Source organism: Mytilus californianus, unplaced genomic scaffold, assembly GCF_021869535.1.
Source record: "Mytilus californianus isolate M0D057914Y unplaced genomic scaffold, xbMytCali1.0.p SCAF_7, whole genome shotgun sequence".
Classification (NCBI taxonomy): domain Eukaryota; kingdom Metazoa; phylum Mollusca; class Bivalvia; order Mytilida; family Mytilidae; genus Mytilus; species Mytilus californianus.
Window position 1 is genome coordinate 17,217,895 of NW_026262723.1, and position 72,089 is coordinate 17,289,983.

The following is a 72,089-nucleotide window of genomic DNA, read 5'->3' on the forward strand; positions in this document are numbered from 1 at the left end:
ATTCGGCGTTATTATTGAATTTTCAACGGCGAAGAACTAAGCATTTGATGATTAAAAAAAACAATCAACAGGTCGGAAAAGTTGAAACCGATAACAAGAGACCTTACAAGTAACAACAGTGTATTAACCTTGAAGCTACAAGTTCAATATTTATTAATATATACTAGGAAATTTAACAAATTTTATATAACATGTTTTTGGTTTAGAAAATTTCCTTAAACTTTTGTCTAAAAATAGCATAAATCGGTATCAGACGAAACTTTTCAGAAAACGAATAAGTTCATAGATGTCGTCCATATTTGTTTTCGTTTGTCCATTTAAGCATAAATCAGTCCGTTGTTTATCTTTTGATTTCTATCACAATTTGTTTATGCCGGGGCCATTTATAGCTTACTATAATATGGTTTGGCATTGTTCATGGTTGAAGACTGTACGGTGAACTATAAGTGTTTTCATGTATATATTGGAAAGTCATATAACACCTCATTATACCATTATTTTAAAAAAATTAAATGAATTATGAGGAAAGAGCGTATGGCGAATGTTGTCGTTTAATTAATAGTGGGCTCTCCAGTATAAAATACCATATTCCCTATAATATTCCTAGAATGTTTATCCCATTGACCCCGCTTTCAAATATATTGTCACATGATTAAATGTTCAATCCTCACAAGGCTGCTGCTAAACATCCTTCATCTGTCAAGAATATTAGAAAGTTGAAGTCATGTACGAATCCTGTGATAAGTGGCATTCAGTGTTGTAACAATCGAGGAAAAGCGATTAAGGGTACGACAAGTGGAGCATACCCTTGACCATCTGTGATACAGATATTCCATAACGGTCAACCAAAATCATGTTTAAATATCTTCCTTGTAGGCTATAACACTTTTTCAGTGAAATCAGATATACTGACTGACTTTAAAAACGCAACACTCATTTTGTTGATTTTTTTAACCAACTCATGGTTGATCCTCATACAACTACTATTCATACTTACCATACTTCTTCCTCTTAAGAAAAAAACAACATCTGACTTTCCTGTGGTTATTGAACATACCGGATTATTGAAGTCGCACGAATTTCTTAATGCGAAATTTGGAACCCATAAAAGATTTTTTCAGTTTTTTCTTCTTCGTGAAACAGTTCTTTCAATCCATGGCCACCCTTAAGGTGGTACCCAACACCTTAACTAATATTAATTTGGCTCGTTTAATTTTCCTAAAATTTTGACAAAATGTTTACTTTGACCCTTTGACAAAAATATAAAAAATTCAAAAATTTTGAACCAACCACTTTATCAGAAAAATTTCATTGGTTATATAGCAGTTTGACAAACACTAATTTTGATCATTGAGAAGCTTAATATTTCCTTAACAATACAACGTGATTAAAACGTTTAGCTGATTTTTACAGAGTTATTTCCCTGTAGTGTTAGGTACCACCTTAAATCAGTTAAAACATGTCGCCTCTCCATATTGCTAAGACTGAGGAATGAAAAACTGAATCAGCCCATAAGAATATTGCAAACAGGAAAACGTGAACGTGCTGCTACCAGACAATTTGACGTCAGAAACTCGTCTTACTGTCCTTCCGACAACGATACAGGCAGACGGGATTTGTTGATGATCATCAAATAGAGATAGTTAAATTAAATTATTTTATTTAATATTTTAATTATATTAATTTTAAAGTTTTAGAGTGTTGTTAAAAAAAAGATTTTCTTTTAACTAAAAACCACACCTTTACTGAGGGTAATAAAACCTTATTAAGGTGCTTCTTGTTTGGCATGTGTTTTTTTTTTTTTTTTAAACTTAATTTTCCTAAATTCCTAAAGAAAAACTACATAGGTTTCATGGTTACATACAATAGTTATATAATTATCTTTTTAATGAAGTAACAACAGCCAAAAAATCACTGAAATTGTTTAACCTTATATTAGAAATATATCTGTTCTTATTATAATTTGGGATATATTATATATAATATATATCAAAAAAGGATAAAAAAAATTTAAGAAATAGATAAAATTTTTCTTCTGATTAGTGGTAAAGTATAAAGTAATACCTCCTGCTTGGGGCAAACTCATTAAAAAGATCACACCTGGCCAGAGATTATTAATTTCTAATTAGCATTCATTAAAAATTGCAACATCCTGTAAAACTTAAATCGCAAGGCCTTTTGAATTCACTAGATAAGTAATACACGAGTTTAAGAAAAAAAGGGCTTTCTTTTTACCTGTAAAACACACATGTACTGAGGTAATTAAACCTTATTAAAGTGCTTCTTGTATGCCATGTCTTTAATTTTGACAAAAGGCATTTAAATTTAATTGAAATAAAGTTTTTCTGCAACTTTGGAACACATTTCCTTTTTTAAATGGTTATCAAGGATTGCTATGGAAGTTCTATCATGATTATATTAAATTCTTGGTTTTACAAAACAAAGGTGTGATTTTTAAAATTTATTAAGTTGCTTTATATACTATTTTAAATATATTTTAATAAAAAAGATGTTCACTGCATTATTAACTAAACTCAACTGACACCATAAATCTATACAAGGCTTAAGTAAATGGTGAAAATTGTCCAGTTACCATAAAATATATCTGAAACATTCAAAAAAATTTGAATAACATTGAAAATATTAGCCACAATTCAGTTTTGAGATTATTTGATCAGCTTGTTTTATTTTTATTTTAAAGGTGATATATATGTGTAAGTGTTGATAAATATGGTGTTGAATTTATATTATGTTTATTGTGAAATTTTGGTTTCAATGCCATATTGAATACATTTTAAATTTCAAATTGTTGTTCAAATTTCTAGCCAGGGGAAATAGCTGTTAAAAACAGTTCCTAAATTGATGAAATACAATAGATAGATACAAAAATTAGGTCTAGGTTGGTTAAGACTTAGTCGAGTATGGTTCAGACTAGGTCGAGTATGGTTCAGACTAGGTCGAGTATGGTTCAGACTAGGTCGAGTATGGTTCAGACTAGGTCGAGCATGGTTCAGACTAGGTCGAGCATGGTTCAGACGAAAATAAAAGGGTTAAGTACTGGTCGAGTACAAGTTCAGACTGTTAAGTATGGTTCAGACTACAGTCGAGTATTATCAAGTAAATTTCAGACCAATTCAGACTGGTCGAATAAAAATCAGTACAGTCGAGTACAAATATAGGCCATTTCAGACTTTTACTGGTTTGTAGTGAATGCAACGTCAATAGAATTTGATTACGCAACGTCATTTGCGAGACATGTTTACGGCCGCAACGTCAACTGCTAATCCAATTGCCGAATGCCATTGCACGCAGATTCATGCCATAAATGTTTACCATAAACTGAAATGCCAAAGAATCGACTGCAGAAAAACATTCAAAGCCCTAAAGTTTCACCAGCATAATTGCTAAAACACACTGTAATGAGTGGAACGAAGGCAAAATCAGAAGGTGCAAAACAAAACCCAAAACACGCCGAACAGAATTGGTTGACCTTTCTGACAATCATTTTGGCGTTGGTTACAGACAGTCATTGCTTTCGTCGATAACACATCCATTGGTAAGGGGAAAACCAGGGTTTCAGTGTATACCACATGATTTAAACACTAAAAATGACGTTATCAATTCATCTTTCGAACTGCAAATTTTTTTAAACAATGAAGAAATGAATGAAATTTCCGTTCATAAGTTTGTTCAACAAAAATTGTATAAAAAATTATTTGAAAATGGGAATTAAAAAGAATAATCTAGTGTTGCGTTTCTAAAGTCGGTCAGTATATAAGTTAAGATATGAGACAAACTTACCTGTATCTGTGGTATCCTTTTGTTATGTTTAACGGGATAGATGCCTGTCATAATTACCAAATTTTGAATTATTCAGTGAGAGAATATTATCTTCATAGCGGATCGTGAAGTTACAGGATAATGATATATTCTTATCTTTTTTTACGAAGCTCCCGTATGAAGTGTGCCTCATACGAATAAAGGATTATGCCAACTAGATCACAGTTGGTTTCCATATGAATGCCACCTAACTGTTGAATGCACGACAAAAATATATAGTTACATATAGTACATGTATATAATATTTTTCCTGTTATTTGCGATTACAGAATATTATAATAATAAATATCAATAATGACATTTGATATTTTACGCTTTTCTCCCCTGGGTTCAATCAATGATTTAAAGAAATGAATGAATGCAGGTATTGTACAGTATAGCATTTCTTCTTCGGTCCCAATGTCATTATGTTTATGATAAATGAATATTACATTGTATACAATTTATCATGTTTGTGATAAATGAATATTACATTGTAGACAATTTATCACTTAAAAAGCAGGAAAGTGCACGCTGGACTTTTGTCAGGACTTTGTGATTATCTTCTAAATAATCTTGAATAAAATTAAGTTCACGTCATTTTGATTAAAGACGATGTAGCTTTCTTTTGGGTCGACTTACATGCAAGCGTGGGAAGCATATGCTTATTCTAAATAACTATTATTTTGGGGGAGTTTATGTTCTATTTTTAGCTGAATATTGGATATCCGAGTTCACCCTTCACTTTTGGTGTGGTCCATAATGTTCCATATCTACTTTCATTTGTTACAGAGTGTTTTGCATACTGTTGTTTGGCTTTTCATTTTTCATGGCATTACAATGTATAATGGGATACCATCTAAGAACCAACTTTCAAAAAATAAAAATCTCTTTGAGTAATATTGACCTTGACCTTTGGCATTAACATTTGACTCCGAAATCATTTGACTTCTTCCCTAGCTCTTTATCTTTCATGTGTAAATTTTGTTCTAATCAAGCAATAGAAACTTAAGTTACCACCCGGAAACTATGTTTCCATTTTTCTATATTTTTAATAGTGACATTGGAACACAAATCAATAGGCGTCTTCCTCTTCCCATTATATCTTTTATTTGTATGAGTTTCATTCTTATCAAGCAAAGTGAAACTCAAGTTACCCTCCAGTAACAGTGACCTTTACTTATAATCCCAAAATCAAGATTTTTCACCCTTTTATTTATCATTAATCTATAATTTTTATTTCAATCAAGCAATTGAAATTCAAGTTTCTATCCGGATACTTTTTGTATGGGACACACAGACGGAAAAAGGACGTACAGAAAAAGCGATTTCTAAATGCTCCTGCAATATTTTCGGGAAGCATATATGACATCTAATATTTTGGTGTAAATTAGATACAACCATTCGGACTAACGCCCTCGAGGTGTATCTAATACATATAATCGTCGTCTATTTTTGTTAAAAAAATAAGTGATCCTTGTACAGATATGTTACACAACTTTTATTTATTATATTTCTTTTTAAATAGGCTTTTGTACTGAACACACGAAGTTGATTGCATGAAATAAATCTGAAAAGTACTAGTCTAAGTCTTGTTTCATATCAAGGAAAATATTTGAAAAAGCTTAAAATTTCTAGAAGACTTAATTGTTTTTATAATATGACATTGAGATTATAAAAAAAGGATATAAAAAAATATTTTACATGTTCTTACATTTACTGTAAAATATCATTTGGTTAATCATAAAATATTACTTTAAACAAAGATTACTACAATTATAACCATAAATTACACGACGTGTAAATTTAAAAGAGTTATTACGTTATTGTTGGTCCATTGCGTCAAGTGATGTAACCCTGTGATAATGAGATTTTCGCACTTCCGTTTTCATTTATTTTATAAAGCGTCATTAATTAACATGTTACATTTGAAAAAGTAAGAAATATTTTATAAACCACTGTGGGTAGAAGAATGACATGGTGACATTTCCCGCCAGTTTAATTGATGATGACTAATATACATCGAAAGTTTTTGAGGTCCAGGTCTTAGTATAAACATTGATCTATGAACCGCGTCAAAAGTAAAATAACACAAATACCGAACTCCAAGAAAAATTCAAAACGGAAAGTCCCTTATCATATGGCAAAATCAAAAGCTCAAACACAAACACATCAAACGAATGGAAAACAACTGTAATATTCCTGACTTGATACAGGCATTTCCTTATGTAGAAAATGGTGGATTAAACCTGGTTTTATAGCTAGCTAAACATCTCACTTGCATGACAGTCATATAGCATTCCATTAAATTGACAACAATGTGTGAGCAAAACAAACAGACATAATAGGTAAAAATGTCAAAAATGTGTAATGTATAAATACCCAGCCACACCAAAATTATGTATACCAAAAAAGGACTAAACAGTAAATTTTCAAATATACAAAAACAAATAAAAAGAACCCTATAACGCGTGATTAAGATGATAAACAACGTCAGTACCTAGAACCTATACTGCAAGACCATCATGTATTATTCGTGAAGTTGATGCGGAATATTTATCAACAAAATAAACGACACATGGCCAGGGTCACGTTATTTGACCGGTAACAAGAAACTTCTCTTAAAGTCATTGTAAGTCATAGTTTATGAGCTTCAATTAGCTCCCTACGTTTTCTGAGTACTAATATACATCCTAAACTTTCAACTTTCGGCTTTGAGCGTTCTTGGTGAAGGTAAATCCAGAGAATCGTTTTAGACACGTGTTATTTTCATTTAAAGAATGTAACTAGAAATATTCTTACTTCTCTCATATCTTTTTCTTGGCACTGCTTAAGATTATCCTTCTTATTCTGATTACTAGTACTGTACTCTTACTTATTTCCGTCAACGTTTTCTTTCCATTATTTAGACAAGCCATGAATGATTAATCACAATCTCTCGTGCGTTATGAATGCTCTGCCAATGAGACAACTCTCCCCCAGAGACCAAATAAAATCGATGTTAAACACTATAGTTCAGCGTACGGCCTTCAAAAATTAACGAAACCCATACCGCATAGTCGGCTATAAAAGGCTCCGAAATGACAAATGTAAAACAACAAACTGTCTGATTAATGTGTTACGGGATTGCTTCCCTCGAGCACTCAACTAAAATGATTTTCGAAGATTTATAATTGTGAAAGCTATTTTCATGAAAACTAGATGAGAAACAGTTAGTACACATCAAACGGATTTAGTGTAAAGACGTCACTAACAGTATGGGAAATGCATTTTGACGTTGATAATCATACTTTATTCATTTTCATATGGTTAGCTTAATGTCTAGAGGCAAATATTTCATGTTTTTAAAACACAAGAACAAAACGTTTCAATATAATAATCTGCAAAGTTGGTCGACCGGGATGAAGACTTTTACACTGACACTGGGGAAAGGAAATTTAAGTGACAGACAGAAAGTTTGCAGTGCAATTGGTCACATTGAAGAGTTGTATTGATGCTTCTTTGACGTTCAGAGAATTTGGCACAATCCCTAGACGAGGCAACCTATTTAACATCCCCATTTCAACTAGACGTGGGTGCGTATCTATACATCCAGCACAACAAAAAACAACGCCCTATTTAAGCATGGGTTTTATTATCGGATGGAAGAACTCAATGACATCATATTTCATTTACCCAGTCCATCGTATTGCGATTTATAATTTGAAGATATTTAAGACCAGTCCATCATAATGCGTTTTATATTCTAAAGATATTTAAGACACAATTTTGTAACAAAAACATAAAAATGAATTGTAATTATTCATCACCAGAAAAAAAAGCATGACGTGATTTCCATCCGTTCACCGTAAATAACCTTCATACAATTATTAATATCATCAAAAATTATAGAGTTTTCATTTATAATATATTATACATGCAACATCGACATTGATATATCAAAAACTTAAATGTCTATTGAAAATAATGCACTATCATACCCCAATGGAGTTGATGGTACATGTATACATGAAAACAAAATAACACATTGCATAATGTATACATCACAAAAAAATTAAAAAGACATCAAATCTTATATGTTAACTTTTAATATTTAAAAAATATTTGAAATTTACCAATAATAAACGTGGGATTATCTCGTTGCCGTAAAAGTGAGAGGAAACTGTACATTTTTTACCGTTTTGGGGAAGACGCTAACAATCCGATCCACTCCATCATTATCAAGTTGATCTATGTACGTTTATATTACGTCAGATGGATGTCTGGAGTATAGTTGTCCCTACACGTATGTACATGTATGTAATGTATAATACTATATAAATAGCACATACATGTAGCTGAGAGGGTGATAGAGCAGATTGTTACCCCGAGAAAAAATTGTAACAATCTGCTCTATCACCCTCTCAGCTATGAGTTATTTAATTTATTATACTGAATGTTCTGTCATTTCTGTCAAAAAAAAAAATCAAATTAATACACTATGACGTCTTGTACATAACAACCATCCGTGTTTAATAAAGCGCACAATTAATCAAGCGTCTCCGTGAAGGGTATAGAGTATTTGCCATGGGATAGAGTTAATTATATCCTTCGTATTAACCAATCAAAATCTGGCATTTTGACATAAAGTATAATAATAACAAAAAAAATTACATCTTTGAGTTATATAGTGTATGAGAAGAGTGTCCTTCCTGTACACTAATATGATGCTTCTCGTGTTGTGATGAGTCGTCCCTCCCGAAATGAATGTTAATTTTTATCAGCTGAAGTTAGGGGACGGGATAAGGCCGATACACAAAAATTATGCTAGGAAGTGTTGCCGTAGAAATGAGAGGGAAAAGAAAAGGTTCTAGGTAGGGGAAGAAGTCAAGAATCGGATAAGTTGTGATTACAAAATGGGTTCCCCCACCCACCCAAATAAACCAACCCAAAAAATGATTCGGATAAAAAAATAAGGGGTGCACAATAGCATTTTATCGTTATAGATTGTGAGAAAGTTTCAATAAATTGTAATAATATTGTGTATTGTTGTGGATACAAAATGGGTACCCCAGAATGTGTACTATAGTGTGCAGACATGATTTAATAGTCTATTACAAAAAAAACGCAAAAAAGCATTCAGATGAAGAAATTAAATACCACATTTAAAAGTACATTATGTAATTAAGAATCTGTAAAACGTTTCACATTATTCTGCCAAGAAATAAATGGGCAGTTTCGGATACAAAAGAGGGACAAACGGACTTCCCCATCACTACATACCGCCGCTTTGAACACGTGGTTTTAAGAAGAAACAAAATGTGTTAATATGTTTTATTATCACCTTGGATATTCTTTCAGTGTTAACATTTCGAAATGAAGAAAGTAACTCTCTCAGTCTACATGAACTTAAATAACAAAAAAAAACAAGTTTTTATTATTATTATTACAATGTATAACTGTCAGAATCATATTGAATCGTTTATCAATGCAAAACTGTCAGACTCATTTCAAATCGTTTACCAATGCTAAACTGTCAAAGTCCTTGTACGATGATTACGCATGCTACACTGTTGTGAGGCTTCATAAACAAAACCATTTCATTTCATACAGATATCGATTTGTTGTTCATTAAAGGTCGATGATTCCTTTTAAATGACACATACTAAGGCGTTGATTCTTTTGAACTGACACACGCGTTCGAGACGAACAACTAATTACAATACAAGTACATGTATATATTAAATTTGACATTGGCTAGTGAACATAGCTTAAATATGAGTTCAAATATCTTCATTTTTTCATATTTTTTTAAATTTTGGTGCGGATTGAGGTAGCTGTATTACGGAAAGATGGTTTTAAAAAAAATGTCTTATTTTCTCCACATATTCTTTGCAAATTGATTCCTTTTTAATGTTTCTGCTTCAAAATACCTCATCAATTACAAAATACCTCATCAATTACAAAATACCTCATCAATTACAAAATAAACTTATTCGTACTGTTAGGAATGGAGCTGTTACAAGGGTTCTTTAAAGTACAGAGAGCGTGGAACTCGCCCTGTTAATTAAAGCAGTGTATTTCAATCATACATGGCTGCGTATCCATACATCCTGCGACGAAAAAGGATTACAATGCCATTTTGGGTTGTTCTGCGCCATTGAATTATGTTTTGCAGAACAACAATCACGTGACGGTATACACACAAAACACTCCACACATTACCAGCCGTCATTTTATGTTATTTAGTTGCTCTCTCATTTTCGAGTACGACATATCTTCTTTCGTACAGACACTTTTATATTAGGTAAATCTTGAGTTTTATTTGATAAATTGTCAATTAAAGAAAAAACTAAATATGCTAATATCAAAGAAAAATTGTGGCTAATATATATAAGATACAGATACTTTATTTGCTAATCACAGCTCCGAAGTCTTGTTAAAAACAAAAAAATACCTGAAAAAAAACGACAGCAAAAAACTTTGCAAGAGAGAGGTACAGCCTTAGTAATAGTGCAGACACATCAATACCCCGGTATACAATTGTATAGGTAAATAAGTATACATTGCATGAACTAGGTTTATGTGTTATTACGTCGTAGTTCTCTACTTAAACACAGCTCCTTTTACGAAACCAATATATTACCACGATCTCAGATTTTATTTCAAATTAATGCTTAAGGTTGAATTAATACTGCATGTTTAATACATGTTTAAATGTTTAACCGGTCGAAAAAGCATTAAATGGAAATAATCTGTGTGTTTCGCACTTTTATGCAAAGTAAGAACTCCAAGGTTTGACTGGAGTATAGAAAAAATAGTCACCCTTGGACTTTTCCTATCTGGTAGTAAAACACATGCCAAAGTAAAGTGGGTGTGTTCGTTTTACTTTACGTTAATCGTATGTATAAAAACAAAGTCACGTCTGGTGGGAAATAAATGACTACTAGCTGTTGGTAGTAACGAAATATCACAAAAGCTCTTAGGGCGGTCCTTAAGTGTCCTAGTGCAAGGGAAAATGTTATGCCTCTATCCAAACTACCCTCATCTTCCACAGGCAGTCGATATTTCCTCTTTTCATCTCGGAAGACCATTTTTTACAGAAACTTCCTTTTTGGATGTATTGTAAATTTGTTTTCGCAAGACAATGCATGAAATATTTGCCATTGTACATAGAGTAAATTACAATCCATCAATCAATGAAAATTATGCATGAATGATTTTTTACTGTATGTATACTAAGTTTATAGACGTTCTATCGATGGCTCCATTTTACTTAACCGATTACATGTCATTGCCACGCAAATATATTTTTTATGCCAGTTAACAAGAAGTAATTATAAAAATAAACGTTATAAATCTACTTTGGATTATCCTTTGAAAATGGAAGTGGTTTAATTGAAAAATGTGTATGAAATAAATTTCATCTCTGTGAATATTGAAGCTAAAGAATTTTATTCTTTATTGTCATGACATTTTGTTCATGGGAATAAACGACATTAATCTACTTAATTAACGACTTTAATCTGCTCCAATTGGGAGTCAAGGGCAAAATCATAACAATGTTGGGAGATTAGATGACAAAGGATTATACCTAGTTCAATCGGTCACCAGGAAAGGGGGGGGGGGGGGTTAAAACATAAAATTGCCTCCTACATTACAAAATTTACTTATATAATTGATTTACATAAGTGTTGCATCCTCTACATGTAATTTCATGTACATGGGTAATATAATATTAACAATACGCAAGTGTGAACATGTGATTTTTAAATGATCGGATGTCATATTATAGAGCATTTACGTCAAGGATTTATACTCATTCTTTTCGAAATGTATTCTCTGTGAAAAAAAAAGAATATATATTATTAATGTTTTATTTTTTTTTTTTTTTTTTTTTTTAACCGTTTCTATTTTGTCAATCGGAAAATATATCAATAGCGTAATGAATAACTACATAATTTGAAAAACATACAATTTCTACAAAGGAAATGGGTACATGTATAAGCCCTTGAATTCGAATATATCAAATATTTTCTTAAGAAGTAAGTCAGTCAGACATCAGGATTTATAATTTGGGATTTTTCTCTGACATATTTGCAAGAGGGCTTCAAACTTATTGAATACAGTGCAAATCTGCTAATATGATGAAAATAGCCTCATTTTGAGATCTTGACTTTCACGTAGAATTTGACAGTTAGTGTTGGTTGATAACATTACTTTAGGACAAATTTATCCCTTGTTGTGTTTCTATGTTATGTTTTGTGTACTATTGTCTTTTTCTGTTTTAGCCATGGCGTTGTCAGTTTATTTTCGACTTATGAGTTTGAATTTCTTTTTGGTATCATTTGCCTCTCTTTTGCCACTATAATTTGTGTTACCTAGAATCAAAGTTGTGTTGTAACTTGTGTCTGATCCTATTTGTTATATTCAATAGCAAATAAAATATGTTTCAATGAAAATGAGGAGCACATTTTTCATATTTGAATGCCGATGCATGTTGAAAAGGGAGGGTCTTGAAAAACACTTCTACCAAATGTAACAAATAAGTTGTCAATACAAAATCGAGCATATTGCTGCTGGATTGTTACTGCATAAAAATGGAACGTTCACAATGTGAGACTGGAAGCGATAGTGTTTTGATGTTTTGTTTATAAATGTTTATCAGAAGAGACTGGAAGCGATAGTGTTTTGATGTTTTGTTTATAAATGTTTATCAGAAGAGCTATTTGGGGTAACGTTTTACAATTTATAATGTTTTGTATTTTTAATTTTTTCCAATTGTTTTGAGGTTTGTTTTCTTTTTTCTTTTTTTTTTAATTTGATTGACGGTTTAATGTGTTTTATGAGATATACGTCATTGTTGACAATATTACTATTAATGTCGCTACAAAATTTACTTTGTGTTAAAGAGAGATACGACTTTAATAATCTTATAACCAAAAACAAACTATTATAAACATGTTTTTATTTATTAATAAAATGTCTAATCGATGAATATGTAATAATCATATAGATTCACATAAATTATTCAAGATTTTTAACGGAACTCAAACCGGAAATGGAAAGGATATGCACTCTAAAGAGATAAGAGCTCGATTATTAATGCAGACATTGACGGAAGAACAAGTGTACTTTTAGAAATAATAAACACTTTGTTTAAATTTTTCATTTTTTGTCGTAATGTTTTGGCAACTACTCAAACAAATGTACAAATTTCCAACTACTAGTAAGTCTATCTATGCATATGCCATACGTGTATTAAGTAATAAAGATTCTATGACAAATTCAAAGACACGAAAATATACAAAGAAAATCTTTTCGTTTTAACGAGGGTAAACTTAAAACAGCTAAGCAGTAAAAGTACATTACATTAATAAATAAGATATTGTAAACAATTCACTGCTTTCTTATATGAATAAAAGGACATGTTTTGTGAATGTTTAGGAGACATCAAACCAACGACACAAAAAGACATCTACACAGGACAATATATGGACATCTACAATAGGCAAAGGTCGTCTATACTGTTGATAAATATTCCGTATCAACTTCACAAATAATACATGATGGTCTTGAAGTATACATTCTAGGTATTGGCGTTGTTTATCATCTTAATTACGTGTGATAGTGTTCTTTTATTTGTCTTTGTAAATTATTAACCTTTCCTGTTTAGTCCATTTTCGGTAATATCCTTTTGGCGTGGCTCGGTACTTATACATCCCGCCATTGTTTTGTTGCGCTATGGACATTTTTTGTATTCTTGTCTTTCATGTTTGCTTATGTGCTTTGTCAATATGCCATTTTGTTTTTCTTGGATGACATATTTGTTTGTTTTTTAGTGATTAAGATTATAACACAATGTTGACTGCTGTACCCCTATTTTTGACATTTTTTCCTATTATGTCTGTTTGTCTTGTTCACAGATCGTTGTCAATAAAATGGAATTTTATACGACTGCCATACAAGTGAGAGGTTTAGCTAGCTATAAAACCAGGTTTAATCCACCATTTTTTACATAAAGAAATGCCTGTACCAAGTCAGGAATATGACAGTTGTTTTCTATTCTTTTTATGTGTTTTGAGCTATTGATTTTGCCATTTGATAAAGGACTTTCCGTTTTGAATTTTACTTGGAGTTCGGTATTTATGTTATTTGACTTTTTTCTATACAATATATCATACTCTCAATCGCACTAGAAAAGTGGAGAATAAATCAAACATAGATAATTGATATGCCACCAATACGAAATTCACCGTATTACAAAATAACATTAGGATATGACATTGGTCTACCACTGGCGAGGTTATGTGACTTGCAACCTCCACAAAAACTGGCAACATTATGAAATGACATTAGTTTGAACGAACTTATGACGTCGAAATGATTCCATTCCGATAGGTCAAATTTAGAATTAAACTTATCACTTATTATGGCACCCTCAACGGAGTTTGGGTGACGTATTGTTATTCTACGTTTCTTTTTTTTTCTTATTATTTTTCTTCCACACATTTTGTCCGCGCTAGTTCTCGGAATTGAATGCACCAATGATAATGGAATTTTATACTATAATGAGGACCCCCATGTGAAGTTGTGCACCTTGGTATGGAATGGTTAAAGATGGCCGCCGTTTCCATGGAAACAGCAAAAATGCGAATAAAAATAAAAGTGTTCCAAACTGAATGAAACTTTACAGAAATGGTAACTGGCATATGTAGAGTTGCAGTTTGACTTTGAAATTTTGAAAATGGCTGCCGTTACCTTGGCAATGGGGGGACGAGGGTGCCATCCGTTATTGTTCGCAATTACAAATCTAGTTTATAATTGAACTAATCTCATATAAATCACTTAAAAGGGGAGGGCTCAGATATGAAAACTAGTTTAACAACGGTCATATGCCTGTCCCCAGAAAAGAGAGAAAAAGATTTCACAACGTTTTTATAGTAATGATGATTTAGAAACTGACATACATGTTAGGTATAGATACATGTCATAATTGTTATATGAACATATCTATACTTATCGCACTAAACTCAAACGTTAAATCGAATTTTTAAAGTGCTTTTTCACAAAGTAACTGTCTACAAAAATACATGTCACCCTAAACGTAGATTATTCTGACTCAGACACGTCTTGGTTCTTATTCGTAACTACTGCCTGCTTGGAGAAACAGCAAATGATGTCAATTTCAAAGTATTTAATTTGACCTAGCCGGGGATTCACACCCTCCCGCACTCGACTCGAGCACGCTAGCACCATAGAGTAGGTTACTAGAAGGAGTTTCCCTGTTTACCGTCTGTGTACAATATTTCAGTTAAATGATTGGAGTGCGTTTTCAACCATTTTGAATAGTGAATATTACTGTAAATCACATCTCCAATACACTTCTCACAATATTTAAATTTTTTAAACATATTTCTCATTAAATTTTACATTAATTTCTTTTCATAAACTTCTAACGAGAAATAAAAAGACCCCGCCCTAGGTTTTATTCTTCAAATACTTGTGTATAAAAAAGCACATCGATCAATCTTCTTTTTTCAAACTTTTGATATATTATGCTATATATTGAAAAGTACATCATATACTGATGTCATTTTGTAGCAAAGGAACATATTTTGTCTTAAGCCGAATCCGATATGGTCAAATTAATTGAAAATAACAACAATTATCAAGGTGATGAAGTAATAAGCAGGTAACATCATAAAGGTGTGAAATTTTATGTTATACCTACATGGTCAAATTAATCATCACAAAATGTGAAGGCCAACAAAATAACATTTAACAATAAACAAACAATATATAAACAGTATTACCATCTCGTTCGATAAACCTGTAACGATCGGGTAGAGAAAAAAAAAACAAAAATGTGTGTATATATATATATAGTTGTTTACACTTAGGTATCACAGTAAATAAGAGAAAAAATAAATACTGTTTGTGCTATATCTTTGACATGTGTTTCTGGAATAACAGTACTCACGCTAACTACGATAGAGAACCAAATAAAATTACACTCCTTTTGAAATTTTCTGATTAAAGGATTTTAGTAAATGTATATGGGATGCAAAAAGATAAAAGAGAGCCGAAAGATACTTTTAGTTTAACTTTAGGATTCGGCACGTACATTTTGTAAGTTTTCCAACTTAATATACACAAATGCCGATTTAAAATGTCTGAATCTTCTAACATTCACAGTATCGCATTATCACGTGAGTTCATGTCAGGTCGCAGTGATCAGTGATACATGATTTCAACCTAGAGTATATTGGAAAGATACAGAATTCTTCGTAACAACTGGCATCCTTAAGGACCCCATAAAGAGTTGACGTAAGGGTACTTTAACGTGCAGACAGCATGATAAATTCACCACACCAGACATTGGATTTAACGTCCCTATTCTAGATCTTCCGCGTGTTTATATATCACAGACAAACACACGCCCTTCTCTAGCATTGCACTAGGTGCCGATTGTGAGATGAAGTCCAGGTAGTTATATTCTGAACGAACCGTATTCTACCCTAATGGTTACAGCTGATAGTAATGTTTAGCTGAACTATCCATATTTGGTATCAAGCAACAATACGAATGAGATATTATAAAATCAGCGCTAGGTGCAATGCAGATATATAGGCAATAAAATACATCAAAAATATTATTTTAAAATTTATATAAAATAATTGTAAAAGCATTATGCTAAAGAAAGTAATTTGATTTTTGTTCATAGCTTTTGTAATTATTTATCTAGGGATAGTAAAAAGATTACATAGTAAATAAACATGACTTCTCAATTGAAAACAACTTAAATCACTACAAAGATCAGTTATACGATTTCCGTTTATTTAACATTTATTTATCTCATTCATGTACACCCTAACATCTTCTTTTATTCACAAACTAATAATTGAATAATTGCAGGGGTGTGTTAGATATAACGATGAACTCTTCAGACACATACAGGCTATTTACAAAACAGGATGGCTATAGTTGTTTACAATGGAAATTCTTGGAAATCAGATGAAAACCGATATATTTTAAGTATAAAAAAGTACATGTGTGCTAAAAAAATATGTCTGTTATTTGTTAGGAAACACTGTGCATTATTATCATGTGTAATTAAATAAAAAGTTTGTTCGGCTTTGAAGACGTCAGAAACGAAAGATACATGATACATTGTATACATGAAATCATCCATTAATCGGAAACTCCGAAGTTTTAGTCGTTCGATAAAGCGTCACAGCTTTTTGTGAAACCCCCGAATAAAATTGAGGTTTCTCGGTGAACCGGTGGTCTAAGTAGTTTATTTGCAGTTATCACTAGTCTTGAAGACTGAACGCCGAGGTTGTGAGTTCGAACCCCGTTCGTGGTAGGTGCGTTTGACTCCCTATCTTAATTGACGAGGATTACCAGATATACAAAAACAACCAATCATCATCGTCGTCCGAATAAAATTGTGACTTATGATATCGCAAAATCGGCACGTTATTTCATTTGATGGGTGGCAATTAAATGTATGGATCATCAATGTTGAAATTATTATTATAAGGGTATCACTCACGAAATGAATTTCATCTTGAAATCATTGCTCTTCTAAGAAAGAAATTGTAGAGATAGGAAAATAGTAAACAAACCTCTTATATAAAATCAAATCTGAAATCCAGTCTTGTAAATGTAAAGATGTCGAATTAAATGTAATGCTTATTCAATTAATTATACTGGTAATATGTAACCCCTGTCCGTCTGTCTCATCTCATTAAAATTTTGTCGCACAACTTTCTGAAATTTGGAAGCAAACTTCATGTAAGCATGCTATACTTTATAATGCTTTTTATACTATTGCTTATACACTTCCTGATTACTTAATACTTTTAGCAGGGGTATCATACGTAAAAAATAGCTCACAATTCAGCTTGTTCTTTTGCCAGATATGGAGGTACTGTTGCCATTTATTACTTTCGGTTGAAAAGACCGTGCCGGTATCTGCGTGATACATACCTTCAACATTTTTAAAACCAAAATTTCATTGGTTGACATAACAACTATCAGAGCAGAAAGTATCATAATCTATATATGTAATATCTATGTAGTTAAGGGCGGATAAAGGTACGGTACTACAATCGCATACATGATTCATATTGTCTGAAAAATTTCTTAAAATTAGTCAAATGTTGGTTAGGTGGAAAACACGTAAATAATCGTACATCCAGATGACGGGGATATGCATATTTGCTTGTAGTCAATTGACATTCTCGGAAATTAGACGAGAGGCGTATTATATATCATCCACAGAAAGATTAATACATATTTATTTTGGAAAATATGATCAATTGATTTAGCTTATATTTATTTTATTTGATCAATGAAAAAACGATACAAAAAGGAATGTTTTCTTGTTTTTATTTGTTTGAAAAATATTCAAATATATATATAAATACCATTCGATGTTAAACATAAGCTGCACCTGCATTCGAATGAAAGGAATGCATGTAAAGTCCAAAGCTATGTATAAAAGTATGCACTAAGAAAAAATCCAGGGTGTGTATAAAATATTAAGTAAAAAGTTGAAAAAGCGAAAAATGTGAAAAACGTATAATCCAATTAAGTACCCGTGAATATGTTTCACTCAAGGGGTAAATAGCAGAAGGTAAATAAAAAAACTTGGATTCAAACTCTCTCATGGAAAGTTGAGCTTAGATGAATTTGGCTATTAATTTTAGGTCCTATTCGGTAATAAAGTTCCTAACGCTTTTACGTACTTATACATCCCGGGCTTTCAGATATTTAGATTTAACTATTCCTGATGTAAGTAAATCCAGAAGAGCTTCGAACGCAAATAGAAGATAGTATTATTTTCTTAAACTAGCGGAATTTGAATATTAAAGAATCTGAATGGCAGACTTTAGGATTACAATTTTCCATAAATATACAATAGAAATCAGTGCAATGCATTGTTATTGACGACTATTTTGCACTGAAGCACACGATGAATTAATTTGTATCTGACCGACATTAATTTACAGCTTTACTTCTAACATGTTTTGGATGAGGTTTATAATGTCCTTCTTATTTATATTTTGGATTAATGCTCGTGACAGTCTGTTTCAACATTGCAATTTTGAACCATCTTTCGACAGTTTTAATTAGACTACAGGTTAAGAAAATTCGACACACCGTAGTATTAACCTTATATTCTATATATGATGTATTATACTGTTAATGCAAGTAAAGATTGAAGATATTCCTGAAAATTGGCATCGGGAGAAATTAGGGTAAATGGAACCAAACTCTGTCAGATGTAATTTATCAACGCGTACTGATTTTTCATTCTCTAAAAAAAAACATAAAACTGTTCTGTCCCGTTTCTGCAATCCGTAATATAACTTATAACATAATTAACTTAGTAGGTTTATACCATTTTCACTTTCAATTTTCCGAACGTGTGCCGTTTGGCAGTCTTGATATATACAAACCTAAATAATAGTTTTGACCAAGTTTACACAAATCGTCGTGTGAATCTTATAGTGTTATATGTCCACTTTTGATAAAAATGGAGATAGCTATATATTTGAGATCCAAGTGCAGTGGTCTATCTTCCTTTACATCTATAATACGAGATTTCTACACTCGACGAGTTTTTGTCAGAACTACACTGTTCCATCTCAACACTCCCATTATCTAAGTTGCATGTCTATTAAAAAAAACAATCGAACAAAGTGTTTCTCTTCGTGTACGTAAGTTCGATTCCTATATTACCTTTTATGTCTCAGTCAAATATTTATGATATTCAGCTTTTAAATTGTTACCACTATTACCAAATGGGAAAAACATCATTATAAAATTCGACGAAATATGTAGGCATGTAATTTCAGTAAATGTTCTGCATCACACATATACTGAGTAAACGTGCAAAAAAAAGTGAAATAAAAACAATTTTAGATTTGCACTTTAAGATTTAACCTTATAGTATATGACTGTATCGGGAATTCGATTAATTAAGTCATTTGCATGATTACTTTTGGTGGAGACATCCGTGAACACGCCTACATCACAACATCATAGTTTCAAGTTTTTTACTTCTGCAATCTAAGACATCCGTGAAAACTCCTACATTACAACATCATAGTTCCAAATTTTCTACTTCTGCAATCTAAGACATTCAGGAGAATTAAGCATATTCTTTTTTTTCGACGTTTTTTCCCTATTCATTCACATAAATGTAAACCGGGGTTTAAACAAATATGGCCTGGACTCCCCCACCAGGAGGTAGATACTTGCAAAAAAAGGTATGAAGGATGCATACATACATACACTTTTACGACCGGTTAATATATTGATGCTAAATGCGAAGTCTTGCATGAGGAAAATGCACATGAAAGAACTCTTGCATTAACAACTCTATGAGAGATCTTTAGGTGGCTGTTACAATGTAAAAGTTGTTCCCAATCCAACATGCCCTTATTTTCGGGGTGCAGCCGAAATTCACGCCTTTCGTCGACTCACTTTGCAGAATCTGTTAATCATGAATCAATCAATTACCTATTTTGAAAGTTTTTTTGTGGCTAATTATTATCAACAAAATTGCATAAAAATAATTGACACAACCATTGCATAGAAATAATTGACACAACCATTGCATAAAAATAATTGACACAACCATTGCATAAAAATAATTTACACAACCAACATTTTAAGTCTTTTAAAGGATTTTCTTGGCACGGTTAGGTCTTTAACAATTAAGCTATGCGAAAGAACTCTATATTAAACTTGTTAGATTGAGCATTGACCAACCCCCACTTTTCTATGATGCCAATTGTCATTGGTAACGGACTTTGACAGGAGTAACACGACGAGTGTATCTAGTGGAACAGGAACGGACTTTGACAGGAGTAACATGACGGGTGTATCTAGTGGAACAGGAAAGGACTTTGGCAGGAGAAACACGACGGGTGTATCTAGTGGAACAGGAAAGGACTTTGGCAGGAGTAACACAACGGGTGTATCTAGTGGAACAGGAACGGACTTTGACAGGAGTAACACGACGGGTGTATCTAGTGGAACAGGAACGGACTTTAACAGGAGTAACACGACGGGTGTATCAAGTGGAAAAAGGAACGGACTTTGACAGGAGTAACACGACGGGTGTATCTAGTAGAACAGGAACGGACTTTGACAGGAGTAATACGACTGGTGTATCTAGTGGAACAGGAACGGACTTTGACAGGAGTAACACGACGGGTGTATCAAGTGGAACAGGAACGGACTTTGACAAGAGTAACACGACGGGTGTATTTAGTGGAACAGGAACGGACTTTGACAGGAGTAACACGACGGGTGTATCTAGTGGAACAGGAACGGACTTTGACAGGAGTACAACGACGGGTGTATCTAGTGGAAAAGGAACGGACATTGGCAGGAGTAACACGACGGGTGTATCTAGTGGAACAGGAACGGACTTTGACAGGAGTAACACGACGGGTGTATCTAGTGGAACAGGAACGGACTTTGATAGGAGTAACACGACGGGTGTATCTAGTGGAACAGGAACGGACTTTGACAGGAGTAACACGACGGGTGTATCTAGTGGAACAGGAACGGACTTTGACAGGAGTAACCAGACGGGTGTATCTAGTGGAACAGGAACGGACTTTGACAGGAGTAACACGACGGGTGTATCTAGTGGAACAGGAACGGACTATCTAGTGGAACAGGAACGGACTTTGACAGGAGTAACACGACGAGTGTATCTAGTGGAACAGGAACGGACTTTGACAGGAGTAACACGACGGGTGTATCTAGTGGAACAGGAACGGACTTTGACAGGAGTAACACGACGGGTGTATCAAGTGGAACAGGAACGGACTTTGACAGGAGTAACACGACGGGTGTATCTAATGGAACAGGAACGGACTTTGACAGGAGTAACACGAGTGTATCTAGTGGAACAGGAACGGACTTTGACAGGAGTAACACGACGGGTGTATCTAGTGGAACAGGAACGGACTTTGACAGGAGTAACACGACGAGTGTATCTAGTGGAACAGGAACGGACTTTGACAGGAGTAACACGACGGGTGTATCTAGTGGAACAGGGACGGACTTTGACAGGAGTAACACGACGAGTGTATCTAGTGGAACAGGAACGGACTTTGACAGGAGTAACACGACGAGTGTATCTAGTGGAACAGGAACTGCTGGCCTTTTTGACAAAAAAAGAAGGCGGAATATATATAATGGAGAATCAAAACTCAAGTCAAAGAGAGATAGGTAACATCATTGCAAAAGAAACCAACGAAACACGACGAAAAGACAAACAAGTATAATTGGGAGGTTTAGCTAGCTATAAAACCAGGTTTAATCCACCATTTTCTACATAAGGAAATGCCTGTACCAAGTCAGGAATATGACAGTTGTTTTCCATTCGTTTGACGTGTTTGAGCTTTTGATTTTGCCATTTGATAAGGGACTTTCCGATTTGAATTTTCCTTGGAGTTCGGTATTTTTGTTATTTTACTTTTTATACCTACATAACACTATATGGAAAACTAAATACTGAGCAACACGAACCCCGCAAAAAACTGGAGGTGATATATGATGCTTAATAGGTTAAAAAAAATCAGAAACAGTACTGCTTTAGATTTAGAGTAATGCATCTCTAAATGACGATAAAAATTTGTTACTGGTTCAATCATAGGAAAGCTATGTACAAGATAGTAGGAAGTGTTACCAAGTTCGTCAAAATGGTCACATTGTTGCCATGACAACATTAAGGTTGAAAACGAAAGAAAATGCACGTTAGGCACTCACGTAGTGTTTTCATTTAATTTATTAAGGCCAGAGGTTCCTGACTTGGGATGAGCGCATACATGCGGCGGGGTTAAACATGTTTTTGTGAGATCTCAACCCTTTCCCTATACCTCTAGCGAATGTAGAATAAACAAACACACAGCAATACGAACATTAAAACTCAGTTTACAAGAAGTCCGAGTCCGATGTTAGAATAGGTAACAGAAGAAACAAAGCAAAATGACAATGATCAACATAAATTAACAAAAGGACTTTGCTTTTTATTCAAACTTCTTATTTATTATTGACGAAAGTTATCTGGTCACAACAACGATCCTTTCGGACGAAAAAGTAATTTATATCCGAAGGGCAATGGAATAAAACACATCGTATGTCAATGAAAGACAGGCAACACCATTGCCAAAAGAAAAGGAAGAAACGGTATTCCACAAAACACTACACATAAAACTATAGTTGAATCTATACGCACCCCACTTAAATCGGAATGAACTCTTGTGCCAGGAGGGGGGATGCAGATCCTATTCGGCAAGTGACGCCTTTAAAAGTTACCAATAGAGATCATGAAAAAATACATAAACAAATGAAGTATTTTAGTATTTCTTTTTAAACTATGTTGGGAAAATTATACTAAACAAAGTATAATGATTTTGTTTCCGTATTAAAAGTTTGTGAACAATCACTACCAACTGAACAATTTTAGTCTTGTTATATATTTAATGTATAACCGAATTAATAAATCGGGCAAAACATCGAACTAGTTCACACGTAAAGCTTCATTTTATTCAATTACAAATGCCTCAAGTGTATTGTTTATAATAAACTAGTAAAGAAGAAAGTCCCTGGAGGAAGTCGTAGGATGGCTTCTAGAATGGATGCAAATAGACACCGAACACAGCCATTTTAGGAAACAGCAAAATTACCAATCCCAATATGTACTGAAATTTATAAAAATATCAAGCTTCCGTAGGATGATTGATTTGTAAGCATGATGTATATTCAAACAATTATAGTCAAAGTATACTCTCTAAAATATGAAGCATTTCATTTTGGTGAAACAAACCGTTAACGTTGGAATACCGCTTATGTTTTAAAAGATTTTTCCCTGATAAAAAATAAACCAGCATAAATATGGGCTGTGAATGAAAAAAAAGACACATGCAAAACCAATTTGAAACATTAAATAATGTATATTTAGGACCAGTCTTCAAAACTATTCGAATAATCTGTCAAATACATATTTTTGTATCTGTTCTGAACTGTTCTAGTGTAGAACTGTCACAATGCATTCCAAGGGTAGAATTGTCAGAATATGCTCTTGGTGGAACTGTCTAAAATTATTCAAGCTTTAAGCTGGGAACAGTATATCTAACAATATATATATGTTCCTGCTTTAAGGTAGAAATGTAAGGATCTGGGATGTTCTCGGAAATTGTTTTATAGATATAGGAAGATGTGATATGAGTGCCAATGAGACAACTCTCCATCCAAGTTACAATCTATAAAAGTAAACCATTATAGGTCAAGGTACGGCCTTCAACACGGAGCATTGGCTCACACCGAACAGCAAGCTATAAAGGGCCCCAAAAAATTAATAGTGTAAAACCATTCAAACGAAAAAACCAACGGTCTAATCTATATAAAAACAAGAAACGAGAAACACGTACGAACTACATAAACAGACGACAACTACTGTAATCAGATTCCTGACTTAGGACAGGTGCAAACATTTGCAGCGGGATTAAACGTTTTAATGGTACCAAACAAACCTTCTCCCTTTTCTGAAACAATAGAATAACATCACAACATAGAAAAACACACTATAAAATATCAATTGGAAGGCTTAACTCAACCAAAATCAAAAAACGTAAATTAACACACAATGAACGAATAAATTTGACCTGTGACACCTGAATGCAAATACACAGTTAATAAAAAATTACAAGGGATAAATAATTAAAGTCAAAAGTAAATAAACAGGTTTAAACAAAGTTAGAGTATGTTATCACTGGGAAATTTCAAACAATTTATAGAAAATCATCACTTTTGAAGAAACCTGCGTCATATTATACACAGGTAAATGAAAATAATTTTGTTGTTATGTATACTTCTTCTTCTGTGTGTATAAAATCTTCCGTTTAGGAATACCAAGAAATTTCTTTAATATCAATAAAACTAATCTAACACTTGGTACATATGGGGTGAATATCAACAATAAAAATATACAATAAGTGCTAGATAAAACTTCCTGTACAGGTCCAAGAATAGCATCTAAGGAAAAATGAAATAATTTTGATGTTCATAGTACGAAGAAGTGAAAATTTGTAGTAATTAAATACCAAATAATCAAAGCTGGTATATAGACAAGATCCATGTTACAAAAAAGCATTACAAATAGTATCAACAGGTCAAATAAAAAAGAAAGTACGATTTGAGAGTACTCGCAGTTACTGACAGCTAGTTCAAAGCCAAAACAATTAATAATAAAAAATCATGCATCAGAGACTAAAATCAACTAAAATACATCACAGGGATTTAGTATTTTAACGTCATGAACAGTCAAAGAAGACATGACTTGTGCAATGCCAAAAATAAATGTATCGACAGATAGTAGGATAGTTAGGAGTGACTTCTTTATAGATAAAAATGAACGTGTGTGTGTGTGTCTCTATACATCCCGTTTGAAAAGAAAATACAAATTTAGTTATGTTTTAATTTGCTAATGACAAAATCGATATTAGTGCCAATGTAAACTATATTCAGAGATCTAATTGCAACATTGGTACGATAACCCTTACTAATAAGTTTATTTAAAGGTTCGATGAGTTTACACGGATCACATAATGATTTCCGAGCTTTAAGTACAATATTACCATAAAATTTAGGATGTGAAATACCATTTTTAATAAGTTTTCTACAGGTACAGCCAAATTTACTAATCAAATCTTTGTATCTATGAAAGAATTTAGTAAAAGTTTTAAGTAATTTATGGTAACGAAATCCCTGACTTAATAATTTACCAGTGATGCATTGATTACGTTCGTTAAAATCTATGACATCACTACACACACGGGCATACCGAACGAGTTGGGATATATAAACACCGTATGATGAAGCCAAAGGCGCATCGCCGTCTAAAAAAGGAAAATTAACAATAGGGAATGAAAAATCGTCTCTTTTGTCGTAAATTTTAGTATGGAGTTTCCCTTTAGAAATTGAAATGTCTAAATCTAGAAAAGGACAACTGCTGCTGTTTATGTTAGATTTAGTTAAAGTAAGTTCTTTTGGGTAAATTTCGGTAGTATATTTAGAGAACTCTGGATTATTTAACGAAAAAATATCATCCAGATAACGGTAGGTATTGTTGAATGTATCAACCAAATGTAACAATGATGTGTCTCTACTGAGTTTGGTCATAAACTGAGATTCATAGCAATACAGGAATAAATCTGCTATTAAAGGGGCACAGTTAGTGCCCATAGGAATACCTACTACCTGACGATACACTTTATCGCCGAAACGTACATATATGTTATCTAGGAGAAAATTTAAAGCTTCAATCATATCTTCACATTTCCAGTAAGTGTATCTAGCATACTTTCCTTTTTCGTCACAGAAAAAGGCTTTAAACGAGTTACAGCAAATAAATTTACAATGAGATTTTTCGAAAGACCATTTTATTAAATATGAAAATTTTTTTTTTATTAGATTGTGTGGAAGTGTAGTGTAGAGAGTAGAAAAATCATAACTGTCAACAGAACCAAAAGGACCATCAAAAGCATGTATTTTATCTAAAACCTCTAAAGAATTTTTAACACCCCAAAAATAATTAATACCATTATTTTCATAAGCTTTATTACAAAAGTTAATAACCAGTTCTTTGATAGTAGTAAGGGAGGTAGTAAGAAGCACTGATATATTAGTAGTAGAACACCTACTAGATGCGGAAATGAAACGGAATTTAAATGGGTTTTTGTGTAATTTCGGTAACCAGTACATGGTAGGGACTTTCAAATGTTCGGAAGAGGCTTTAAGCTGGGTAGTGGCAGTGATATGCTTGTTAACGATTTGACTCTCAGTGGTGCGTACGGACCTGAATGTAGAGGAATTGATAATTTCGTTTTGAAGAACTTCCGTGTAGTATATGCGTCATACTACCACTACATTATTGGCTGCCTTGTCTGTCGGTACGAACACAAACCGCTCTGCGAGGACTTGGAGTTTATTTTTTATTCTAGAAATGGGAATATCATGGACCCTATTATTAATTTCAGAATTGTTTTCAAAATGAGATATTCGAATATTAACAGTATTCATAATTTTATTCAAATAACTGTCTAGAGATTTTTTATCAGATTTTTCACGTTTGCCCTTAGGAACATGTCTGGGATGCCATTGGCAGAAATCTCAATCGGAGAGATCCACCACTGCAAAATCTTGGCGATTTAAGAGTGGCAATTGTTGATGAATGGAACAGATTTCCTCAACTAAAGTACAGAAGGCTTGTACAGAGTATAAGACGCCGTGTTATGGAACTTTACCGGGAGAGAGGTAGTTACACATCCTATTGACTCAAATATTGACATTAAATTTGCCGAACATACCAAAGATTATTTGTAGAGAATTTTAATGATATTTGGTGATTGATTGTTGTACAAAAATAAAATCACAGTGAAACTTAAATTCCGTTTCTGATTTGTGTAATTTGCACTATTTCTATGAATAACTGATTTTTTAAATGAAAAAAAAATTGATGCAATAAAAATAGGTGGTGCTTAACTTTTGGCGGACTGTATATATTTAGTACTGTGTGACCTGCGTCGCTGTATTCAATTGATTAAGGTAACATGACATTGTATACTGAAGCAAAACTGATCATTCGCTTCCATGAAAAATTAATAGATTAAAGATTTAAAGATATAAAAAAAGTTGCATTGTAAGTGCGCACAACTGACAATTATCTGTATCCTCACAAATGTCTGCACCTATGATCGATTAGTTTATGTAATTTATATAGCTGATGATAACAAATGTCCTCGTACATGCACTAAACTCCAAATTTTATATTTAAAAGGCGTCATTTAAAACAAATCTTTACTCTGGAGGACAAACAAAATAATGAATAGTGAATAAGGCTTATATTAAGTTTCAAAAGATTTCACTCTGATCAAATAAAAATATGGCTGTGAATGACAATAAATACACATATAAAATCATCTGTCACATGTATGTGTACCATTTCTACGATGTAGAACTGTCCTTATGTATTTCAAATGTATATAGTTCGGTCAGAATCTGTTATATAGTAGAACTCCAGAAACTGTTATAGTATTATAGTAGAACTTCAGAATCCGTTCTATCATTATAGTACAAATTCAGAATCTGTTCTATTATCATAGTAGAACTTCATAATCTGTTCTATTAATATAGTAGACCTTCAGAATCCATTCTATCATTATAGTAGGACTTCATAATCTGTTCTATTATCATAGTAGAACTTCAGAATCCGTTCTATCATTATAGCAGAACTTCAGAATCTGTTCTATTATCATAGTAGAACTTCATAATCTGTTCTATTTTTATAGTAGATCTTCAGAATCCGTTCTATCATTAGAGTAGAACATCAGAATCTGTTCTATTATCATAGTAGAACTTCATAATATGTTCTAGGGTAGAACTGTCCTAACTGATCTAAAGGTGTCAGCTAGGGAATTGTTTTAGAACAACTAACTAACAGACAGTTCCTGGTAAATTTTAAAAGAGGTTATGACTGATCCCAGTTGTAAATGTTATTGTTGATCAATATTCATATACTGTACAAAGTACGGGTGTTTCAATCAGGCATTTTCTGTATTCTCACTAATGGCTGCGCCTATGATCGCGTAGTTTATCTAAACAGCTGATGATAACACATGACTCTAAAAAGTCACCGCTATTAAACCAAACGATGTTATTATGTCATCTATTTCTTGTCCAGCTGCAGTAATACTAAAACAGTTTGAATTTCAACACAAATTAAGTTTTCTCTGATCCCGAGGGTGAACTTAACATATCTGATCTCGAGGGTGTCTCACTGACCTTAACATAAAGGTTGGACTCTGTGATCATTATTTTTGATGACATCAATTCCTTCATTTAAAGGTCGAAGAAGGTCTAAAACTACTCTAATTTTTTTTTCAGTATTTCACAAGATCATATTACTTGTCCTGTTCTGACGCTGCTGCATCAAATCTACTGTGAAATTAACACTATAATATAACCTTTTGATTTTATTTTTTTCGTTTTAAACTGTTATGGGGAGAATGTTTCTGTTTAATTAACTTTCTTTTACTATAATTACTATAATTGCACGTTATAATCATTTCAAAACCAATTATTTATTAAATATAAATAATAAAAAATCGGACGAAATATCGAAACAGTTCAACGTAAATCTTTATTTTTAAAAACTACAAATGCCCAATGTATACATAATAAATTAGAAAAACCCCAATGAAAGTCGTACGTGTGATGAGTAATACCATTGATTTAAAAGAAACCACGCAACAATGTTAGGAAGTAAAAAAATCACTAAACCCAGCTGAAAAATAAGCTTCCTCGGATCTTCTGTACAAGGATAAATGTGTACTAAGCATGTTATATGTACAGTGTAATTAATTATACACTGATACCTTAACCTTTATCTTCGGGTCTTTAAATAAGCCATGGCTTCTACTGACCCCTCATTTTGGAATGTCGTAATAAAATGTAATATACATATATATATATATATATATATATATATTATACTTATTAACTTAATTCTTTATTGCACTCAAATAGGAAGTATTTTATTTTGGTAATACAAACCGTGAACATATGAATTACGTTTCAAAAGGTTTCGCTAGATACTCTGCGTACACAGTTTTAAGCCTGGTATCTATGATAAGATTATCTGAACAAAACAAGCAAACAAAATATGGACTTGAATGATGACGTCATATAAACAGATAAAATCAAGTATTACACAATGATATTGTTTTTCAATATTCTTGTTTTACTCGGTTGATCAAGCAATTAAACACAGTTTTAAACCTTTAGAAATATGTGTAACTGTGATTCAAAAATTCCGTTCAGTACAAGGTGGAAATTTCTATCAAAACGCTACAGATTGAATTTCAAAATGAATTGTTTCAATGCATGAATATAAATATTCAGCGTTTAAAAAATCTTGGAAATTTCTTTAATTGATTACAAACTAGTCTGCTTGTTGGAATTTTCTCCATTTGTCGCCATAGTAATATTTAACGTGTTTCTATATTTAGTTTTTTTTTGTCCAAAATTCTCAAATATTTTACTTATACACAGCTACTTTTGCATAGGTACTTTTTCTGTACCAAAAATCTGTAGTACTAGAAATCTACTTTTAATATTCAGTACTATTTTGTTACTTTAAAATTATTGTAATATTTAGGTACCGGTATTTTACAGAACTTGATTTGTACTTAAAATTTAAGTACTACAGATTTTTGGTTACACCATTACTTTTTTAGCATTTAGAAAGTTTGTCTATTTCAAATCTCTTAAAGTTATGATTTTCAAACATTGAATATTGTGATCACTGTTGGTATTATTTCCGTACCAAAATTTTAAGTACAAATCAAGTACTGTAAAATACAGGTATCTAAATATTACAATAACTTTAAAGTAAAGAAATAGTACTAAATATCAAAAGTAAATTTCCAGTACTACAGATTTTAAGTACAGAAATAGTACCTATGCAAAAGTAGCAGTGTAATAAAGAACACTAAACATATAATCCGTCCCGATAGCGAAAGAAATGGCAGCATTTTTTTTTTTAGAAAATAAGGAAAATTTATTTAGCTAACACAATTCGTTAAACTTTAAGGATTGCGTTCTTTTAATTTCCGAAAATTATCAGTATTCTTCATAATTTCTGCACTTAAAAATACATGACTCTGCCCATTATCAGTTTCTTTTTTAGAACGAACAAGACAATTCAAATATATAATTTAGTCTTTTAGAAGTCTCATGTTAACATAAGGTGCTCGCAACTTGCAATTAGGATTTAAAATTTTGCTTACATCCTGATATTATATGTCTTGATAAATGTCCGGGTCTGTGCTCTCAGGGTTTTATAGTTATTTATATAAGTTGTTAATAACAAATACTTCCTCGTGCATAAAACTAAATCTAAGGTTACTGCGAAGCTGAAAAATGACAAATAAAACTCTAAATTCTGCATTCAAAAGGGCGCAATAATATGGACAATCATTAGTCGGGAGACAAAAGTATGAACAGAAAGGGCGAATGGACAACAATGGTCCACAAAACATTCAACCAAAACTTGTGATTCAACAACATGTAAAACCAACCACCACCCACCCAACCCAAACTAAGGGTTATCACGAAAGATATTAATTAATTCGAACCCAATCGGCGTAGGAGGATCATATCATTTCACGAATTAATAGCTTCAAGCAAGTCTATACAATTTCAATTTTTCCGCCTGCTTGAAAATTTTATACTCTATTCTGGGCGTTGCACAAATAAAGTTTATATATTGTTTATTGTTGTTTTGCTTGCTTATGTGTTTTTGTTATCCAAGAATTATTTTTTTCAGTACCGATTTTCATTGTACTTATTTGTAAGACTAAATTAAATGGAGATTTGATTGAAGAGGGTTAGACAAAAAATATTCTGATGAAAACCTCGGCATATGTTCATGTCATCTCACCCGCGAGCATCTCTCGGGGTATACAACCGTATTTAAAGTTCCTCCGTCGGAGTAGTACGACTTACCCGCGAGCATCTCCAGGGGTATACAAACGTATCTACAGTTCCTCCGTCGGAGTAGTACGACTTACCCGCGAGCATCTCCAGGGGTATACAAACGTATCTACAGTTCCTCCGTCTGAGTAGTACGGCTTACCCGCGAGCATCTCTCGGGTATACAACCGTATCTACAGTTCCTCCGTCGGAGTAGTACGACTTACCCGCGAGCATCTCTCGGGGTATACAACCGTATCTACAGTTCCTCCGTCGGAGTAGTACGACTTACCCGCGAGCATCTCTCGGGTATACAACCGTATCTACAGTTCCTCCGTCGGAGTAGTACGGCTTACCCGCGAGCATCTCTCGGGTATACAAACGTATCTACAGTTCCTCCGTCGGAGTAGTACGACTTACCCGCGAGCATCTCTCGGGTATACAACCGTATCTACAGTTCCTCCGTCGGAGTAGTACGGCTTACCCGCGAGCATCTCTCGGGTATACAAACGTATCTACAGTTCCTCCGTCAGAGTAGTACGACTTACCCGCGAGCATCTCCAGGGGTATACAACCGTATCTACAGTTCCTCCGTCGGAGTAGTACGACTTACCCGCGAGCATCTCCAGGGGTATACAAACGTATCTACAGTTCCTCCGTCGGAGTAGTACGACTTACCCGCAAGAGTTGCCCGTTTCAGTTTTAATCAACTGTCAATCAAAACAATGTGTTAAAATTAGATCAAAATTAGTCTTTTCGTAGACGAAACGCGCGTCTGGCGTACAAAATTATAAGCCTGGTATCATTGATGAGTTTATTTTAGTTGTGTGGGATGTATAAATACGCAGCCACGTATAGATCCAATGCCTTTTTAATCTGTGCGTTGAAGAACCCTTGCAAAAACACTTCTAGCGAGTCCTTTAATAGCCTGTGGCAAGGCAATACTTCTGTCTCTTCCCATAATGCCCTCATTTTCCTATCCAAAATCCCCACACTTCATCCTCATCCCGCACTGTGAAGAGCCTACTTAAACGATTATATTTTACTTTGCTGTGGTCTGTGATGAATATGCCACTGAACGTTAAGTAACAACAGTTAACCACGTGTCTGTCAGGAACCTCGTCAAGGTTTTTTCTCTCTGAGTTGATGCTATATCATTGATAGTCTCGCAATTTGTACACACACCTATTTATAGTTGAAGATTTTATGTTCATCCCTTAATGATTTAAGGTGTCTGTTTGTGTTGTTGTCTTGTTGACTTATACCTTCCATTTTTTTTTAATTATATATATATATATATATATATAGTTAACGTCATAAATAAGCAGTCATTTTGGTTTCAAAACTTAACAATTTTACAAGGTTATTGAAATCAAAACACAGTTGACCAGATGCAAGATCAGTTTTATTATTTACAATTTTGGGACGTTACTTATGTAGTTATTGTGTGCGTAATATTTTACAAAAAAATATAGTATTAATACACTTGAGACTCATTGTGATATTAATAGATTTTTACAATTGGTTTTCTTAGAAATCATACGAGAAGTATACCTGAAACATTTAGAAGAAATATATACAATACAACTAACTGTTTAATACATGATGTAATACGCGGTAATCCGCTTCTTATTCTAGTAACTTAACAATTCAGAAGTTAACGGAATACTCTAGTTATATATTATTCCGTGAACAAAACCTTTATAAACAAGAAGGCCGTATGTACATGTACATATACAATCTTATATGATGAAATGATTAATCTTCACATTTCTTATATGTTAATTGTGTAAGTTATATAAGTTTCTAAAAAATTTAAGTTTTGACTAAAAGGTAATCAAAACAATATGTCAAAATAATATCAACATCCGGGGATAAATTAAGGGTCACCGGAAGGGTCAGCATGCAGTTATCGTTTCATTAATGGCACCAGTTGAAAGTATTATAATATCCCCTTTTTTCCGTAAGTGGTATTTTGCTAGTAGTTTTAAGTTAAACATCAAATGGTTGACGATATACTTTAGTGGTATAATATTCATAAACAACCTTGCATTAGCATTAAAGAAATATTCATGACATATAAAGATGTGGGTCATAATGATGTTTATTTTCATTATTTCGAGAATTTATATGATAAAGGTAGATTATGTGATTGTTGCTGTTAAATTCATTCACAACGTGTAAAGACTTGGACCAGGATCTTCTAATCCTTTCGGAGCACCTGACAACCCCCGCCCCCTTTTTTTCGTTTTTGGTGGGGTTCTAGTTGCTCAGTCTTTAGTTTTCAATTTGTCTTCGATTTATGAATTAGGATATCCCTTCAGTATCTCCAGCCTCTCTTTTAAAAGGTATGTATACTTTACATGTTAAAGCTTTATAAAAGAGAAGCGAAATATACCAAAGGGACATTTAAACTCATAAGTCGAAAATAAACTTACAACGCCATGGCTAAAAAAGAAAAAGACAAACAGACAAACAAAAAACCAACAGTATATGAAACAGAAAACTAAAGACTGAGCATCATGAACCCCACCAAAAACATAAAAAGGGTGGGATGTCAGGTGCTCCGGAATGTTTAGAAAATCCTGCCCCAAATGGTTAAGCATTACCACGCATTAGCGGATTGATAATTAACTCTCATCTAGCCCTAAGAAAAGTTATTCGTGGAAAATTAAACAGGTGAATCCAGATGCACTTTTATATCTAGCTATATTATAACTGCTAGAATTTGATGGTCGATATATCTTTTTCAGAACATAATTAAGACAAAAATGAATCGAAATATCGTTTCAGTAAACTATTGTAATGACTTTAAGAACTCAAGGTGTCTAGAAGGACATTCATATCATCTTTAAATATCATATGCTTGTTTTCATCTCCTCTTTTAAGCAGGTGCCATTAAAGAGAATTGTAGAAGGACCATGGGTGCATAAGCCGAGTTACAATCTTTATGGATTTATTGTTGTTACTTTGACTTTCATTTAAACATATTTTATTTGTTATTACATATAACAAAAAGGATCAGACACAAGTTATTACAACTTAGATAGTCCTCTCCTAAATATAATAAGTTATATATATATAAAGTAAAGACACGCAACAACAACATTAGATAATTATGGATTCGTACAATAGTTATAAAAAAAGAATGTTCACAATTTCTCAAATAGATAAACAACAGTCCTACGTCAAAAAGCTTATTCATTGACATACAAAACTATATCAGTTAAAAAAAATATCTTTCTAAAGGTGTATCCGTTCACTTTTCCGAATAAAATGCAAAACCTTATTATTGCAACAGTGAAATTTTATATTCTGAAACGGGTTGGGAACCTTTGTCCGAAAGAAGAAACCGAAAAAAAACTTCAGTTGTTTTACAATACTTTGACTTTTGGCCCAGTATCTCCAAAATCAAACGGGATGTTTGCCATCTGAATGGGGCAGTATAAAATCAAGTTTTGTTAAAGTTGAACATTTTATTAATAAGATAACATTCGGAAACAAACATTTTACCAACATTTCAGAGTGGCAATAGCTGATGTGACCTTAATAGTCTTTTAACCTATTGACCTGAAAATAAAAAAGGGCTGTGTTAAAATATAACATCCAGAAACCAAACTTGTACCAACATTCCCATCTATGAATAGCTGCTTTGACCCTGGGGCATTATCGAACTAAGTTAGGTAGAGGCTGGTCATATGGTTCAAATATCAACATACGGAAACCAAAAAGTCGACAATTGTTTAGTCTATTAATATCTGTTTGGAACTTGACCAAAATTCAATAGGGATGTTCCTCATACCACATTTCGTAAAGATAGTCTTAAACAGTCTCAAATCAATTTGTCCGGAAGCTGAAATGTTGTCGCTCAGACAGCCAGGCGTCATACAACTTAATATAAGCCGGGTTAAACTTCGTCGTAACTCAGCTAAAAATAACGTATGAATTTGGTTTCTTTCCCGATTGTCCCACTTTTTATAATTTTAGAATTCTGATTCTTCCAATTAAAAAGTTCCGATTGTCCCATATTATTTTATTATGTTAAATGGTCTTTGAAGGTTTGGTACCATTTAAAAGTCTAAACTCGCTGCAATTGTTTGCACCTGTCTTAAGTCAGTAATCTGATGTTCAGTAGTTGTCGTTTGTTAATGTGGTTCATAAGTGTTTCTCGTTTCTCGTTTTTTATATAGATTAGACCTTTGGTTTTCCCGTTTGAATGGTTTTACACTAGTAATTTTTGGGGCCCTTTATAGCTTCTTGTGCGGTGTGAGCCAAGGCTCCGTATTGAAGACGGTACTTTGACCTTTAATGGTTTACTTTTATAAATTGTGACTTGGATGGAGAGTTGTCTCATTGGCACTCATACCACATCTTCTTATATCTATATACAATGTAATTGTCAGTGTATGTTTTGTAATAGGAAATTAAAATAAATCATTGCATGAACATACTAGTAGTTTGTATCAATTTTATACATGTAAATATGAATTGTTGAATAAATCATCAGTGATTAAACAATATAATACATCTGTTATAAACTATATCTATAACGTTAGGTCTATTTATGAATCAAATATCAATGTTTTTTTTATAATTTTATAGTTGCTATATAAATTTTAAACACATGCAAGCACTTTTCTTCTTTTCGTTTTCTATACAATGTATGAGCGCACAGATAAATGTTTCCCAGTAATGTCATCAGTGTCATCTGAACATTATACAATTTTATTTAAAAAAATTAACTGATTGCTGTAAAAATTCCAGTGGCAAGTTAAAGGCAGGACTAGAATATGTTGATGTTAGAAGATTATTTAACCTTATTTGAAACAAACTAGACTCCGTGTTGAAGGCCGTACTTTGACCTATAATTGTTTACTTTTTACACATTGTAACTTTGATGAAGAGTTGTCTCATTGACACTCATACATGTACCACATCTTCTTATTTATATATAGACCGACACATCAAGTCGGGTTTTTAACGTGATACATGTAATTCATAGTTTTGGTCCATGGGTTTTTTGTTTTCCTTGGACGTAGTATGTTTCCTTTTTGTGCATTCGTAGATTATTTAATTACAAACTAGACCATCACAGTCATATAAAAGTATAAAAGTCTCAATTTGGATGAAATTTTGTTTATTTTTACAATTACTCAAAAATGGTGACTATAAAGACTATTTGCATATTAACCCATTCATTTAACAATTTATTAAATAATGTACATGTAGGTACTATATCCTGTAAGTAAATTATGTCCGTTTGCAACACTAGGTTGGATCACTAGATCATCCGGTTCGGACGCTACTTCTTTTAACTCGAATACATCAATCGAATTGAAAGGATTGAGCGTACTTCCGATTGGCTGTTCATTTGATAAGAATGAAATGGCATGTACCAAGAATAAGAAGAATACGAGTGTATCTTATAAAATACGTGAAGACAGAAAAAAAAGGATTTTTCTAAATATTTGACAGCAGTTTTCAAACTTACGTTTCTTTTGTAGAGTATGTGTTAACAATATTACGTACATGTATGAAAAACATATATTGTTTTTGTTTTTTTTTTTTTTGGGGGGGGGGGGGTTTATTTGTGTGTGGAATAAACACAATTAATACTTTAAAACCCATGCCAAAACAAATGAAAGGCTACATGACGAGTTGCGCGATCAGCTTAAAATTTTACCAATTATTTTTCATTTTTACCCACTGAATATGTAATTATAATCATGATAGGAAAGGAAGGTTCATTGCCATGCCCAAACCTTCAAAACAATTAAAATAAACGATTTCATGTTTTCTCCGGAAGTCATACATGTACGGATGTGTATATATAGTATGAAAATATATTGTTTCAATTATTATTCTTATCTTTATAATTCATTTCGCCTCTTTTCGCAATGGTTTCTTCAGTCGTTTTATATAGGTAATACTGTGTACAATTTTAAACAAATCATAAAACGTCCTCAATAAAATTATAAATTTAAGTATAGTTTTTGGAAGTTAACAATTCCAAAACGGATGCAAATGACTGATTGATTATGATTTTGAAAGAATTTCTCAACAGCTGAAAAAGTCACGATTCTTTTTATTTCTAAAAAGGACAGGTTCAAACTGAAACAATTTTTGTTACATCCTTATACATTTTCATAGTGACCACATGCCTTCGTGTGAATTAACCAAATGTTGCACATGTTTGTTCTTTTGTGAAAATTTCTATTAAATATGAAAAGGGCGGGACACCAGCTTGGACAGGTGTTGCGTGTTGCTATTCGTCTGTCGCGCGCTGGCCACGAGCTTCTTTGTTTGTTAAGTTTATGAAAATTGATATTGATTTCATTTTAGAATGACTCTTAAATTATTTATTTTGTAAAACGAAAGCTTAGTAATAGTTTATGATTCATTGATTGGATAAAAATGAAAAATATTCGTAACGCAAAGAATAATGACTTTACATGGATTTTTCACGATTTGAAAATAAGACCATTATTATTGGTTGTATTTAACAATATTTGATAATACAATCGATGAATCGTCTTTCAGTTTATCTAAATTTCGTCATTTAATCTTAATCACTTTGTCTAGAAATCGTGTCATTTATTTGCGAAATACTGAAATTGATATAGACTTTTATAGAACTTACACGAAGTTCTATTTAAAATTCCACTTCGTATTATTTTCGTTCTATTTTTAACTATTGTAAAATCTTAAACAGTGACTAAATTTCTGCTGATTGTGATATTTCAAATCATAATTTTCCACTGATCGAATTCCACGGTAACCGGTATATAAACTCGTGACTTAAAAATTGATTATCCATGTTACATATATCAGCAGTGGTGAATATTCATATCATATAAATAACTTCCTATCGTCTGTTTACTAATGTTTTGTGTTGACCTGTGACGTCAGCAGTCAATAAAACTGTGCGCATTGATCCGTATTTACACCTGAGGCAATAGATCGTTTTGCGTTGTTGTTGTAAACATTCACTACGCAATGGAGAAGCAGACGGCAGCATGTGAGCTCATTTACCGCGCTGATTTTATCAGAAAGCGAAGAGTAAGAAAGGTAAGAAAATAACTTTTTAATAATATAAATTCTTTTTCCATCAGTTTGTATATTTCGTTTGGGATGACATGAATTTTATCGACTTTTTTTTCTACTTTCACGCTTGTCGACATATTGCGTAACGGGTTACACAATTAGTACTTTTCCTTAAGTTTGCAGGGGGAAACAATATACAGGAAGGACATGATGTTAAAATAGTAAATTTATTTAAATATGCAGATTTAGTGGTTTGCATTATGTGTTATCCCGAAATGTCACTCGTGATAGTAAGCGGGCCGGTTAAAAAAGGGGGAGGGTACTATCGACTCCTTTTGGTAAATTAGTTAAAAAGGAAAGAAACTTACGCTATCCTGTAAGCCCTCTGATTCAATAAATGACTTGTGAGTGAGGGGATGTCAGTAACTCATTGTTTCCAGCATATTGTATTTTGTTGGATTGTATTTCCTTTTTGCGTTATTTTGAAAATTAAAAAATTCGATCATATGAAAAAAAATATTGTGAAGAATTTCAAATGGAGCTGTACCTCACTTCCTGCAAATGCGTCCATTTGCCGCATCAATACATTCAATGATCAAATTACATATCAACTCTGCCCCCCCCCCCCCCCCCTTTTTAACCTCCTCTCTACTTTTATATTTTTTATTTTTTTCTATTCAGTACGATTTGCAACTTCTATTTAATTTGTATTGATTGTTTTCCAGGGTCGAGTTGAGTACTTGGTAAAATGGAAAGGCTATCCAAACAGGTATGTATAAGTTCTCACACAAGGAAGTTTAGTATTATACATGTGTCTAAATCCGGTTATTTTACACATTTGTATGATAAAAATAAACAAATTGATTGATACTTATGATTTATTGATGATCATATGTTTTATATACGATATAATGATGTTGATTGCATTGCGGATTGTTAAATATAAAGTATCAAAGTCGATAAAAGCTATAAATTAGAACATTACCATTCTATATATTAATTGAAATATCATGAGAAGGCGTTTATGTCATGGTAAACGTACGCAGAAAAATGATTAAAGATCATTAGGTGATGAAACATCTCAGTTATACATTGTTATGGAATGGAACATTTATTATGAATAATTTCAACAAGCTGCGAAAATTGATTTAAACAACACTTTTTTGTAGTATATTTTTTTTCAGAAATATCCGTTTTTATGCTCTTCAACTTCGTATTTGATTTGCACTTGCAAACTGTTTTGATTCGAGCGCCACGTATGAGTCTAATGAAGACGAAACACGCCACTGCGTACCAAAATATAAACCTGGTATCTTTGAGGATATTTTAGTATACAAACTTTGATATTAAATAGATTTGATTTGCACTTGCAAACTGTTTTAATTCGAGCGCCAAGTATGAGTCTAATGTAGACGAAACGCGCTTCTGCGTACCAAATTATAAACCTGGTATATTCTTTGATGAGATTTTTAGTACACAAACTTAAATATTAAATGAGATACTTGAACGTTGCAATAAGGTGATATCAATATTTGGGAACGTTTATGCACATTCTCTAGTGCTTATGTCTCAATAGCTCAAAGTTGGTTAAGTACTGACGTAGATTTTTTAATAAAGTTAATTTTAAAATACTTCAACGTCTATGCAATTGACCACAAAAAAGGAAAGTAAAATATCGGGTTTTTTTTACTTTCAGTATTAAAAATAAACAAATTGGATTGCGTTAAATTCCCACTACTTTCGTAATATCGACTAACGAAAGAGTATTTAGGACTAGACTAGATGTCAATCGCGTGTTGCTACAGTATACAGAAACGTATTTCATGTACAAGTATATCAAATAAAATAGTATCGCATATTATTTCTACAGTATATTTGTACTAGTCAACCTGTAAAAACTACTCGATCTTTTCCGCATAATCAAAGTTTTCGATGTCTTAATTAGACATGATTCATCCGTAGTAAAACCTCATTGCCTTTTCTAACGACGTGCACATTGCTTAAAAATAGACAAAACTTTGTTGATTGTTGAACAATATACGAGCATTTCATAGCCAAATATTTAACTTGACGATTGTTTATGTGTTTTTTTTAATAAATCGATTTGTTACAATAAATTGCTGGTATTTAATAACCATCTATTTTTATGTTTCTTGGTATATGTATAAATAAGACAAATAAGTAGCTTATGGTGAAATTAAACTAAACATGTATCCTGTTTACAATAAACCTTCCTTCAGCTTAAAATTTCAAAATTGTTTGTCAATACATCGGACTTTATTAGTTGTTGATTTGTCAACATGTTTCATAGTTTTCGGTTTCACTTAAAGGTCAATTAAATATCCCACTATTGGAATCATTAACGTTTACGTGGGTGAAGGCGAAAGAGTAAATAGATTTCAATCAGAAAGTAGTCCAGTATGCCTCTTTAATCCATAACGTCACCATGTGGCCATGCACTTTACGCCCGTTGTTGCGATTTCTGCATTTCAAGAGTGGTCGTTAGGTTAACCTCGATGAAATTCAAGACCGCGGTTTCTTTTCATACGAAAAAGTGAAAAAAATGTCGTCTTTCGAGTCCGTCGTTAAGACATCTATGGAAATAATATGTCACATTATAACTCCATGTGCTGGTGTATATACGGTTGCTGCCCTTCCGTTCGGTACACCCACTGAATATACTATAAATACTTGCCACAGACGTTAAGCAGACAGCAACCAATCATTCAGATAGTTTGCCTGAGCGATTGATTATTTATAGCCAATCATTTTTAAATAAAGAAAATTTTAAAAGTGAACCAGACGTAGACTAGGCGTTCATTTTTTTTTATTTGTACTTGGGTTGCACTCAAACGAAAACTTTAGAGGTACCAGCAGTTTACCGATGTTCAAATCTCTTACATATATTCAGAACATACAGCTCGAGGTTAATAACAAAACCCAAGGGGAAGGAATACACCCTAATATTACTTTCATGGATGTTCGCTCTTCTCAAAAAGGAGCGAACACGGTTGCGTCGACAGGGTAAGAGGCACCTGCTGTGCTGGTATCACACGCCGTGCGCATCCACGAAGTCAAAATGCAAAAATAGAGATATAGGTCACAAAGGACACATTAGGTTGATATACAGATCAAACGACAGTATGGAATCTAAATTTCAAAGCCCGTGAAAAACATGTTCGCTAAAGTAAGCGGGATCTCATATTATTAGAAAAATTTCAACACACTAATAAAAAGAATCTTGGCGTCATGGTCAAACAGCGCAGTCACAAAAAAATCTTTAAGTCTCGACCGAAATACATGTATACATATATAGATGTATACATATAAACATGAAAAGAGACATCGCATCCCATTCAAAGCTGCCATTGTAGTCGGAAAAGACCAAACGAGCAGACAGTTCTTTTTAAGTACCTGTTCACAAAAAACCACATGTAAATGACTGTCGGATGCACGAGTACTTAAAGGAATTCAATATATAATTTGCTAGTGCACAGGAAAACGAAATAATGATACATATACATATATATATTTTATTTTCTTGGGTAAATAATTTGTACAGTTTTTACACACGGCGAAACTTATTAATAAATTACATTTTATATTGTAAGTTAAATGTAGGCGTCCACATTGTATAATTGTCGCTAGCACATCTTCGTTTATTGATCGATTTTGTACTTATACGTCCTTGTGAAGAAAAAATCGCCTACAAATAAAATAATCTGATTAAGGAATAAAAGTTATGATAGCGTTGTTATATCCCAGAACGTATTTTTAGTAAGCTACTTCGATACCAATACAAAATAGGGGTTCCAAATGTTTCGGACAGATAAACATTAATTGTATTAAGTTCAAGAAGGGTATTTTAGTATCTTTCGCAATTATCTATCCTTAACAAGATATATCTGTTCAATTACAACGAATATCATAGTTAAATATTCTAAATTTTATTCTATTATTATTTTTTTGCGTCGAAACATTCTGGTATTGGTAATGTTCCCAAACCAATGCGTTACAGAAATCTCATGGTTTTTCAGAAATGCTTCAGAAATAAAGACGGAGAAGAAATTAAAAAATGAATCCGGAATTCAGTTTTTTACGAAAACATGTAAATTCTGTATCGAAATATTTCAAGCGCACAATATATACAAATCACTTTCGTTCCACATTATAAACATCAAACACATGTACAATGTACATATGACATATTATTGAGTCAAAGTATTTTAAATCAATCAATATATGAAACTATGTACAAAGATGAAACTATAGTTGCAATGAGTAAACCAAAACAAACATTATATTCTATAGTTTATCTAAGACAATATTTATAAATTCAAGTTGTATCGGAAACTGGGATATTAGTTCGTTGCCATGATAAATAATAAAACGTCGGATATGGTAAAGAGGCGTTTTTCATGTAATGCAATCATTTGGGGTTGAATATCGTTTATTTATATATCTTTATTAACGGAAACTTTTCAACAAATCTAAAACTGTTCTATGCAGCATGACAACGGAATTCTCGCGGAAAATACAACAACTGAAATATCGCGGGAAATAGAGACTCGAGAGAGGGTGGTATAGGCAGCGTGTTTGTGAATTTGTCTCTTGTATCGTTCAAGATTGAAGTATAAGTCTTTTCAATTGTAAGTTCCCCCTTTTCAGACTTGATTGTATGTAACCAGATTCTGGGTTTTTTTAAAAAGAGTTCAAGATTCCAAGAGACAATCAAAAACCATTAGGTCAAAGAGAAATAAAACGTCCAACACCTTTGCAAAGTGCGAGCATAGAGCTAGACCAACTGATTAAATCGCAGAAAAATGGTGGGATATATCACAACAGTACACGAAGCAACAAGGGGACGACCAATTAATTTTTTGAGTTGGGGGCAGGAGGATTTTGAAAACGATAATCCTGGCCTGGTAAGAGCTGAAAATAAATAACCTTGCATAAGACAGGATGAAAATGAATTTTCTGCAACACAAAATGCAGGAAACGGTTGTGTACAAAAGTGAAAATAAATTTTCGCGCGGCAAAGCTAAGAAAAACTCAAAATTATTTTTATACGATTGCGTGTACAAGTTAAATACATGTATTAAAGTAATAATTATGTAATGTGTTGAAGTAGAAAATTCCAGTTTGAACCACAAAATTCTGCACGTAGGTGTTCAATTACATCTCCTGAAGACATTAAACAAAACATATGCATTTTTGAAACATCCTATTTACCACAGAACTATTATATATATATAAATTATCCACCCTGTAAATGACCACAAAATATTTACCTTTCTATAAACGGTTTAAATACCATAATTGATTTATGAACAAATATTCGAGTTATCATATTTAAATACACAATTTACACGTGTACATATATATAGATTTAGACTATGCGTATATATTGACATTTGTACATGCATTATGTTGCCGGAAAATTATGTTTCATAATTTGATTTAATTGAGACATCCCATTAAAAGTTTCTGCGTAAAATTCTAATCACTTCTGTCATGTCTTAATCAAATTTGCTAGGAAAGATTATATAATACATACATGTCAATCTTCCGTTAGTTAATAGAGTTCTGCTAAGCACAAAAAGGTTAGACCAGGTCTAGTACATGCATGTGGACTCGACACAATGTGGTCGAAAGGGATCACGGTAAAAATCTTTTAGTGTGTCAGTAGAATTTCAGACAATTAAGTTATTCGTTAGGTCAGTCTTAAAAACTTCGATTATGATAAAATCCTGAACATTACAACAAATACGATATGTTTGTTTTAATTTGTACATGCGGTATTAGAAAATTTTAAGGTGATCGACTGACAATTGAAATAAATGTTCATTTGTGTTCTTTCCCTCAACCATAAATTTTGTTTGTCTTCAGTATGACTGAAATATTTGCTGCTAGACATTACAATCATTGGATCGAAGTGTTTTTCTTATTTACCAATCACATTACCGAAAGAACATTGCCATATATAAACTTATCTCCGTACAGGGGAATCGCTTTAAATTAAATGCTGTATAATCTTTTTTTCCAGGGACAGCACGTGGGAACCGGAGAAAAATATCCTTGACCGGACGCTGATTCTTGATTATAATCAACGGTAAGTCATGGGAGCGTTTGAATATTGTCTTCATCAACCTACAACCGATTTGTTTGTTGATCGTAAAGAATTCCTCTGACGTGTCTTCTTGTTAATCTTGTTTTATTTATTTTGTTGTATTGACGTAGTTCATAGTAAATGGCCTTCGGAATCACACATAGGGATTCATACATAAATGCTTTAGGATTAGACGAGTTGTGTTTTTTTTTTTCTGAATGAGAGTTAATTGATTACATATTTTTAAAACGAGATCGGACGAGTGCAATAAAGTCAGCGACGAAAATGGATAATTATATCAATTATATTTATTAACAAAACATACAGTATGAGATAAATAAAATTATGCGATAATCTATATTAAGCCTTTATGGAGTGCTCGTACATGTATTTATATAAATATATAATGAACACAAATGTATAGCTATCGGATCATTCAAGCTAGATTATTAACAGTATTTGAAATACTATCACAAGTAACGAAATTCAAAGCGTCAGTCTAAAAGAAATAGACCAACATCATTGTCGATAGAAATTAGTCACAATATTAAAAAAATGTGCCGAATGGACTGTGTCAAATTGACTCAAATTCTCATATTTGATTAATAACAATGTAAAACATTTATCCAAATTATTAAAAGTCTAAAATAAACAATTTACAGAGCATGGGCTCGATAATACGTAGCTTCGTTTCGTGTGTATTTTAGTCTAGACGCCATCTAAATAACTATCGAGTTGACCTCCGAAAACCACCGATGGCCATATAAGGTATATAAACATAAATATAGATATAAATAGATTAAGCTAACTCGTGCAATTGGATTTTTATAGGTCTATTTAATTTCATATTATAGATTAAAAATATATGTTAATCATCTTTTTTACCTGTATAAGAATGATTTTTTGTCGATCGAATCAGTCAATCAAATGATTTACCTTTGTTTCACTTTCAATGTTGACATTCTTTTCCTTTAAATGACTGATCACGCACGATTCATGCGTTATCCATCTCTAGCTAAGGGGTTAAATTGAAGTTCACATGAATACGGATTCAATGAGGTCGAATTATTCACTTGCAAGTGAATAATTAATCTTCAATGTTTCTTAGCTTATTTTGTCAAAATTGAACCATACTTGCTGCTAAAAGCGAATTATTAGTTCACTATTTCACTTTCATTAATGATTGAACAGAAAAAATCCTAAATGTCGCAGCTTACTGACAATTAAAGAACAGAAACCCAAATTGACAAAGATTGAACATTATCTTAATGTCGAGTATACATGCAAATTACAAACAACACTGAAAACTAAACTTTTAGCAGCACGAACTCGCGTATAATACAGTCTCACAACAACACCAAAAAAAAAACAACTGTGCGGATAAGAGATTAATTAGATAGAGGCGAAAGGGAAACAGATCACATCATTCCAAAAAGCAAGTTTCTGCTGTAATCAAAAAGACTATATGTTTGTTTGCTAGCGCTTCTCAAATTCAGAATACAATATTGCAATATTTAAAAGATATCATTTTCAGTATAGATAACGTATTCTACACTAAAACTGAGAAAAAAAGATGGGTCTTTTTTTTAAATGGATTCTTGGCTGGCGGAAAAGATGTCTGCATGTTTTTTTAATGAAATGTAAAGTTTAAAATGAACGTTCAAACAATTGGAAAATTATGTAAGAAATGCCAAGACTTTGAATTTATTTTTACCTGGTGTTTTTAAGATGCAAATTCAGTTATACTTATGTGAGAAAGGTAGAGGTTGTTGTGCAAAAACAGGTTTATCCTAAGGAAATCGTAGAAGGGACACAGAATTAACAGTTAACAAGCATTTTGAGAGTATTGCCATGCAATACATAGTCCCCTACCGGTTAAGAATTCGTTGTACTGGAGCAAAATGCTAACTTGATCTATAACTTTGCATGGTGTAAACTATATAACAAATATCAATTCAATATCTTTAAGCATGACGGAAAAAAGTGTGGAAAACTGATTATTGGAGTGAATTTTCTTAGTCTAAGGACCATAACTCTGCACAAAATCATCAGACCGGAACAAAATTCGAGCTTGATATGTAACTTGTCATGATAAAACTATATAACAATTATTAAATCAGTATCTTCAAGCACGAAGAAAAAACTGATTTTCCGGGCTGACGGATGAACAGACAGACAGACAGGCAGACAGACGGGCAGAGTGCAAAACTAAAGTCCTCTTCGACTTCGTCGGTAGGGGACTAAAAACGAGAGAATCGAACTTTCTTGACAATTGTCGAGCGTCTATTTACTGTTTTGAGTGCAGACAATACGTCAAAATGAGTTTGAGGACGAAGAACAAATATCTGACACAAGCAACAAATTATATCGATTGACAAGGGCATTCATGTAGAGACAGAAGCAACCATTTGCGAAATATTTGTACTCAGGATAGGTTAATAACCATGAGACGAAAATAAAATATTTTAGCTTGTCAATGACCCCTTTTACTTCGATCGTTGATACACTAACATTTTGAAAACAAATTGCAGTGATAGCTTTTAGTTTTACTTTTTGGAATCAACTGCATTATTTTCTGCGATATTTGTTTCTTTTGATCTTTTTTTCCATTAAATGTGTCATCTGTTAATACAAACATTAGTCATTCGTATAATTAATAATTGATATCGAGTCGTGATTTAGACTTGCGTGTTTGACCATATTATACACCGATTTGTTTATCTTTGTCATATACTTTTTTGGGTCATGCATCGGCGAAATTATTAGGAATGGTTAAAATAAACTTGTCAAAATAAGGATTACAATGTCGGAAAAAAATCTACTTCATCATGATGATGCGAATACATGAATATCTTGATAGATTCTCAATGAAAATAACATTTAATTTTGTGCGGCCGAAGCGCTTCTCTATATTTACCTTCATCAGAAACGCTCAAACCTCAAAATTTGAAAACCAGGGATGTATAACTACGGAGAAACATTCGGATCTATATGACAGAAAATAAGGACCTTAAATAATAGAAAAAAAATTATAAGAATATAAATTCGGACTAATTTCGAATGAAACATGCATTAATTATATTTTACTCTTTGGGATATAAAAATTTGAAATTGTATGCATAATAATGCAACACTATATATATATGTAAAAAATATAACACATTTGGGTAACTAAATTTGGTCGTCAACTTTTAATATACACATATTTATGATAAGGAAGTATAATGTACCTTGTAAATGATCATATAGATAAAGAGGTATTTAAAACCTCAGATACCGAGCCCATTGGCCCATTTTCAACCTTTAAATTTCCAAATATATAAAAAGTTAAAATATGAAACCTTGTTGAAACTGAGAATGATTAGTTTTCCTGGTGTTTAAACTTCCCGTTTCCTTATTGACCAGGTTTTATAGTCATCTTGATTGTTGATACTTGTGTGTATTTTTTGCAATTCACTATGATGAAATAAATAGATTATATATTACATCAGTTTGTATATAAATTTTAATGACATACAAATGTATGTGTATTCTAAAAGGAGAACAATTGGGTCACTTATTCCAACCTATTTAAAATTTATTATTTCTTTGTCAGTATTTCTTCAGCTATATGGAAAGTTAAAATCACGAAAGACCTATAAATCCCTTTTGTATTGCGACAATTTCCCGCTCAGAAAACCGTGATACGTATTTATATACATAGTTTACCTAATCATACAAAATGTGATCGCCCCAAAATTTCCACGCCCCTTTAGTCATACACACAACGCCCTCTGCATTTATGTTCAATGTTTAAAATCATTTGTAATATGTAAATTGTAAAAGGTTAAAGAGTATTTTTTTTTGTATTTTAGGCAGAACAGAAGAAAGATTGGAAAACGCAGAAAGAGTGAGGTGAGCAGCTATTATATATGTTATATATTATAAGCGTACCCTCTCGCTTAAATATAAACGATCTTTGAGAGACTGTCGCGCTATGGATATGATATAGTCGCTTTAAGTCACTGTTGCGCTTTATACATTCTAAAGTCGCATTGAGTGGGTGTCTCGCTTTAGACATTCTATAGTCACTTTGAGTGGTTGTCGCGCTATGGATATGCTATAGTCGTTTTAAGTCACTGTCGCGCTTTATACATTCTAAAGTCGCTTTGAGTGGGTGTCTCGCTTTAGACATTGTATAGTCGCTTTGAGTGACTAACGCTTTAGACATTCTATAGTTGCTTTGAGTGACTAACGCTTTAGACATTCTATAGTTGGTTTGAGTGACTAACGCTTAAGACATTATATAGTCACTTTGAGAGAGTGTCGCGCTCTAGACATTCTATAGTCACTTTGAGAGAGTGTCGCGCTCTAGACATTATATAGTCACTTTGAGTGACTGTCGTGCTCCAGACATTCTATAGTCACTTTGAGTGAGTGTTGCGGTTTAGACATTCTATAGTCACTTTGAGTGAGTGTCACGTTTAGACATTTTATAGTCGCTTTGAGTGATTGTCGCGCTTTATACATACTATATTCGCTTTGAACATTCTATAGTCAGAATTATTTCAATAACTTGTATACACGTTGCGAGTCTGAATTGTTTTAATAACTTAGTTGTATACACGTTGCGCGTCAGAATTATTTTGATAACTTGTAAACACGTTGTGAGTCAGAACTATTTTAATAACTTAACTGTATTCACGTTGCGAGTCTGGATTATTTTAATAATTTGTATACACGTTGCGAGTCGGAACTTTTTTAATAACTTAATTGTATACACGTTGTGAGTCTGAATTATTTTGATAACTTGTATACACATTGTGAGTCAGAACTATTTTAATAACTTAACTGTATACACGTTCCGAGTCTGGATTATTTTAATAATTTGTATACACGTTGCGAGTCGGAACTATTTTAATAACTTAATTGTATACACGTTGCGAGTCTGAATTATTTTTGATAACTTGTATACACGTTGCGAGTCAGAACTATTTAAATAACTTAACTGTATACACGTTCCGAGTCTGGATTATTTTAATAATTTGTATACACGTTGCGAGTCGGAACTATTTTAATAACTTAATTGTATACACGTTGCGAGTCTGAATTATTTTGATAACTTGTATACACGTTGCGAGTCAGAACTATTTTAATAACTTAATTGTATACACGTTGCGAGTCTGGATTATTTTAATAACTTGTATATACGTTGCGAGTCAGAACTAGTTTATTAACTTGTATACACGTTGCGAGTCAGAACTATTTTAATAACTTGTATACACGTTGCGAGTCAGAACAAATAATGATTTCTTAACGCGTTCCGAGTAAGAATTATTCGTCATATATACACGTTGCGATAATGTTGTCTGAAACTCAGTCTTGATGTCACTTAAAATACACTTTCATATTAACTCCTCTTTCTTTATATAGATATATGTCACACACACAACGAATAACTATATTGATTATCTCATCTGATATGATTTTTAAGTGTATTGAGGTGAAATAAAAACTAAAGAAACAATCCTTAACTCGTGCAATACAATTAATCAAATTCCATAAAAGGAAAATAATGATGAAGATACCATGCCAGTGAGAACAGCGTGATCAGCTGTTTTGTGAAGGACGATCACTCCTTGTTTTGATGACCGTATGTCATTTGTCGTCTAGATGAGAATAACTTAGAACACATTATCGCAGTTCACATGTTTAACCGCACTTGGAATTGAAATTGAAGCAATTTATGATATGTCGACACTATAAATCAAGAAAAGACTTATAAATACGGAAGACACAGATGATGCAGTCCATCCACACTTGGATTTTTGTTTTGATGAAGAAAAAATTAATCCATTTATACACAAGTATAAAAAGTTTACATGTTTAGGAAAAGACAACGATATTAACTGAAATGTAAAATTAAGGATTATGTTGAGGCAGCGGTCATTTATTTTCTATTTTATATGGGGGTAAAAAGGAGGGTGATTTTGAAAACAAAATTGTTTGATTCTTGACTCATTTTATACGACCGCAAAAATTAAAAATTTTTTGGTCGTATATTGGTATGACGTTGGCGTCGTCGTCGTCGTCGTCGCCGTCGTCGTCCGAAGACACATTGGTTTTCGCACTCTAACTTTAGTTTAAGTGAATGGATCTCCATGAAATTTTACCATAAGGTTCAATACCACAAAAGGAAGGTTGGGATTGATTTTGGGGGTTATGGTACCAACAGTTAAGGAATTAGGGACATTTTGTAACTTCCAGACATAACTTGTGTGTTAGTGTATGGATCTCTCTGACATTGTACCACAAGGTTCCATATCACAAAGGGAATGCTGGGATTGATTTTGGGGGTAATTGCCGCAAAATTTTAGGAATTAGGGTCCAAAAAAGGGGCAAAAAACAAGCATTTTTCTAGTTTCATGATAATAACTTGTGTGTAAGTATATGGATTTTTCTGAAATTGAACTACAAGGTTCCATATCACAAAGGGAAAGCTGGAATTGAGTTTGGGGGTAATTGCCCAAAACGTTTAGGAATAAGGGGCCAAAAATAGCATTTTTCTAGTTTCCAGACAATAACTTGTGTTCAAGTGTATGGATCTCTCTGAAATTGTACTGCAAGGTACCATACCACAAAGGGAATGCTGGGATTGATTTTGGGGGTAATTGCCTCAAAATTTTAGGAATTAGGGGCCAAAAAGGGGCAAAAAACAAGCATTTTTCTAGTTTCAGGACAATAACTTGTGTGTAAGTGTATGGATCTTTATGAAATAGTACTACAAGGTTCCATATCACAAGAGGAAAGCTGGGTTTGAGTTTGGGGGTAATTGCCCTTAATGTTTAGGAATTTGGGGCCAAAAAGGGGCAAAAAAAAAGTTTTTTTCTAGTTTCCAGACAATAACTTGTGTTCAAGTGTATGGATCTCTCTGAAATTGTACTGCAAGGTACCATACCACAAAGGGAAGGCTGGGATTGAGTTTGGGGTGATGAATCATAAGGGTGTTCAAAAAATTTAGTGGAGGGATTTTTTTTTTCTTTAAAATTTTCCATTTTAAATTGGTTATTTCTGATTTATATATAAAAGCAGGTTTGAATAGGTAAATTAAAAATTTTTAAGTTCTTAGACCACATTCATTCTGTGTCAGAAACCTATGCTGTGTCAAATATTTAATCACAATCCAAATTCAGTGCTGTATCAAGCTTGAATGTTGTGTCCATACTTGCCCCAACTGTTCAGGGTTCGACCTCTGCAGTCGTATCAAGCTGCGCCCCAGCGGAACATTTTATTATTATAAGAAATTGTTTCAGAAATGAATTGAAAGATAAAATAAAAATTGATTAAATTTTTTTGTGCATGTGTGTTATTGAAAACAATAGTTATTTGTGATTAAGCTGTAAGAAACATGTGTTCTAAACAAAAAACATATTTCCCATCCACAATAGTTTAATGGGCGCGTGCGGTGCCTTAATATGCCTTAATATCACTGATTACTACAACTGCATGTATTCCTTCAAGGTTGATATTTTCATTTATACATATTCTTTTTCAACACAGGTAGAAAATTTCAAGCCATCTGGATCACCTATCTACCCAGCATTTACAGATGACAAAAATAACAATCGTACCACAAAAGGTTCACACCAAAAACGACATTTCTTATTTGATAAAAGCAATGAAAACGAAGAGAACGATGAAAACATCAAAAATGAACTTCAAGAAGATATTTCTCCGGAGGAAAGCGATGCAGAAAAAATGGATAATGATCCGGAATATAAATTCTTTAATCATTTAAATCTGAGAAAGAACAAAGACTGTGATAGCGTACTGTACAATTCCGACGATTGTTTTGATGAAAAGTCTAAGCGTGATCAAATGTGTTTTGATTGGCTATCAAATCCGATTCGACCGCACGAGGATCAGAAATTAGACGCACGTGAGACTGACATTGCAACGGAATTGAGTCAGAAAGTTTCGTCTGATGCTGATCCTAATGAAAGTGATCAGGAAACGGTTGAGTGGGTTGAAAGTGATTTAGAAATGGACATTGACAATGAAGATCAAAATAAAAAAGAAGATGATTTGAAAGGATTCCCAGACGTTGTTGCTACAGATGTTACATGTAACAGTGTCACTGTAACGTTCTTTGAAAGTCCGTCAAAAATGGGATTTTTCGAATCTGACGAGTGATGAAAATGTGATGAAAATAGTCTTTGGGGAGGAAAACGTGTGAATGTGATAAATATGTCATTTCATAAAATTTATTTTACATTATCAGACCTTATCGACAATCTCTGTATAAATAATGGCGGATTGCCGTCCATTGAACGAACTTTACAACACATTAAAGTGCGTTGAATAGTGCTTACTTGTCTAACTGTTGTTTTAACAGGAAATTCTAAATAGTATGTCAATCCTTCCAAACAGGATTTGAATAAAGATTAAATATTTTATCTCGAGTACAGTTTTATTTTAAGGATATGACTATGTATTCTTATCGTGAATGTTATAATTGTTCTTTAAATCCTAATTTAAAACTTTTGATTTACAAACTTTGTGACCATAAATGTAAACTACTACATTTTGTCGAATTACTAAATAATATGAAATTTCCCGCGTAAATTTCCACTTAAGTCACATTTTGTTGTTACTGTATTGTCGTAAAATAGACTGCTAAAATGATCCAGTGAAGAACATTGATAATTTTGTAAAATTACATAAAACGTCAGTAGAATGTGCAAAAATAAAGGTAAGATATTTTATTAGTATAAAATCCAAACAATAGGATTGGTACTAAATATAAACAAAAAACAATACAAATATGTAACAGTGACAAAAAAAAAACCTTAAGTATTTTCCTTTTTTTAAATGCTAGACAACATGCCTCTCCTCAAATTAGCATTACAATTATTATATTTGGAACAGTGATAAAAAAAGAAGAAATATGAATAAAAGGAGGTGCAGGGTATATGTCGAAGAAACGGAGATGACACCCAATCAGCACGATAAAATCAGAAAAAATGAACCATAGAATGCTCATCTAGTGTCAAGTTGTCCAAGGGTATGCAATACATCTACTTGTACATATATTTGCATTCATTTGACTACTTAAGCAATTCAATTCATATTCTGCAGCAAATTCGCTGATGAGGTAACGTCTGTTTTGTAGTATCTTCTTTATTCAAATTCACCGTCGCATACGATCGGACTCTCTTGGAATCTGTAATGATATCTGTGTGCTCAGTGTACACATTCAACAGTATTTTTAGAACTCATACATATGCTTGAAAGAGACTTGCGAGTATAGCGTTTCCATTTATTGCACTGTGTTGATTATTTTCAATTGTAGAGTAAAATAAACGACAATGGCTTGGAAATATTTTTCAGGGTTTTTTTTGTAAGCATGAGGTGCATTGTATTGTTTAAATTTATAGTGGTAACAACGCCACATTCATAATTTCAGCAATGGGTATTGTTTAGCCTTAATTAATAGGAATTAGAAATCACATTATATATTTTTCTTGTCCGACAGTTAGTCATTCACATAGAAGCGAATCATGTTTCGATTGGCTTTGCAGGATGTATAAATACAATGTACGTTATAGTAATTTTCGTTCTTAATCGTGACGTTAATGTGGAATATTGTCAAGCCCTCTGTAACCAAAAACAACACATTAGAACAACTCCTGACAAGTTCAGTCGGTGCTGCAATGCAAAGTTGTCTTGCCCTTTAATTCCAACATACTTATTGTTCCTATGGAGATTACAGGTTTCATCCCTTCATTCCATTTTGCAGGACTTAATACAATTGGATGCATTGCGTTGGATTTTTGTCCCTTACTGTGCATGAAACTGTTGCCACAGGACGCGAAGCAAACTATTAGACAATACAAAGTATGATTAGATGTATCGGTTATACATATCTTTTACACATAATGTTTCATATACTTAATTTTCCTTTATTGTGTTTACAACTCGTGCAACTAACACGGTCAATAAGGCTACCGTGTCAACGAAAAACGATCTTGAGCAATCTCCTTTGACCACAATAGGATAAGGGCGCTTACCTAATGTTTGGTCGTTCTGAGCATGCATGAAATATTTGCCACTAGACGTTATGCGACCCCTTATCAATCGTATAGGGGCGCCTACCTAATGTACGATCGTCCTGAACATGCATGAAATATTCGCCACTAGACGTTAAGCGACAACTAATTAATCGTATAAGGGCGCATACCTTATGTACGGTCGTCCTGAACATGCATGAAATATTTGACACTAGACTTTAAGCGACCAATAATCAGTCGTATAAGGGCGCATACATAATATTCCGTCGTCCTGAACATGCATGAAATATTTGCCACTAGACATTAGGCGACCACTAATCAATCGTATAAGGGCTCATACCTAAACTACAGTTGTCCTGAACTTTCATGAAATATTTGCCACTAGACGTTAAGCAACTACTTATTAATCAATCAATCTAATGTAGGGCTTCATACATAACGAACTCCTATTGAGGTTGTAGATGGTTATATTTTGTCTTGTACATAAAAAAATATCTTTTATTTTAAGTACGAAAGAACTACATGGCGAGTGGGTTGAAATAATAAATATGAAAACGACATGAATAATAACTTTATGTATAAGTTTTTAGATTGAATTCACAGTGTTGTGTCATATATGAACACACCATATCCTTTTTTTCCAGAAAGTCATTCACACTATGACTCTTTATCATGTACTTTAATTTCAAACAGTAACTATCTATCATTGAGATAATTGTATAATTTATTGTAAGAAAATATCTGGTATTGAAATGAATCACGATCAGACGAAAACGATTTTACAAGGATAAATAAATAAAAATATCGTCTGATCGCTGAATGACTAAACTAACTGAGTTAATCATTAAGAATTAGAAACTGACTCACAATTACATGAAGTCATTTAGACTTCTAATAGTCTTCAATCACAGACTAATAATAGATTGTCAATAACTCATTAATTAACAGCTTCTGGAAACGTCATAAAATGTATATGTGTATGTGCAAAATATAAACATATTTATGAATACCAAAATAAACTACAAAGGATGATTGTATATATTATAACACATTGTAAATAATTGAAGTAATACACTAAAATACACATTTATAATTATGTATTGATTTTCAATTGTTTACTCCATAAAAGCATGATTTATATATTAGCAGATTGAGTGCTTTGAGTTTGCTTTCAGATTGATTAGGTGAAGGGCGGGAAAGTTATAAAGCTAAAAACAGAGTATTGTAGGATAGGAACACACATTTCGTTTGCCTTCCATAAGGCTATACGGACCCAAAGAGTTCTTACAAGAGTTCTTAAACGTGCATCTAGCGTATGTGAAACTTTACTAATATGAGACGTGATATTAACGTCCCAATTCTAATTGGATGTATCTGAGTATTTACACTTCCCGCACAGACAAACGGACACATCTCATCTTTATTATGTGTTTTACTATCTTATGGAAAAAGTCGAGTGGTGATTCTAATTTTGAACCCCAATCAAGCCTTTTAAGGTTGTTAATGTATACATGAATAAATCATGATTCCTATAGTAACCGAATAAGTGCTTAGAACTAGATGATAGAACTTGTCAGTTTGTCTTCTTGAACACCAATATAGTAGATTAGAGTCAGCTGCTTTTAGGGATTGTTTTATTTTACCTCCTTCTATACATACCTTTTCGAGATTAGAAAAAAGTGGAAGCCGCGGTAAACATCGAAATATGATTACTTGTCTGAATGCTCCAGATCGCGAACCTTGTCAGTCTTTGTCATTTTGTTCATATCTTAGTGTTGACAGATCTATTGTATTTTCATCTATGCGTTAATCTTTCATATATAGGATTACCAGGCTTTGGTTATGGAAAATACACCATGCAAAATTACATTAGTCATTAGTAATGATGAAACTTTATAGGTAACACAGGTAAACTATAGTTATAAAACATTTAAAAATAGAAGGAAAGTATACGACAAGCTCGTCTTGTTCATCACTATTGGATGAAATGATTTGTCAATTATTACGTCTAATATGCGGTACTGAGGTCCAATTTGTAAAGCAAAGAATTATAATGTATCCAGTACTAAAAAATACAATCTGTCTTAACTCGGGACTATGTAGAATGTCTATACTGTTAAGTGCTGAACCTCTGAATCATTTACTTGTATCATTGACATTATACTAACATCTCCTTTCAATTATTGTTATCCATGTAAACATATTAAAAGATACTTTTGTAATGTTTTATTGCCAGATGTGTTACATAAACATAAATATATTAAGGTACTCGAATGCCACGTGCCTAAAGCTAATAAAATTATGAAATATTTAAAGATATATATATATATATATATAGGCGGTGTTGCCACGATGTCACAGAAGCAAGGGTTCGAATCCCGCCGAGGGAAGAAGAAAAATTGGTTAACGCAAATTTGAAGATCTAACAATGTTGGGCTAAATTTGAGACGAGTAATGTATATATTATGGTGTTAGCCCTGTATAACCACGTGTTATCCGATTGAGAATGTCTGTCATAAAGTTGTCACATGTTTAGACGTGTATAATAAAATTAAAATTTGATGTGGCGGCATGGTAATTTACATTATCATCCTTTACGACAGATAAAATAGCTGATCTGAAAGGTACACCATCTACTTGCCACTATACATCATGTACTGTGTTACAACCCTAGATAAAGCCGACGAGGAAAGGCATTACGTCGACCACCAAAAGTTGTATTTTTATGTAGCCTAGATGGTCGAGTGGTCTAGGGCGCTGGACACGGTGCAGGCGGTGTAGTCACGATGTCACAGAAGCAAGGGTTCGAATCCCGCTGAGGGAAGAACAAAAATGTGTTAACGCAAATTTGAAGATCTAACATTGCTGGGCTAAATTTGAGACGAGTTATATATGTTGTGTACAAGATGTAAGTTTGTACAAATTGTAATTTGTACAGGGTTTTTGTACAAGTTATACGTTTTTTGACACATACCTTTTTGCACCAGGTGATAAAAGTTTATCTTTTAAAATATATCAGTTTAATGTCTTAAATTCAAATTTATATATACTTCAGCCCAACATTTAGTGCTATTCTCCTTGTCCTCAAACTGGAAATAAGGACACCTGAATGGCTTAAGTTCTAATTTTATTTTTCTCCTTATACCACAATCATATCCATTAAAAGTTCTTTTGTGTTCTTATAGTGTTTTTTGTATCAATGCTCAGTATGAGACTGTATCATGTAGTTATGGAAATATGACAGAAATATGCGAAACAAAAGACTGTGTGCTTGCATCATCCATTTGTGTTAAGCGGTTCATAAAACAGTGATAACTTGTACAAAAAATCTGTACAAATTATAACTTGTACAAAATTACAATTTGTACACAACATATATATATAATTATATGCGTATTGCGTGTACTAGTAGATAAACAAGAGAATATTTACCTAAAATTTGTCGCTTCTTTGGTTTTTGTTTAATCATCCAGTGGCAAAAAATTACTTCAATTTAGCAAAAGATTAATATATGAAAAATAAGAGAGATGCGGTATTATTGCCAATGAGACAACTCTTCAATATGATCAAACGACAAATAGTTATATTATTTAGCAATAAATCGGTTTCAAAGGACAGCAATGTTGAGAGTCAATACGCCGTTCAAATCTAATCGAATAGCAAGTCCGCAACAACATAACTATCAGGCGCGGATTCAGACGTGTGCGCCTCCCTAAAGAAACTGAGACAAAAAATCGTATAAGGGGTAAAAAGATTGAAGTCAATTTTTTGACAAAATAAGGTCCTCTAAATCTCCGGATTCTCATCCCTAACACCAAATCCTGGATCCGCGCCTGACTAAAGTTAACAAAACATTAGTGCGAACATCCTGTCATTGTTTAAATAAATTATAAATGAACAAGAACACAACGAATCATCTTCTAAATGTCTAGAGTTTTGGGGTTACTATTATACTAGAATGTAAATCAAAACTATAAAATGTTCTCGTGAAGATGGCACCCTGATGTTGACATTTTTAACTATTTTCACAATCTTCTAGTAGAAAGTTAAGCAATTTTTCTCTTGGTTGATTGATGTTGCTTGCTTAACGTCAATCGCTATCATGCATATATTCCCGACCGTTTCCCGACGAGAACAAATTAATAAATACAAAATAAGGGCAAGTCTGCAATGTAAGGGCAGAAGTTTAGAATTGCAACAGACAATCTACAGAACCTCTCAGAAGGTTGTTGCAAGTTTTTTTAACGTAGATATTTAGTGTGGCACCTAACCTTCACGAGGCATCGGATTTAACGTCCTATAATGCTATATCCGACCGGATGTGGATGCGTATTTATACATCCCGGGCAGCTAAACAGACTGCCCACTTTAACCAGAGTTTTACTACCCGAGTTGGAGAAGTCTAGGGATCGATTACCACAGTGACTGGTGATTCGGTTTTCCGGTAATCTTCCACTTTTGATATTACCCAGCATACCCTAATTCTTCTTAGATCTGTAAAAATTAATCATATCTTATTTGTCTTGAAATTGTTTGCATTATTGGCCACTTAATATATATACATATTATATATAAATATCATCACATATGATATACATGCATCTGTTTTTGTGGTTTATTGACCTTTACCCCAAACCTCATTGTATTCATAATCATATTTTTACTTTAATTTCATATTTTCTTTAATCTGCCAGCTCATATTTTGATCAGACTTGTAAATTATTAATTCGCTGACTGCAACAATCGATAATCGGATTAGAATTAAATGCTACATGATACAGTAAATCTACATATCACGTGGTAACATTTATCTACATGTATCTAGTGTGGTCATGAATAAGTGGAACAATTAAATAAAACGAATTATAAAAGTGCAAGTCCATATAAGGCAGTTTTCAAAAAAGATATGTAAAACACCTGTTATATTTCCTAGTTTGTAAATTGAAAATTTCAAAATATATGTGGATGTTATAATAGATATATTTATTAATTTTCAATTTACAAAATAGGAAATATAACATACCCTTTAATTTGCCCAAATTTAATTATTATGTAAAAGTCCATATAAAGCAATTTGAAAAAAGTATTTAAAAATCTTTATAAAGGATAACAAACATTTAATGATGAGTGTATAAAATTATAATAAAGTGGAAAGTAGTAAAAGCAGTTATATCGGTAATAAAAATAATTTACAGTTCTAAAAGTTTAAAGACAGTATATAATTTATAAAAAAAAAAACCTAAAAACTAATAAAGTTTAAGGCAATGCGAAATACAACATACATCCCTGAGAGAATGCAGGAAGGGGATTGAGGAAGGGTACATGCAGGTGATTCGACCCAAACATTATATTCAGTCGACTCAGGTTATAAATGTAAAATAAATATGTACTTATTGATACTAGGAAACGAAGAACATAATCACTTTTTGAAAAGTAAGTTAAACAAACAAGTTACTTCTTTAGACACTTTAAATCGTTGTACTTATTAATAATTTCCATGACTGGTATATACTTGGGACTATTTTGGACTTGACACATGGCATAACAATGGGTACATTATTGAGGACGCGGTATGTTGCCCTCCGTGTGTCTTTATGAGACTATCTCGTAGAATTGAACACCATGTCATTTTATTCACATAAAAAGCACTATTACATACATCTGTCAGTTTAAATCCAATTCAGGTAAAAATATTCTACAAAGACTAATAGGAAGTGTCGAGCTATTGGGGTGTCGGAATATCGGGCTGTATATGTAGTACCATACGGAAAAGTTCAACCGCAAATATCCCTTTGTATTCCATGTAGGTTTACTCAATCCGAACAAATCTTTCACCAATCTGATTATACATACCATGTGTCCAATGCTTTGCTTACAATTTAAGGATCTGAAAACACTCCGTTCTACTTTCTGTTCTGGTAATTATTACAGCAGCCAATTAAATTAAATTTTTTGAAGGTACATATCCGAAATAACAGATATAACCAAAGTAACCCGAAAAAAGTTTTTAAAAGCGCATCAAAGATACCAGGCTTATATTTTGGTACGCCAGACGCGCGTTTCGTCTTCACCAAACTCGTCAGTGGTGCTCGAATTAGTATTAAAAAAGTTAAATTGAAGTGCTTATTTGGAAAGAAACATTTCTGTTCAAGATTTTTCTGATTTTTCTGCTCAATCCATCATCATCATCACAAGTAAATAAGTTGTGGTCCTACATTAAAAAGTCATTAGAACTGAGGCAGTGGACTCTGTACTATTAAATGATTGTGTGTATATATATATATATATATGTGTGTGAATTTTCAGTTACTGTACCAAATACAGCGAAGGCAATGTATGCACGTGGATAGAAAACCCTTAGCTAGTGTTTTGATTAATTCAACATTTTATAAACATTAAATGCACTGAAAATGAACATATCAGTGTTATTTCATGTATGAAAGGTGAACGGGCGTAGTCAGATCATTGTAAGCGAAGCGTGGATACCCGATCTGTATTTCAGTCGGATTGATCTTTCACTTAAATACAAAAATATAATCAATTAGATGCCATGATTATTGCCGTTAAATAGATAAAATCATTTCAGAAAAAAATTTCCCAGTAAGATTTGTTGAATAAAGGACCCCTGTTTGTCTACCACCAACGCCTTGCCAAAGTTAAATTTTAGCAAACTGCATGACGGTCATGATTGGTAATAAAAGATGGCGTTTATCAACTATTTTAGTTCACTTTGGGAATCATTAATTCAATCGCTACACTTTTGTGACACTTCTCCCTTTTAGCGATTTTTTTGTAATGTTCATTGTTATTAAATATAGTTATTTTGTTATAAAAAAATTATTATTTTTGAAAAAGTGGTAGGTAAGAGAAGATGTTGTAAGTCTCACGAAAAGAGAACACATTCAACTTTAAATTTAAATATTTATTGTCATAATTGTCTTGCAAAACTAGATTTGAAAGCGTCACGGGAGCGGCATCTATATTTTATACCACAATTTCTTTACGTATTGATGACGAAACAAAAACCTGTAAGCTGTTGTTTTGGAAGAAACGGATCAGGGCAAGAAAAACTATACCCAAAGGACTCGTCCACCTTTTTCTAAAGGGTTACATCTTTTGTTACTGATATGTAGAAATGTGGTGACGTCGAATATTCCATCCGGCTATAAAACCCAGGCTATAGAGGGACGTGCAGAGGGTGTGCGGTATGAATAAATACACAGCATCTTCCGGTCTAAATTTTAATGATAAATCCGATGACTCGTGAAGGGAGAGTGTCACGTTCTCTGTACGTTATAGAACCCTTTCAAAAATCTATGAGGGTCACAAAATGAGCTGTTGCAAAGCTGAATTTTTACTTCTATTCAACATACCATTCTTTTTAGCGACTCTGAATTTCCAACGTTTCCCATCAATCGGCGGTTAGACCCATTTTGCAGAACATACTTGTATTCTATGTTGTGTCATCTGTTCTATTATTTGTCTGTTTGTCTTTTTATTTTTGGTTATGGCGTTGTCAGTTTGTTTTCGATCTATGAGTTTGACTGTCCCTCTTGTATCTTTCGTCCCTCTTTTGTAACTATTGTATGAATGTTAATTTGCTGCCGTCACGAATAAGCATGATATATTTGCCACGAGAAGTTAAACAAACAACAATTAACCAAGTCGTCGATGCCTACATGTACATTGTACATATGATGTATGTAAAAATGGTCCAGCGTTACGAAGTCAACACTGAGGTTGTGAGTTCGAACCCCGCTCGTGCGGGTGCACTCGACTCCAATCTTAATTGACTAGGATTGTCAGTTTTCCTATCGAAGGTCGGTGGTTTTACCAATAAAAACTGGCCGCCACAAAATAGCCCAAAAGAGGCGTTAAAACACCAAAAATCAAAATCAAATCCAGCGTTACAGTCTGTAGATGAAAAAGACAACACGACGGAATTAGCAGATATTATTCAACACATCGTCGTCATAACACCATTTCCTGCTGTCGCGGTGGGGATTTTTATATTTCTTCAACCCTGGTGTCAATAAAACAAAATAATGTGTAACCAACCACTGATAACAACTAAATTACTTCGAACAGTTGTTCATAACGTTTGTTTACAATTGATACGATCTTTCATATTAGTCATTTAGCATTACAAATATCTGTTATGTATATAATGTTATGGATTTTGATCTAAAATGTTTGTGATTATATGGTGTATGATGTTTTTGTTTACTTTCATATGGAAATGACATTATTTTGTTGACAAGTTAGTTGCCTTAGATACCGAAGCAAATCTCGAATGCCAAACACATAAACAAACAAACAAACAAACAAACAAACAAACAAACTAACTAACTAACTAACTAACTAACTAACACACAAACAAACAAACAAACAAACAAACAAACAAATGCAACAGACTAAATTTTTTCAGATACATGTGCATGTCAGTCTAAATATACTCACAGTTACATGTCTAAAACAACAAAATGATTTGTCGTCATCTTTGGACTTGTATATGGTATAAGCTAGCATACATGATTTTATCAATCAAAAGGAAAAGACCAAAAGAAAGTTAACTTAAAACAATCTATTTTTAAAACTTTATGCGGTCATTTACTTTATTGTAGGTTATGATATATGAAATTGATATGAGTTTGTTAACCTTGGAATTGAGATGATATTCGTTATGAAAAATACACTGATATGTCTTTTATCACAGAGTACGTAGCCGGTTGGCAGGTGTACTTTTGAGCAATCTGCTTTCTGTTATTCTCTAGTTCGATGGTATGACGGGCCTTTCCTGAAATGAGGCGGTTCCTTTTGCTATAAATGTATATATAAATACACAACCACTTGCATTCCAAATAGATAGATTACCCTTATTGGCAGAATTCGACTCTCATAGCAGGAAATATAAGAATATTAAGGAGATGTGGTATATGAGATAACTGTACAACAATGAAGTAAAAACGTATATAGGCCACCGTATTAAGGCCTTGAACAATTAGCAAAACCCATAACGTATAAATAAAGGGACTAAAGATGACAAAATTTGAATAATTAAAAAGAAAATATCAACGCTAACGACCTTATTTGGGCTAAAAGAATGAAGGAAATAAGTTAATTACAGATAGCAACCAATGACAACCAGAATGGAATACGGGATCCTTGTTCAGCCTTTTGGTTTTTATGTAGCGCTTTTTAGACTGTTGTTTATTTCATCGTTTTTCGTTTTTTGCAATGATTTTGTCAATCGCTTTTCGAGTTATGAATTTTGATCGCCTCTTTGATATCTACTGCCTCTATTTTTCCAGAAGTAATATAAAACATCAAATACATGTACACATAACATGGAAATACACCAGATATTTGCGGTCACTATAAAGAGAGGCGAAATATACCAAAAGGACATTCAAACTCATAAGTCGAAAATAAACTGACAACGCCATGGCTTAAAAAGAAAAAGACCAACAAACAAACACAGTACACAAAACACAAAACATAGAAAACTGAAGACTGAGAAACACGAACCGGTAAATAAACAACGAGCAAGCAAACAAAACCATTATGGAGATATGCCAGTGAAGAATGTAATTTTTAATTCTCTGTGTTTATACACGTCACTAGGAAAAACAATTGAAATACTTATTTTAATTTCATGGTCAATTACATGTATGTTACCAAGTGGGAACGAGAATGAGAAAAGTATTTGAAAAAAGTTTATTTGTATTGAATACTTAAAAAAGTAAATGTATATGCATGAAATATTTGCCACTGGGATTTTGAATACTTACTTATAACACAGAACAGCCTCATGTATTGATTACATCAAAACAAAACATATACATCATATAAATATTAAAATTACTATAAATAAGATATGATATTGTTAATTTAAAACACGGTTACGTATCCGGTAAGTGCTTAATGAGGGTCTGGATGGGAGGTCATTCATTTCTGTATTCTTTAATTTTTTAGGCCATTTTTCTCTTTTCTTTATACTTTTTGTCCATTATTCTCTATTCGTTATATTTTAACACCTCATTATTCTCTATTATCTATTTTTTTGGGTCCATTTTTCTCTATTCTTTATATTTTTTTTGCCCATTTATTCTCTATTCTGTAAACTCCCATCCACACCCTCATTAATTTACAAGAATAATGTAATAGCTCTTAACAACAATGTTATGTTGTTACAAAATAACAATTACAAACAGCTTTTACAATAAAAATCGGTAACCCAGTGCGAGTCTATCCATTTAATTTGTATTGATTTCCTGTTTTTCAGTTCAAGGATAAGGGCAAGGCCGCTGGTGTTTACAAACATTCAATGTTTATACTAACTTGGAAGTTCGAAAGTACAAATAGTTAAATAATAATGAAGTAATAAGTATGAACACCGGAAGAATAGGAAATACTTAAAATAATGTTCTGGGAATGAAATAACAAAATAAACAATAAATATAAATTTGTGTACATGTATTTTTAAAATCAACAGACGAGAAACCGTGCGCTAGTTTTTATATATGCTATCTCCGGTTAGCATTATTGATAACTTTAATTTATAAAAATATATGATGTTTGCTAGATTTAATACATTCCACTTTGATGACTTCTTAACATCACTACCAAAACCTTCAAATTCTCATTAGTATCAGTAGAGTTTTAGCGTAGAATTAAGCGTAAGGCCAAAGAAATCCGATGTGTGTTTTATAAATCTTCAAAGACATGCATGAAAACAATACTTCATAAATTTCATGCATCTGAAGCGCTTTACCTCAAAGCCGAATATTTAAAAGTCAAGAACAGTTGAAGAGGAATATGAACAAAAAGGACATACAAATAATAGCAAAATCCATCTAAGTTCAACTTTGTCTGAAGGAGTTGAAACCTTAGTTTCTAAATATATAAACAGGTTTGTACTAAATCATGCCAGTACCGAAATACTGACATAGGGCTAATGATGAACTCGAGGACTAATAGTCCACCAGTAGCAATATCCACCCAGTGCTGTAAAAAGTGAAAAAAACACGTTATAAATTTCATGCGTCCGAAGTGCTTTTCTAGATTTACCTTCATCAGGAACCGATTAGGGTATAAGCCGAATAATTATCAAAAATCAGATTTTTAAATTATGTTGCTTATTTTGCAGTGTTTATGAATAATTATCCATGTTTTATACGACAATAATTTCAGAACTTTTGCTTAAGTATTTTAAAAGTTGTCCATTTAGTCTAATGTTAAAAATTTCTTAATAAAGTAAATAAAAGGTAATAGAGTGTATGATTTGGCCGTGACAGCAGCTGGTCAGGTGTTCTATTCATAATTCTAAACAACATAATTTAAATATGAATGGAGATCATCTTGGTCAAGGGTCTTTCACGAGTATGCAAGTGAATGGTACAGTCTGTTACTGTCAATTGAATGGCTGTTGCGGTAATAAATTATACCTCTTTCTAGATATGTATAAGTTGTGTGTGATAATACATGTTGACTGTAGAGTCCTAACGGGTATTTTTTTATTTTATTGACAAAAAAAACTTGCAAATTGTTATAGAAGTATAGCAATTAGAAAAATATGGGATATAAATTCAATTATATCACATGTGCAATCCTAATTTTTAATGATAAATTTAATTTTGAGGAATTATAGAACTCAAACGGCCTATATAATTCTGACCAGATGTAACAGCTGAAAAGAACTAACTATGTGTCTTTTGGTTGTTTGGTGTGTTTATTTCTAGCTGTTTCATTGACATGTATACGAGACGGTCTCTTATTTAATTCAGATCAGAAAAGAAACAAATTGGAATATCCTGCAACACAAATCAGATATACGGCTCGGAAATATTAAATAACACTGTGATTTTAAAAACTGAACATAACACTACATTTGGTGCATCCGAAGTGCTTTTTCTGGATTTGCATTCACCAGGAACATACAAAATCCGAAAATTGAAAGTCAGGGATGAATAAGTACCTCAACACGTAAAGAGCTACATGTATATAAACAAAGGGAACTAAAATAAAATATTAAAATCTATCAAAGGTCAACTTTGCCTGATAAGAGTAGGAACCTTACTTTCTTAATAATTTCAGATATGTTAACGGAGATTCACAATTTAAAAATGTACAGGACATGTATGTAATCCAGTGCTAAAAAATTAATTAACAAAAAATTTCAAAGACATGTATGTATAAGTACCTTTTTTTTGTACTTTAAGACGTGAAGAGCTATCTGACCAAAAAGGGTCATAAACAGTATAGCCAAATCCATCTATAAGGTCAACCTTGCCTGAGAGAGTTGAAACTTAAGTTTCTTCTTAATAATTTCTAAACTTATTAACAGAAAATTAAATAAATTATGTACCGGAGCACTGACTACTGAGGTGAAAATAACACTTTAAATGAAAAATTTTAACACACCACTACACATGAACTAATAACGTAATCGTAGGAATCGAAAACAATAGACACAGATATTACGATCAAAAGAAAACTGCACTTAAATTTACTTTGAGGTAACGTTAGCTTTAATTGTCCGATTTGACAATTTGCTACAAAGACAATGTCATGGTAATTCAACGAAATATATATGCGCCTAGGAAAGAAAGCAAAGAAAGGAAGAAAACTGAAGTTATTTTTCATTCGTGTCTTATCCAAATTCAGGCCTCTTAATAATTGTAACACAAAAGACCTTACAAATATATCACAAGTTTCCAAACGGCTTTAATACATGTAATTTATAAAATACCACCACGTGACTTATATTGTCTTACCTGTTTACTTGACTCCCGGACGGAGCAGTATACTAATACATAACTGCACTTAAACTAAGAATCTTCCTACATATGAAGTAGGTTATGTAGTACCACCATGGTTTATTTGACTACTTGGTTGTTGGACAAATGAAGTGTCGGAATGTTTGCAATTGTTGCCCCTTTTGAACACAATTGCAAAAGGTAATTTCGTGAATTTTTTATTTGACTCTCAAATTTTAAGTTTGATACAAGTCTCTTAAATATAATTAAAATAATGTAACTGCGTGATGTTACTATACACTGCAGAAGTATGGTGAAAAGTGCCAGGGCCAATGGTTACTCTGTATCGTTACTCATGGAGTCCGGACCAATAATTATTCGTCATTACAGAGAACCTTTTCCCATGAACTTAAGTATAAGTGAAAGGATTTATTATTTAGTGTTAGAATAAGAATAAAAGTGTGATCATTTTCTAGAGAAAAAATAGGAAATGTATGATTACCAATGAGACAACTATCAACCAGAGTCCAAATAGCTCAGATGTGGTGTAATAAACTATAAGGTCACCGTATGACCTTAAGCAATGAGAAAACCCATGCTGTATAACAGCTATAAAAGGTCCACCCTTGACAAAGTGTAAAACGAATCAAACGAGAAAACTACAGGCCTGAAATATAACAAAACAATTAAACGAATAACAAATATGACATACACAAACAAATTTAACGACAACCGCTGAACTACAGTCTTCTGAATTTGGGACAGGCATATAAAGACTGTGGCGGGCTTAAAAATGTTTGTGGGCGCTTAACCCTTTCCTAACCTGGGCCAGTGTAACAGCACAGCATAAGGACAAACTGTAAACTTCAATTAGAAATGGCATAACTTAATAGATTGACACGAAGCACACAAGACAACAATCATCCAAACAAAAGAAACACAGCTCTACCGATCTAAGAGTACTCACAATTACTGAATTTACAACTAAAAAAATAAAACATATTCTCCAAGACTAAAGTATCAATCAGTACACATCAAACGGATTTAGTATAAAGATGTAATGTCTGAGAAAAACGCTGTCACATGTTGCATTAAAATTTGGACACTTAAATGGATGGGCTTGTATTTTTAGCATTGGAAATAAAATCAATTTAACCAATTTTATGCGCAGCATTGCATAATCATAAAACAGCCTTTTCTGGATATTTTTTCTGTCACGTTTTAATGTGTCTTTGCATCATAAACGTGCTTGTATCTATTTTTTACAATTTTCAATGTTTATGACTAATTTCTTTTATTCGTTTTTCTATCCTACCATTTCTCTAATCTATTTGTTTTAAGAACAGAAGAAACTTTTGTTAACATTTTACTTTATAAGAAATATGTAAATCTGTGATGTTGTTGGCAATAAATCAAAACACACTTTCAAAAGAAAATTGTACTTTTCTGTTCTATCGAGCAACAAAAACCACAAGATGTACTTCTCTGATCATTCATTGTACGTTAATAGATATACAGTGCAATTAACTGCTTCGATATCCATTGCACAGGTGGCGCAATAAAGTATTGATTCATTGATCATTTAATAACTATTTGTATATTGGGTTTATGAGTACATTATTATTGATAACAATATAACATGCATACAGAAAGTATATCGCATTTAAAATGTCTACATAATTAAAAATACTAGAAAAACTGATCATGTACCATGTGTCCAATATCTAAAAATTCAGTTTTTGGTTTAGTTTCAGAAAGATAAAACCTTCCATCGTTTAAATGGCTGCAGCATGTTCTGGTATGGAAAACTGTAAAAGTAAATCAGATGAAAAATAAAAGGTGCTTTAAGTTGAGAGTCTGCATAGTGTAAAAGGTCCATTTCATCAAGTAGTCTTCGAAATCAATATACAATCGTGGACATCGTTGAATTTAAAACAATTGTTTCCATTTAAAATATCCTTTACTCAGTTTAACGAAACGGGCGCTAAATAGTCTACAAATTAGGCTTCTAATAACACTATATGTTTTCTTAAATTACATATAAAGCAAATAAAGATATTGATTTATCATTGTCTATGCTATCATTTGACGAAGATATAAGTTAATTCTTAATTGTTTTATCAGCATAATAGTGAGTGCTTCTGTACCGACATGATTTATAACATATTTTTTCTTAAACATTGTCCGTTATAAAATTGATAGATTATTTAGAAACTAATTTAGGTTCAAAAGCCCTCAGCCAAAGTTGACTTTAAGTGATTTTTGCTTTTCTTTTTAGGTCGCTTTTTGTCATTTAGCTCCTAAAGCTTCTACGTATTTATACATCCTGGCTTTCAAATTTTGGTTTAAACGTTTCTGATAAAGGTAAATCAAGAACAGCGATTTGGATACATTTTTGCAAAGTGTTATTCTCACACAAAAATGGAAAACTGAACATATTTTTTTATCTGCACTAAATGAGAACGATGTGACTGATTGATTGTTCCTTCTTTAACGCCCACTGGCGAATATTTCGTACATATTTAAGACGATAATAAATTGAACAAGTATTAAAGAAGTATACAGGTAATGCAAGGATGATCGACAGGAATGAAGGGTGAGAAATTCGGAATCCCACTGAAAAGAGATAATAAATAATTATAGTCAGCACAAATAGAAATAAGTGACCAATCCCCTCTCCATTTTATTTACATATAGAAAGTACTTTGTGAATTATATGAAATAAATTAATTTAACAGACTCTTAGTACAAAGGGGAATAACACATCTCGCTTTTATAAGTCAAAATATTGATGTAATAGAATCTACGTCTTTAGAAGTGATAATTCGAGGATAATTCAAACAAACAAGACTAGTCACGTGATAGATGAGATAGACTATGCAACAGATTTCTTAAAATATACTTCGTGGAATATCACTGATAACATCAATCCTAGAAAAGACAAACATAAATGTGTCTGCTACTGAGTTGAAGTAAACAGCATTATTAAAAACGTTCACATCACGGAAGTAACGGAAACTAGTCAGATGAAGATATACTAATGTTACATAATGCATGTCTCTTAATTTTATTCTCAAATCACGAATTCTTAATCTAAATTAAGTTATTCGTTGTAAGGCGGTTATCATTATTTTTAGTGTTAAATAATGTTATTTATTAAGCATATAAAATTATAGGCTAAAATAATCATACTTTAATGCTGTATCCTGGAAATACTTGCTTCTCATATCTGCACCCAGTCATGATATGGATTTATAATCTAGAAGATCACTTTTGAAATATATGATTTAAATTTACACTGACTTAAACCTTTTTTGGGAATAGAATCCACTTTAAAAATTTACGTTTTACGCGATAAGCGATATTAATTTGGGAAATTAAATTAAAACGTGAGCTTTTGTGCCTGTATCATGATTGTACGTGCTTTTGATACATGTATAACCCAATACATGCAACGATGGATTTATTTTAGAGACCTCTTTTAAAATATAAATTAAATGTATATTTATAATGATGGGAATGACACGCTTTTTGGAATGTGAGATATAGAGAAAAAAAGTGGGATCTGGGAAAAAAAGGTTTGAAGAAGGAAAAATAAAGCGGTTTTGGGAAATAGCACCCCGTATCACCCCTTCCATAATAGTTATCTTTGTTGTCGTAAAGCATAAGTACAACTTGTTACAAACAAAATACAAATTACATATTAAAACATATTTACTATACAAATTTTACAACACATGATTAATCAAGAGCCCCTTGTCCTCAGTTCCATTTGCAAAAATACTGTTTTAATTTTTTTTCTTATGAATGGAATGCAAGTTTTAAGCAATATGGATCCAAGTGACGCAGCACATTTTGCATGAATCAAGGGATCACAAAAAAAAATGCCACAGTTCTCACATTTTTATTAAAATAGAATAATTAAGCATATACAAGTAAAGGAAACACGTATATGCTTATAAACCAAAATGTAATCATTTGAATACATGTAGTAATCAAGGTAATTGTTAATTGTATTGATGTTTTACATATATTTATTAATTAGATATGTATATTTTAGATGTATGTGCAGAGTTTATTTGATGTATTCACATGAAAGGTCGATCAGTTTTCTTCTCCCGTTTTTTGTTGCTTAAAAGTTTATCAATTACATACGAATATGAGTCGATTTTAGTTTAACAATTTATAAAAACACCAATCAAGATAATCAAATAAAAAAAAGATATTTTGAGCTTTTGGTTTTATTTAAATGTGTTCTTTAGTTTACATCTTAAGGGGAAATAAGCATTCTGTACATAAAAGATTGTTAAAAATGTCAGAGTTACATCCCTTTGAACGTCATTAAGCAATGTCATGATTTAGAGCATAAGCTATATTGGAAAATCGGTGTACCGTCTTTCAACAACGGAAACCGCATTTTATTCGAACATAAAAGTCAGGTAATATTCCACAGGTGCCTTTCCAAAAAAAACGTCCAAACAGTCGTTAAATGATATAATAGGTTACGTAGCATGTGAATTGTAAACTAATGATTTTTTTGTACTTTGCCAACAATTGTGATACACAAATATTGTTCACCGTGCTCGTTTACACACTGTAGACGATAGACAAAATTGCATTATATTAACGGGAAAAAAGCATTTGTATATGACCAAACAGATAATTGAATGATAGAACGATAGCTCATATAAAACGCTTGAAGACACTAAGACTTGTAAATGGTTTTCGTAGTACATTTGCAAACAATAGGTACATTTTCAC

At 32.6% G+C, this 72,089-nt stretch overlaps 1 protein-coding gene across 1 annotated transcript; it reads left to right on the forward strand.

Moving 5' to 3' along the window:
• The first annotated feature begins 38,181 nt into the window (after positions 1 to 38,181).
• LOC127709304 (chromo domain-containing protein cec-1-like) lies at positions 38,182 to 52,956 on the forward strand. The gene is made up of 5 exons (XM_052214771.1): positions 38,182 to 38,436; positions 39,138 to 39,181; positions 44,459 to 44,524; positions 48,376 to 48,415; positions 52,061 to 52,956. The coding sequence occupies exons 1-5, from the start codon at positions 38,365 to 38,367 to the stop codon at positions 52,691 to 52,693; spliced, it is 855 nt and encodes a 284-aa protein (XP_052070731.1). The 5' UTR covers positions 38,182 to 38,364; the 3' UTR covers positions 52,694 to 52,956.
• The last annotated feature ends 19,133 nt before the right edge of the window (positions 52,957 to 72,089 follow it).

What these genes read in the sequence shown, in the direction of transcription:
- LOC127709304 (XM_052214771.1), top strand. Translation starts at nt 38,365, where the DNA reads ATGGAGAAGCAGACGGCAGCATGTGAGCTCATTTACCGCGCTGATTTT. An exon ending in GAAAGCGAAGAGTAAGAAAG is followed by an intron (nt 38,437 to 39,137) that starts GTAAGAAAATAA and finishes ATTGTTTTCCAG; the next exon opens with GGTCGAGTTGAGTACTTGGT. An exon ending in ATTCTTGATTATAATCAACG is followed by an intron (nt 44,525 to 48,375) that starts GTAAGTCATGGG and finishes TTTGTATTTTAG; the next exon opens with GCAGAACAGAAGAAAGATTG.